Genomic DNA, 70,764 nt, shown 5'->3' with positions numbered 1-70,764 from the left:
TAAATAGCCAGTTCACAAAAGAAGATATACAAATAGCCATGGCCACAAATTACATGAAAAAGATGTTCTGCTTATGAAGGAAATACAAATGAAATCCATAATAGCAAACTACTACACACTCAACATTCAGAAAACTAAGATCATGGCATCTGGTCCCATCACTTCATGGGAAATAGATGGGGAAACAGTGGAAACAGTGGCTGACTTTATTTTTCTGGGCTCCAAAATCACTGAAGATGGTGACTGCAGCCATGAAATTAAAAGACGCTTGCTCCTTGGAAGGAAAGTTATGACCAACCTAGACAGCATATTAAAAAACAGAGACGTTACTTTGTTGACAAAGATCCATCTAGTCAAGGCTGTGTTTTTTCCAGTAGTCACGTATGGATGTGAGAGTTGGACTGTGAAGAAAGCTGAGCACCGAAGAATTGATGCTTTTGAACTGTGGTGTTGGAGAAGACTCTTGAGAGTCCCTTGGACTGCAAGGAGATCCAACCAGTCCATCCTAAAGGAGATCAGTCCTGGATGTTCACTAGAAGGACTGACTTTGAAGCTGAAACTCCAATACTTTGGCCCACCTGATGCAAAGAGCTAACTCATTGGAAAAGACCCTGATTCTGGGAAAGATTGAGGGCAGGAAGAGAAGGGGAAGACAGAGGATGAGAAGGTTGGATGGCATCACCGACTCAATGGACATGGGTTTGGGTGAACTCCGGGAGTTAGTGATGGACAGGGAGGCCTGGCGTGCTGCGGTTCATGGAGTCGCAAAGAGTCGGACACGACTGAGCGACTGAACTGAACTGAACTGACACACTCACCAGAATGGCTAAAACTAAAAAGACTGCCAATACCAAATGATGGTGAGGATATGGAGGAGCCAGAACTCGTACTGCTGGTGGGCGTTCAAAATGGTAGAGCTACTTTGGAAAATATGATAACAGTTAAACATAAGATCAAATATATGTTTACCATAAAACCCACCAATCCCATTCCAGAAATTTCCAAGAGAAATGAAAACACAGACTTCTACGTAAATGCCCATAACAGTTTTATTCACAACAGCCCCAAGCTGAAAGTAACCAAATGTCCATCAAGGGATGAGCAGATAAACAAGTTGTTACACAAGGGTGTAACACTCAAGAAGACAGAGGAAAGGACTCGTGCGCAACAGCACACATGAGTCTCACAGATACTTTTGCTGAGTGAAAGAAACCAGACACAAGCAGGTAGTGTAAGTGATTTGTATAAAACTAAAAAAGACAAAGCTGACCTACAGGGATGCAAGATTCATCAGTGGTTACCAGGAATGAGGGTATGGTTGGAGACTGACTGCAAAGGAGTAAGAAGATAACTTTGTGGTAATGGAAGCATTCTGCATCTTGATTGTGGTAATGGTTTCACTGATTCAACCCTTTCAAAAAAACTTAAAATGGGTAAGTTTTGTTATAAAATATACATCAATAAATTTTATTTTAAAACATATATATGTTGGGACTGCCCTGGCCGTTCAGTGGTTAAGAATCTGTGCTTCCACTGCAAGGGCACAGCTTCAATCTCTGGTCGGGGAACTAAGATCCCACACGCAGCATGGTGCAGTCAGAAAAGCAAAAACATGGTGTATGTTACTTCTTATTTTTCAAATAAATAGACTTGAAAAAAAATAGAAAAACAACAACCTAAAGGCCCTTTCTTGGGTAAATCAAATCAATATTCTGCACATGTATAGCATGGAGCGCTGTGTAACGGTTAAAGCAAGCTAAAAGCACACCTCTGCATAAGGAAGGGAGGTCCTTGTACTTACAGCTTTTCTTTAGGACTGGCTACAAAGCGGGCAGAACGATGGGCTTGAGGGGGACGTAGAGTTGAGTTATTAACACCAGCTGAGCTTAAAGAACATTTGAAGGCTCTCAGTCTACGTAGTGTCGAGTCCCAGGGGCTTCCCAGGTGGTGGTAAAGAACCCGCCTGCCAATGCAGGATGCATAAGAGCCACAGGTTCAATCCCTGGGTTGGGAAGATCCCCTGGAAAAGGGCATGGCAACCCACTCCAGCATACTTGCCTGGAGAATCCCATGGACAGAGGAGCCTGGTGGGCTACAGCCCATGGGGTTGTAAAAAGTCAGACACAACTGAAGTGTCTTAGCACACAGAGAATAACTGGGAGTTTGCAATCCCATCAAGAATCAGGATTGTCATTTATTTGGTGTCAAGAAGGCTCACAAGTGCTTGCCCTAAGTGAGCATCCAAATGTTGAAGACAGGGTTCCAAGCCCCGTTCTGCACTACCTTGCTGATTTCCCTTGTCTGGCCTTCAGTTTCTCAATTTATGACATGGGGAGGTTGGACTAGATGAAAGCTTCCTGCAGCTATGACACTATGGCATTGAACTTTTCCAGGGAATGTCTGCCCCTTCACTCAAAGCTCAAGGGCTGTGCTTACTTCATACACACCACTCTCCCAGATCAACCCCATAGGGAGTTTATGTCCAGGACTGTAAATAGCCGGCTATTTCTATCCTACACCATCCTTCCCACCTGGGTTGTTGCAGAAATTCCAAATCCTAGTGAAACTTCATATTTAGGTAGGGTCCACATGAAAGGCATATCATGTCACATCAAAAATGTTCTCCCCAAACTATATTCATTGACATCTTTATCACGAGAGTATTTTTAAAAGTACCAACCTATAAACAATCAAATGGCCATCAACTGGGAATGGAATATACAGCCTATGAAAACTGTAATAACACCAAAATGTTCATGGTATAATGTAACTTTTTCCTTTTTTTTTGGCCATGCCATGCGGCATGCAGGATCTTAGTTTCCCAACCAGGATCAAACCTGTGCCCCCTGCGTTGGGGACTGTGGAGTCTTAATCACTGGACCAGCGGGGGAAGCATTTTTTTTAATGTAACTTTTACAAAGCATATAACACTGTATGTGCCTTATGACTACAACTTAGTGAATATGCATAGAAAGAATGAAATGTTCCAGGAATTTTGATTCTCAGCTGTATCTCAAACTAGCTGAAGCCTAAGACAGAATGAAATGACTTGTGCTTCTGAGAGCTGAAGCTGAAGGACCTCACATTATGTGACCAGAAGTCCATTTCTTTCTGGACTATGTTTTCCCAGCAAGGGCTCTCCTCCTGGGAGACAAGGATGGCAGTCAATAGCTCCAGGTTTATCTTTTATTGATCTAGTAATATAAGCATAAAGTGAGAGCCTCTTTCTGGCAAAAGTTTTGAATTTCATTGGCAAAACATGAGTCATGTACCTATTCCAGGACTGGTTTCAGGGGTGCAGCCTCATAGAACCCTTAGTTTGGTTTAATGCTCCGCTGTGGCATCTTAAAATTCTTAAGAATTTTTGAATGAGAGAACTTGCACTTTTGTTTTGTACTGGGCCTTGTAGAGCTGGTCTGGGCTGAACCCAACTCAAATCCCACAGTCTGAGAACAAGAGGATTGGTTCCCCGGTAGAAAATAGGAAACTGTTACCAGGAGGAAGGGAGGCTAAATAGAGAAACAGCAGACATTCGCCACAGATGCTAACAACAGTTGGGCTAGGGTAGTGCTGATTATTACAATTTTTATTGATATTATTACTTTGCAATGTGTCTCTATTTCTCATTTAAATACAAAAAAGAGAATCCAGTTCCTCTCTTAGAAGTGAGAGTTGTCAGAGAGGTGAACTGGGATAAGGAGCCCAGCTTCTACATGGGGGCTGTTCAAAAGCTTCCAGAGCTGAGCAACATCCAAAATAGTGCTGGTCCCAACCTCATGCTTAAAGTCTGGAGGGGTTGAAATGGAAATATCGGTATGTGATGGATTATTCCATTTGTCACCCACTGAAGTACATTCCCTGGCCCTGGCTTCTGAAAGGCCTCCAGACTGCTATCCAGAGAATAGAAAAGTGTGCTAAAGACCCCTAGAGAATCCTCACTTGCCCATGCTGTTTGAGAAGCAGATAGGTTTCAGATATTTTCTCTCCTTTGGCTCCTATCTTAAGCCTTATTTTTACTCCCCTCTCACTGGGAACAAATCTGAAGTTCACTATGCTGTGCTTTCTGCCCAAGTTCACATGCATAGAAAGTCAAAAAGGGATTAGAACCTACGTATGTAAACTCCGAAGTCCAAGCTTTACCCTCTAGATCTTTTCTGCCTCAACACAGGAACCAGATCTTGAAATTTCTGGCCTCTCTTTCTTTATATGACAGTGAAAATATGCCTAATCCTTCTCAGGTAACCCCAGGGCAACTTCCAACTTTCTCTCTCCCCTGCCAAGACTAAATGCACCGCTTGGTGGAAGGGGCAGGAGGATCAGTGACAAAGGCCCAGAGACCTACAAACCCTCCCAGACAGAAACAAATGTCATCCTGATCTTGCCTCACTTGTGAGAAGGTGGATGGAAGCCCTTTTCCTTGTTCTCAGTTTTACTCACCAGGTCCTCCTCCCCACGGAAGACCCTGTTATTATCTTCACTTAACAAATACCGTTTGTTCAGTTTCCTCCTGGGGGATCCTACATAACTACTGCCTAAGTGAACTGGAATACATTTCCTAAGGAAGTTTCTCTAGGTACATATCAAGATTGGAACTGTTGAGTCCACAGGTACAAGGCTGGGACCAGACGGAGGCAATGCAGCACCCAGAGCGCACGTGTAAGAAGGCCCGGCAGGTGGAGGGTCAGCCAGCACAGTGAAGGCCTTACTTTCCTCACCCTGGTCTGAGCCCTGCAAAGGTACCTGCGTATTTAATTACACTACATCTGCCACATGCTTCTCCCATCCCTCCATGACAGCACTTAATGCCATATGACCCGCTGAGACATGTCAGTTGGCTGGGGTAATGTGGTACCTCTTTCCTTTACTTTGCCTTTCTCTGATCTCCAGTGAGGGTAAGCCTCGAACACCTTAGCCAATCTGATTTATTCTGGGAATGACTTATTCATATCCTTCGCCCATTTTTAAAAAATTCGGTTTCCTTTTTATAGACTGATTTTTAGGAGTTATTTGATTATTCTAGTTATAGCTTGAACTATAAATATGTTGGTTTAAGACATGAAAAATATCTTCTCCTATATCATCACATATATGTTGATTTTGTCTACAGTATAGTAACATTTCCCATTTTGGTGTCATCAAATCCATCATTTTCCTCCTCATGGATTAAGCTTCTGATGTAATGATAAAACCTTTGCTATCACAGAGATTTTATCCTAAGTTCTAGTTTATTAGCATTATATTCTTACCTTTACAATAAGATATTTAATTGATTTAGAGTTTATGTATAAGGTCTGAGGTAGGGATCCAATTTTATTTTTTCTGCATTATGGGAAAAAATCAATATTCCCAGAACCATTTACTGAATAATTTAGATCTTCTCTAATCATTTGGAATTTTTTTCTCTATCACATACCAAGTTATATAAATGAATTCATTTTGGGTGTTTCAAACTATTCCAGTCATCTATTTGTCTATACCAATATCACAATATTTTAATTACTTGGTCTTGTAATCTGTTGTAATGCCTATAGAGTAAGACCTTCCCCTTGTTCTTCTTTTTCAAATTTGCTCTTAGCCTATTATGGACCTTTATTCTTCCATATACATTGTAAAATCAGTTTCCCAAGTTCCAACACAATCGGGCTAGAATTTTATTTTACTGGAATTGTGTTGAATATGTAGATCATCCTTCCAACGTTGAGACATCCCATTATTTATCTATGTATTCAAGTTTCTTTTAGATATATATATATATATTTGAATTTTAGAGTTAGTGTCCTAAAGATCTTGTGCATTTTTTGTTAGGTGAATTCCTAAATAGTTCAGTATCATGCAAGTTGTTTTTATTACAGTTTCAAGAAATGTATTATTATTGCCAAGGGACCCATTGTTGGCTTTATATTCTGATTTTATAAAATTACCTTTGTTCAGTTTTTTTATTAGGTTAATTAGCCTGTTGGTTCTCTTGTTTTCTATGTTGATGATGGTTTGACAGTAATATTTAACAGAATGGATGAACTTTGAGGACATTAGACAAAGTGAGACAAGTCAGACAGAGAATGACAAATACTGTAGGAGAGCCCTTATATGTGAAATCTAAATTTAAAAAAAAAAAGGAAAAACTGAACGCAAGCCCGGTTCAGTGACTAGGGGAATGGCGATGTTATTCACTGAGCAGGAGATCTGGGGAGAAACCTGATGCCAAGAGCTGACTCATTTGAAAAGACCCTGATGCTGGGAAAGATTGAGGGCAGGAGGAGAAGGGAACGATAGAGGATGAGATGGTTGAATGGCATCACTGACTCGATGGACATGGGTTTGGGTGAACTCCGGGAGTTGGTGATGGACAGGGAGGCCTGGCGTGCTGCGGTTCATGGGGTCGCAAAGAGTCGGACACGACTGAGCGACTGAACTGAACTGAGGTTCCACTTCAGATGTATTTATTCAGAGAGGCTTGTGGAACATCCAGTGAGGGGTCGAGTGGGCATCTGGATGGAAGGATATGGAGCTGAAGGCAGTGGTCTCGGATGTGAGACAGCTTTAGGTGTAACGCGTCCAAGCGGTTATTGGTGAATAAGTCACAAAGCACTTATAAAAGTGCCTAGCACGTGTGTGCTAACTACTGGTAGAACTATCGGACTACCCGCACAGAAGTGGAAGTTAAACCAGAGAGTGGACCAAGTCTCCCAGAGTCAGCCTAGATGCCAGCGGTTCTGAGGCCGGAGACCTGTGCAACATCAACTGTGGGGCGGCAGAGGACGTCAAGGAGACAGGAGGAAGGCCGGCTGAGGAAGTCAAGGGGACAAAATCAAGGAGCCGGGAGTGGCTCTACTGAGATTGTACAGGAATCTGGGACTGAATGTACACTTCCGCTAATGACCGAGCTTCAACGAGTTCCACCTCTCCTGGAAGGATCTAGCCAACTGCTACCTGCATTAGAGCCCAGAGCTGTTGCGCCGCGGCACTGACAAGGCCCGCCACGCCCCCGGAACGGCCACGCCCCCGGGCCCAACCTGAAGGAGCGCGTGCGCAGGAAGGGCCCCGCCCGCGGGCCCGCCCCCATCCGCCCCGGACCCGCCCCTTCCCCTGGGCGCCCTCTGAGGAGCCCTCGCCCCTGGGCCCGCCCCCAGTAGCTCTGGTCCCGCCCCTCCCTTGGGGCGCACTCCGTATAGCGTCTCTGAGTTGGACTGGACCCATGGCTCATCCCGTTTCGGTGCGGATCCAGCGCAGCGCCCGCGCCCGGCGTGCCTAAAGAGTGAGCAGCCTGTTTAGTCTCCTGGGCAGGCATCGGGGCGGCGTGAGGTCGCGCTCGGTGTCTCCAGCGCGGAGCAGCCGTACCGACAGCTTTCAGCCGCGAGCCAGTAGCCTCAGAGGGGCGGGAGCGGGGGCGGAGCCCGGGCACGGTGGGTGGGTCGGCATCACGTGGGTAAACATGCCGCACGTGGAGCGCAGCCTGAGCCCTGAAGGTGGTGTCAGCTAGCTGCTTGCAGAGAGTCGGGCAGGCTGCTGCGGCGCGCGGCCGGTAGGCTGGGAGGCAGAGGCCAGGCCCAAGCCCGCGTGCGCCCCACTGAGGCTCAGTTCCTTCCATTCAGCTAAACCCCTGCTAGCAATGGCAGGCACTGAGGTCGGCGCAGCAGTGTCAGGCCCTGGTCTAAAGGACGGTAATAAACCTTTAGATAGTGCCTGACCTCACTATCCCATTCCCAGGGATAGGTAGGCACTATCCCATTTCCCAGATGAGGAAAGCGGAGCCCTCAGCGGCTAAGAATCTTTTCCAAAGCCATGTGGCCAGAAAGTGGTGCATCCAAGATCCCAATGCAGTCAGCCTGGCTCTTTTGTGCAGGGGCCGAGATCCTGCTCCTGGCGTCCTGCTGCCGCCCTTTGGGGCTGGGGCTGGTCTAGGGCACTCCGTGAAGCCTAAGATTCCCAGTTTGTACAATGAGGTAGCAGTGGTGCCCGCTTCCAGAGGAGTCTCAGAGGCGGCGCTCAGCTAATCGTCACGATAGCTTCAGCCAGGGTGTCGTAGTTGAGGGGATGGAGCTGGCGGGGACCTCTGGCCCTCCTTCTGGCCCACCCTGCTCTTGCCTGAGCCGGGGGTCGTCAGCGCCCCCTGCAGCGGCGCGCTGGGCACTCGGGAGCAGTCAGCGCTCCTTCCCAGAGCCGACTTCCACTCAGGCCCTCCTCCCTCCTTTCTCCTCCTCTTCCTCCTCCGCTTCCTCCATCTCTCTTCCTCCTCCTCCGTCCGCGCCGCGTGACCTGGAGCGCAGCTCGCAGAGTCGGTGGCCGCCAGGGGGCCGGGGTGGCCTGGGAGGGGCGGGCAGAGTGCGCAGGTTTCTTTAAAGAGAGTGTCCTGGGCACAGGAGCTGAGCTGCCCGGCTCCAGGGCGGGTAACAAGCGCCCTTCCCAGGGCCGTGCAGCCGGGCACCCTAGGAGCCACCATAGGGCCCAAAGTACCAGAAAGCAGATATTTGGGCCCCAACCTTCGGTTTGGTTTTGGGGTTCATGTAAACTGGTTAATGGAATAACCAGGCCCCGGCTTTTCATGAAGTGCAGCCACGGACCCTGAAACCAGTGTCTGTCGTGCCCGCTCCCCAACCCCATGACCTTGGACAAGTTGCTGAATCTCCCTCTATCTGTACCTTTTGTTTGAAACGGGGTTGTGGGAGAATTAAATGACTAAACTAGAACCTTAACAACAGTGCCGTGCACACTGTTGGGAGCATTCAGGCCAGGACTAAGAACTTGGTTTCTTGCTGTCTGAATCGAAACCCAAACCTTGAGGTCAGTTCTTCTCTAAAGATCTTTTTTATGGAAGGTACTGTGAATGCACCATTGAACAGCCACTTGCCCTGATCCAGTCCCTGAGACGTGTCAGGGCAGTCACACAAGCCTGTGTGGTGGCCCAGAAACTGAAGCCTTCTATTTGCCTCCTCCCAGCTCACTTACCTACTAACCAGTATCAGCATGTCTGTCTCTGATAATGCTACTTGCTTTGTCCCCACCCCCATCCCAGGACCAAGGGCCACGCATGTTTGGCTGCCCCTGTTTGGATAGTACCTCCCTGAACTGTGGTGGAATGTTGGATTCATACCTTTATTCTACTAAAGAGGGCAAGTCTATGCGCAGTGGTCTTCTGGGTGGCAAACAAACGCTTTGTGCGTGAGAGGCACAGGCTAGGTGCTTTGGCTAGTGAGGACCTTCCTGATCTCTGTCTTTTTTCCTCCAGGCCAGACTGGGGATCTTGGGTACTGGTCTAAGGAAGAGGAAGATGGAAGTAAAACATAGGGAAACCTAGCAGACACCAGAGAGGAAAATTGCAGGGTTTGAGTGTGAAGCAGACTTCAGTGTTAGGCTGCTCCTACCCTGAGACCAGGTGTGGGGCAGGCTTTCCCACAGGAGTGTCTAGAACCTTCTCTGCATCTTGGACCTGGCATAGAGACCAGCACTGTGGAGTCAAGGGCGCTTAAGGGTTGAATAACAGTGGCCACACACCTATAGTGAGATGAACATTGTTGGAAGCAGGATTTTTGCAGCTATCTCAGAGCATGCTCACATCTTGGCTGTCAACCATTGTTTGGGAGAGTTTTGTTATTTGTTTCTGTGTTTGCTCCCGTTTTCTCCACTCTAGCATCCCTTCACCCTGTCTGTGAGACCAGGTAGTTCACATGGCACTAACTCCATCCCGGCTGGCTCCTGCCTGGCTAATCAGAGCACTACATCCTCCTGGCCACAGTGATTAGAGAAGAGATAGGCATGTAACTCACTGGACCCATGAGAATCATCCCCAGGACTTTGGCTAGAGATTGAGGAAGGGCTTGCTGGTAGAAATATCAGCTTGGAGATACTGGCAGATATCACATGGAAGACGAGATCGGCATAGAACAAAGCTGAGCTGAGCAAGGGCATTAGATTCCAGAGGACAGCATGCAAACACCCAGATCCAGCCATGCCTGAGGCTAAATACGTCCCTGGGCTATCCAGAGGTCTGTATCCAAGAATTTCTTTTTTTCTCTTGGCTGTTTGAATTGTGTTTCACTTGCCACTGACTGTCTCTCTGTCATATGACCCTCCACTGGAGCCAAGACCACAGCCACCATTTCTGGATGAGAAAGAAATGTGAGCCTTGGGTACTCAGGGTCACATGGCTCCTCAGAGGTGGACCCAGCCTAGAAGTGTCTCTCCTGGTGTCTCTAGCAGGGGCTTCTGCCTCCTCTGGCCTCTCTCTAGACCCCCTGCCCTGGCCTCCTTCTATGGCCTTCCTGATCAGTGGGTGTGTGGCCACCCAGCCCACAGGTGACCTCGACTCTGTGTTTGCTGGGCTTGTACCCTCTAGGTCTGTCTTGTCTATAACTGTATCTTCTGGGCCCAGCATAGACGCTCTTGGAAAATACTGGTGGAGAGAATTAATGGGAATTGTAATTCCTGTGGCCTGCTGGGATTTGAAGGTAGAGATTTCAGAAAATCAGGAACCCCCAGAGCTCCCTCTCTCCCACCCTGACACCTGCCCTTGACATGCATGGCAGCCTCATGCCCCAACTTTTACTGACTACCTCAAAACCCTAGCTGGTGGCTCAACTGGTAAAGAATCTGCCTGCAATGTGGGAGACCTGAGTTCTATCCCTGGGTTGTGAAGATCCCCTGGAGAAGGGAATGGCTACCTACTCCAGTATTCTGGCCTGGAAAATTCCATGGCCATATACGGTCCATGGGATTGCAAAGAGTCCATGGGTTTGCAAAGAGTCGGACACAACTGAGCGACTTTCACTCAAAACCCTCAACAATTTCCCTGCACCATCTCATGTATGGCCATGTGGCCAGTCTTGGGTAGTTGAGTGAGGAATGAGTTTTCACTCTTCTTCCCCACCTTGGATCTCCCTGCCCGACTCCAAAGGCGCAGGCACCACAGAAACACCCTGATAGGCCATGACTGCTCCCCACCAGCACACCAGAAGGGGTGAGTAGAATTGTTCAAGAGGTGAGGGCTTGCTGCCCATAAGCAGGCTGTGCATCTCCTGAAATGTGCAGCAGCACATCTGCCCAGAGAAAAAGGGAGGCCCAGAATTGCAAGCTTTTGTTATTTTTACTTTTTGGTGTGAGGGGCCATCTGTGCAGGTTTGAGCTTGTCTGGAGGAAACCAGGATTTGTAGATGAAATTCAAATGTAGGATTACTTTGCAGGCTGTCATGCTGAGACTTTCTCCAGGAGCTGGGGCAGAGTGCTGATATTTTTATAGCAGCAGAGTGTGCCAGAGGCCAGCAGCTGCTCAGGGTAAGTGAGCACATGCGGCCCTCCAGCAACCTCTCAGTGCTGGTCTTCTCTCAGTGTGGGCTTCACCAAGGGTGCCAGCCTGGGTCACCAGCTATGCAGATGGGCCCCCACTGCCTGTGAAGACGGGGCTTAGAGGGTAGAAAGGCAGGTACAGCAGGAAGGAGGTTGGCAGTGCTAGAGAGTGGGAGCCAAAGCAGCTCTGACCCCCTCCATCGTCACCATCAGTTCCTCCCAAAACAACCTCAATAAACACTAAGATGCAGATGCAGCCTCAGGATATACCACAGCCCCTACCTTCAGCTGCAGGGCACTCTTAAGCCTCCTGCTTAGAAATTCCACAACTGCCCTGCCTGAGCTACAGGTGGATATGACCACATTGGGATCCCTTCTAGGGTCTTCCCACAAACCAGGGCTGCCTGGCATGGGGATGAGGGCACATGCCAATGTGAAATGTACAGGAGAGCCATCCAAACCCCATCCTGAAAGCCCTCTGAGGGGTGTTCCAGGTGAGGGTCTGGTACAGGGCTCTGCAGCTTGTACACCACCCCATGCATCCTGGGCTAATGAAGTTGGTGTTCAGACAATGGCAGAGGTGTCAGGCATGCACACTTGCCTCATTCATTTGTAACAGGAAACATTGTTTATCACCTACATGCTTTCCTTGGGCTTCTCTCCTGGGCCAGAGGTGCAGCAGCACATTATGGGGTAGCATAAGAAGAAGAAGGAGAAAAAGACATTGAGGTTTATCACACTGGAGTGTGGAAACTCTTCAAGGCCATTGCTGACAGCTCCTCCTGGGTTCCGAGGTGGAAGGATGACAGCAGACATGGGCAAATAAATGATTCATGACAATTTCATTCACTGCTATGCCCCCGGCACATATACCCTTTCTAACTTATGCTAAAACAACAAAATTTAGTAATAAGAGATAGGGACTGTGGGAGGAAAGCAACTCAACCTCCTTTTTTCTTTCTTCAAAAAGAACCCTTAGGTGAGGTATACCAAATAAAGCAAGAGAATTCCAGAAAAACATCTACTTCTGCTTTACTGACTATGCTAAAGCCTTTGAATGTGTGGATCATAACAAACTGTGGAACATTCTTAAAGAGATGGGAATATCAGACCACCTTACCTACCTCCTGAGAAATCTGTACAGAGGTCAAGAAGCAACAGTTAGAACTGGACATGGAACAACAGACTGGTTCCAAATTGGAAAAGGAGTATGTCAAGGCTGTATATTGTCACCCTGCTTATTTAACTTATATGCAGAAGACATCATGCAAAATGCCAGGCTGAATGAAACAGGAGCTGGAATCGAGATTGCTGGGAGAAATACCAATAACCTCAGATATGCAGATGACACCACCCTTATGGCAGAAAGTGAAGAGGAGCTAAAGAGCCTCTTGATGAAGGTGAAAGAGGAGAGTGAAAAAGCTGGTTTAAAACTCAACATTCAAAGAACAAAGATCATGGCATCTGGTCCCATCACTTCATGGAAAATAGATGGAGAAACAATGACAGACTTTATTTTCTTGGGCTGCAAAATCACTGCAGATCATGACTGCAGCCACAAAATTAAAAGACACTTGCTCCTTGGAAGAAAAGCTATGACCAACCTAGGCAACATATTAAAAAGCAGAGACATTACTTTGTTGACAAAAGTCCGTCTAGTCAAAACTATGGTTTTTCCAGTGGTCATGTATGGATGTGAGAGTTGGACCATAAAGAAGGCTGAGCACTGAACAATTGATGCTTTTGAACTGTAGTGTTGGAGAAGACTCTTGAGGGTCCCTTGGACTGCAAGGAGATCCAACCAGTCCATCCTAAAGGAAATCAGTCCTGAATATTCATTGGGAGGACTGATGCTGATGCTGAAGCTCCAATACTTTGGCCACCTGATGCCAAGAGCTGACTCATTGGAAAAGACCCTGATGCTGGGAAAGGTTGAAGGCAGAAGGAGAAGGGGACAATAGAGGACAAAATGGTTAGATGGCATCAATGACTCAAGGGACATGAGTTTGAGCAAGCTCCAAGAGATGGTGAAGAACAGGGAAGCCTGACATGTCACAGTCTTTGGGGTTGCAAAGAGTGAGACACAACTGAGCGACTGAATAACAAAATACTGCTGTGCACGCACACACACACATACACACACACACACCTTCCCTGCCTGTCACTCCACCCAGAGGACTCATTACCCACATAAGAGTACCTGTACAGGGAGTTATGGAGAAGCAGGGTGGAGGAGGATGGGGGCAGGGCCTGGTTGGGGACACAGCAAATGACCATCGCCAGGCAGGACTGCTGTTGGCATTGCCAGGGAGCGCCAGGGTGCGCAGATGATGGGGGAGGGCCCCAGAGGAGTGCTTCCAGGGCCTTGCTGGGCTCCAGGCTCATGCTGGGCCTGACTAACTGGGCAGACAGACCTTTTCTCTTTTTTTTTGAACAGAAACAAAAGGATGAAATCATTAGCATCAATTGAGCACAGTCAGTGTAGATTACTGAGGTGCCATTGTTGTGAGGATAAAAGAAATGTAATTAATAAAACCCATCCAGACAGCCTTTTGTGCTTCCCATAAATTCTTTATTGGCTTCTGCATCTATCTCGTCCACAGACAAGCCCTCTCTTTCCGCTGCCCTGGACACTGCTAAAATGAATAGTGCAGAAAATCACTCCTGAGATCTGGAAACTCATCTTTTTCCATGGTAATTTGTCTTCTCAAACCTCAGTTTTCTCCATCACAGAGGCAGATTTAGAGCATTTTCCAGTAGCACAGGGCAGAATTCCATTCAGGGAAGAACAAAGCCCACCCTAAGGTCGAGGCTTCTGAGGGAAGCCCAAGGTCCCTCCCACTCAAGACCATGTTCAGGCCAGGAACTTTTCAGGCACCAGCCTTTGGGTAGAGGTCAATTTTCTGGCAGCAGCCCTGGAATCACACCTGCCCAAACTCTGGCCTTGATGTGCCCTAGCTGGGCTGAAGGTCAAAGGTCACCCTGAGGGTCACCAGGAAACCTGGACGCCCAGGAGGAGGTGAGGCAGCTCTCAGCCCCTAGGAGGCTTTCCGCCACCTGCTTGCCAGTCTGACGTCTGCAGCATGCTGTTGCCTTCCTGACATCTAGAGAAACGAAACTCCTTTGCATGGCAGGAAGTAGGGGGTGGCTCCCTAAAGTGTGATTGCGAACCTGAAAATACCCTAAACCCATCTCTTATCACCACCTGGAAGACTAGAGTCTGAAGAGAAACAGAAAGCAATGCAACCCCTCAGAGGCACGTGCTGTGGCCACACTGCCCACTGGGTGGGTGAGGAACCAGAGGCCCAGGGCAGGCAAATGATGAGCTAAAAGCCCTATATACCTTTGAGTGATGGCCAGCTGAAATTCTCCTGTAAAATCCAGAAGTCTGAAACTTTTCTGTGGGAGCCAGGCAGATAAAGAACATACCTTTGGACACCAAGACATTTTGTCCTGAAAATTAAACCTGTTCAAATATTCTGTGCTTCAGAGAGAAATTTGCCCTCTGTGCCACTTCTCTTGAGACATTCCACTTTCTTGATCTATACTGTTTTCTCACTTTTGATAGAGTCATGGGTTGCCTAAGTAAAGATCAAAGCAGCGGGTCCTGCGAGGCAGCAGGGAGTGTGGTGGGAACGCTGGTTCTCTGCAGACTGATGGTGCTGCCCAGATCTGGGAGCCATGTCTGTATGTGAACTCTCCCAAGTTTTAAATGTTGGCTCAAATGTTTTCAAACCCCTTTTGCAGCCCAGACACAACAAACCCGGCGCACCAGCATAGGACATACAGCCCTGAGGTGGCACCTCTAGATCCGTTCTGTCTGCTGCAGGGACCCCCACAGCCTCTGGGATGGAGTACACAGAATTCCAAGGGACTCACTTCAGACCAAGTCATTACCTCACACAGATCGAATGTTCACTGCTCATCTCTTAACAAGAGAGAGCGCGGTTAGGTGTTTAGCAAGGGAGACACAGAGAACCTTCTGGATGACCTAGGCTGTAACCGTTAGGATATGTTAACTTTGCACTTTTTTTTTTTCTATTAAGGAAGGCACTGCTACGCTGCTTCACCACAGTCTTGGAGAATGGATGATGTCTGTCTGATGATGCACTGGAACCTGGGCACTTGCTTGTCATCCCACTCTTGCAATCCTCCCAGGAACTATGTGGCTCCTTTGCTCAGAGAAGGACTGCTCAGAGAAGGCAGAGACAGAGGCCTGACTCTTTCCTGTTGATGTTTAGCTTTTCAATCTTAATGTTAGTAGCATACATTCTCCTGAGCATGGAAGAGAAGAAACTTAATGAAAGTGATTATACATGTAAGGATCAATCCATGTACACATGGAGAAAATATTTAATGTGCTAGACCCTGAAATTATGTGCTAAGCAATGAAATAAATTGGCAAGCCACCACTGAAAAGTAAAAACAAAACAGCAAGTTTTTATGTGCATTTTAAACTACTTAGAGATGATACAGTTGAAGGAAACAGCAAATATTTTCATTTATTCATATGTTAGTTGTATGAACAGAAAAAATTCTGGAGCAATGTACACTCTTTTAACACCAAAACAGAATGGCATTTCTGGGGAGTTTTCACTTTTGATGTTGTATGTGTTTGTAGTATTCTAACATTATAACAAATATGCTGCACTATTGCAATTATAGGAAAACCAGTAAAGTTAAATAACAGCAATTTTACTGGGAAAAAAAGATGACATTACCAAAAAGCTGGAGCAGATGTGGGAAGGCAGGAACTCTCACACTCCTCACCTGGGAGAATAAATTGGCACAACTTGGGGAAGTAACCGATCACATCTAGCAAGTTGCAACAGCACATCCCCTTTGACATGGCAATTCCCCATCTAGGAATGTGTCCTAGGGAGTTAATATACATGGCACACGTGTGCACAAGATGTGGACTGCAGCACTGTCTGCGATGGTGAAAAAAACTGGAAACCTACACATATACATGTAGAAGGTATACGCTGTGGCATGCTCACTGAAGAGGAAACTTATCACAGTTGAAAATGAGTAAACCCTATCCTACAGGTATCAACGTGGATAAATGTTGAAAATAAAGTTGAAAAAGATAGCAAGTGGTATTATGATGTGTAAGGGTTTTTTTGTTTGTTTTTTTGTTTTGGCTGCATGAGCTATTCACTGTGGTATGCGGGTCTCTCTCTAGTTGTGGCTCATAGACTCTAGAGCATGGGCTCAGGAGTTGCGGCCCAAAAGGTTAGTTGCTCCAAGGCAGATGGACTCTTCCCAGACCATGGATCGAACCCACATCCCTTGTGCTGGAAGGCAGATTCTTAACCAGTGACCACCAGGAAAGTCCTGATGTGTGAAGTTCTATTACACTTATGTGAATTTTAAAAACACCCAAAGCAGTGTTTCTGTAAATCTATTGCTTATGAATCCAGATATAAATGATAGAATTCTAAATATAGGTGTGGAAATCATCCACCTGGACCTCAGGGTGGTGGTTTCCTTTGAGGAGGAAAGAGACACTGTGGGATTAGGGAGGGTTACCACGGGGCCAGCCAGTGTGTCTGTGTGAGAAGTCAAGGGAGGGCAAAAGGTTTTTGGAAGGAAGGTGGGGTCAGCCGTGCTAAGTGTGGCAAAGATGCCCCGTGAGATGAAGGCTAAAGAGTACCACATGACCATTAGCTTTGCCACATGGCCATCTCAAGTGGCCTTGGCAGGGTAGTGTGTGGTGAGCGGGGCAGAAGCCCCACTGGAGGAGCTTGAAGGAGGAGGGACAGCAGGTGTATATGATACTTTCCAGGAGGCTGCCCAGGAAGGGCAGGAGTGAGATGGAGCTGAAGCCTGGGGAGGGCCAGGGAGCAGGCTTGCAGGGAGGAGCCTATGGAGGCTCAGAGCACCTCAGAGCAAGTGCCACGTGTTCCTGGAGTCCCCACTGCAGGGCTACTCCCGGCTCAGGCCTCAGTCTGACTGCCTACCTTTGTATTACCACCACCAGCAGCAGCAATAATAGCAAGGGCAACCATCTATTACTGTTTCTTTTTAATGTTCTACGTGCTAGGCTAAGACTTTTTATGCATTCTCCTGTTTAACCTCTCTTTTAACTTATGGAACAAAGACTGTTATTATCATCCCCATTTCACATCTGAGGATTACTAGGCTTGGAGAACTTAAGCATGGTGCCCAAAATCACCTTGTGAAATGGCAGGGAAAGGTCCCAGCTCCAGGTAACTGCCTCCAGAGCCCAATGAAGAAATGACATCAGTGTGGGTCCAGAAAGGGTCCTCTTACTGCAGGAGATGAGGTTTCAGCTGGCTGAGGTTGCAGAGGTGCAGAGCCCAAAATCACTGTTGCCTGGGAGTGCTGCAGGGCAGTCCCCACACAGGGCAGTCCCCTCGATGCCCCATCGCCTTCCTGCACGGTCACTTTCCCGTGGCACAAAAGCATGGCTCTGGGCTTGTTTCCTCAACCTGTGTCCACACATTGCTCTGAGCCTCACTCTCCTCTCGCACCAGCTCTTCCGCCAGGGGTATCAGCCCCGTCTTGAGCTTAATGTGCAGAAGCCCTTTGTGATGTAGCCTCTGTCACCTCATCTGCCTTTGTCTCCTTCCACTCCACTTTTCTAGGACTACTTGGAAGGACTCAACAGCCTCCCTCCCGAGCACAAGCACAGCTTCCACTCCATGCTTGCGTTTCATACCGCTGCCCTCCAGATTCCAGCTGTCCTTCGGTCTCCCAGCCTCTCCTGAGCTCTTGGACTCTTCCTGGGGCTTTCATCTCCAGGGCTAGTATAGCCTAGCACACAGCAGGGGCTCCCACGGGAGGCCAGCTCACTGTGTCGTGCCAGGGAAGCCAGCATTAGACACTCAGATGCTACACCAATTTTTGGAATTGGCATTGATCAGGAAAATTATTTGAGAGGGCAGAGAGTGTTCATTGAATAAAGGACAGCATTGCCCTCTTGTCTGAGGCTCTTGGGAAATGGTACCTGTTAGCTTGTGAAACTGAGCACATTAGAGTCTTCTGAAGTTAAATTTGAAATTGGGATGAGGTAGGAAAAAATCTATGCTCACTGAATACAAAATGCAATTGTCTGTCATTGCAGGAACTAAAGTATCTGCCACAAATTATATTTAAGACTCTATTGTCACAGGCAGATTAGCTAATGCTTGATTTTAAGTATAGGCTTCTAATGCTATTACTCCTGGTTAGCTCTGCCTGGCAGGTAACCTTGTGGAACAAATGACTGCATTGCTTGAATAACATATTTGATCAAACAGGACAATTCTTTCAAAAATTGAGTTCTCTGTGGCAATTTGAGACCTGTAATCAGCAAATTAGATGATTACAGCAGGGATAAAAATAGTCTTCTAACAATGTCCAAGGTATAAATGTGATTTGAATTTCAAAATGCTAAACATGTGGTAGGAAAATGCACGGTTGGATAAATATGACTAGACATTATCAGATTTGATTTCTCTTTCCACCCTGCTCTGAGGTAGAGCCTAGTTTTGCCCAAATAAACTTCAATCTCTTTTGTGCCTGAGTTGGAGCACAGAAGTGCATCCACACACTAAGCTCCATGTCTTAATGGACCCACAACTCTGCTTACTGGTTATTGGTCTCAAGAACAAGTCAAGGTGAAGCTCAGCATCTCTTATTCTCCCACTGGTATAAAATGACCTCTGTGAAACAGGCTGTCCAGGTTCCACACTTGGGAGACGGCCTTGGAAAACCTTCAACACCCACCACGTGAAGAACCGTGTGTTCTTTCTTAGGCGCCGGGGCCATAGACCTGACAGCAGCTGTGTGAGGGCTGCTGTGTAAATTCTGTGAGCTGGGGTGCGACATGAGGATGTGGTGTGCTCTACCACAGCCGGATCAGTCTTCATGATTGGCTGATAAGTTACCCCTCCCTTCTCTGGGTCCTTCCTGCTGACATCTTTGCCTCATAGCATTTGTTCACCAGGGGTGACTGGAGCTGCCACTTCCACCCCTGCTATCTGTTTGATATCACGTTGCCTCAGTTAGTTTCAGATGAATTGCAGAACAAATCTCATCTGGCAAATGGGTACAGAGCCAACCAGTGAGAGGTCAAAGTGTGTACTGAAACAAGCTCCTTCAAGAGGGGAAACTTGGTTTCACTTACTGGTGGCTTAGAGAGTTTCTGGCAGAGTCACAGAAAATATTGGATACTATGGATTTCACTTACCCATCTGGGATTCATCCTTGATTAGCAGATTATCAAGAGCTGCCTGTGGCAACACTGCCATTTAAAAGAATACCGATCTCCAGAAATACAGCACCCTGACAATTTACAAGTAAGGCAGCCTCATCTCAGCATACTCAGTAACTAACGCTCTTTGCAGTACGACGGCTCGCCAGTCCATGAGGTATTTACCTCAAACATGCTTTTGAGCCAGTGTTTCCTCACATCTGCCAAGCTCTCAAACTTATAAAACAGAAATGTATTTAGTGCCATATTTTTGCACAGAAAATGTCATATGTAAATTAACCCCTTTTAGGAATTTTCGAGTCACAAATGATCACCATTAAAAAGTCACTAAAGGCAAGAGTATGTCTGAGATGAATAATTAACTAAGAGTATCATTTGCTAAATGCCATTACACGTATATTTATAATGCATTTATTAAGAAAACTGCATTAAAATGACAGAACTATGACATCACAATGTGAAAAAGTAGGACCTCTCTCAAATTTCATATAAATGTGGTAGATTAAAAGTGGCTGTTTTTCTTTCTACTTCAGATAGATTTTTGCAAAATAACAAATACCAAGTTGAAATAAATGATATTTATTTGCTCATTCACCCTCCCTTAATGAACTCATACATAGACCAAAACACTGTGAGAAAATGAAACATAAGACTTGACAAGGCCACCACTTTGAGAACGTCCCACAAAATGTGATGTGAACTGTGCACATCGGGCCTTCAAGTGGACAGTGACCTCTTCTGTTAGCAAGGCACTTGGTGAATCCATCAGTGATCAGGGAACAGACTTTTCGAGTTACATGTAATTTTACTTTGCATTTTCTTCTTCAAAGTAGTTTAGGCTGCTACATTAACAAGTCCTCCAAGTAGATTCTTTAGGTTAAGCTTTGGATAAGGACACAGAGTACTAAATAACACTAATCACAGATACTTTATGACCGTAGTCCTGTGCTCGGGAAGAAATCACACATAAGGATCCTCTTGGATGCAGACGTGACTTCACTACTGTCACCATAGCCAGCCAGTGAGCCCACCTAGAGTCACCACTGCACAGGGCACTGTTGGAAGATGCCAATCAGAGCCTCATTCTAGCTCAGGGGCCCTTGGGAGGCCTGTGAGGCTGGCACCTGAAGCTCACTTCAAAAGTTTTCTTTTAATATATTTGTTTGAAAGGCTTGAGTTTTGAGAAGCATGAAGTTAATTAACAAAGAGAACTTGATACAGCCACATTCAAAGTTGACTCCTAACTTAAATTATCAGACATAGTTCATAAAACCAGCTGTCTCAAAGACAGTGTTTTATCTTTATTAAAAAATGGATAAACATAGCAGCACTTGCAAAAAACAATAGTTCATAAAAGGCATTGTACACTGTCAACTGATAGTATGGAAAGGGGAGGCCCCCAGCACAGCTGGTGGTGGGCTGTATATCACAACACTCACAACCACCTGTCCACTTAATACGACTCAGCCCAGAACAGCCATGGGGAGACCAACAGCAACATGGCACTCCTCAACTTCAAGCCTTTGTTATTTGTGTGAATAGTCAATCAAGTCAAGTATCACCCTCCTTAGCAGCATCTGGAGCACTCACTGGTGTTCTGGAGGTGGCTGGTGTACTTGACCCACTTATTAAAAAAATCTAAGCATTCAATAAAAAACCACTTCTCCCTGTCCAATGCCATCCACAGAAACCTTCTGTCATGGAAGAGAGATGCTCTTCCATTTAAATATCTGTAAAAGCTAATGCACGTCTCTGCTGCAGTCGACAGGAGAGAACCTGGAGCAGGCACTTCTGCACAGCTGTCTTTGGTGAGGATGCTGGAGTGGTCATGCTGATCCCTGCCCGCTGCTCTGCTTCTTACTGCTCTGTGGAGGGGTGAGGACTCCAGTGGGGAGAGGAGAAATCCTGTTTTCTTCAGATAATATGGCTTTCTTTGCTTGGGCTTTGTCCTGTTGATAAGAATAAAAGCAAGAAATAGAAATGTTACAATGGAAGAATATATCCTCTGGGCTTCACTTACTTTGTGCTTTTTCCTATGTAGGTGAGTGAAGGAAAAAAAATAGCAAAGAACAATCTAAAAGCCTGGGGTCTATATGATACTTAAGAGATAGGATCTGTTGATCCCATTTTTTCTTTTCCAAGGAATTAAAAAGAACTGGAGTCTTTTTAGGATTATCTGGAGCCTGTATGAAGCAAAGTGAAGAGGCTGCCCAGGCAGTTTTAAGACTTTGGGAAACAAGAAACAGTACTGACCAGCAAATCCAAGCTGTTTATATGGGTCTGGATGTTGTGTGCATCTTCAGCAGGAACTCCCCTGAAGTGCTTAAGTTTTGAACTTCCTGTCTCCCTTATAACTATGGCAAATGGAACCATCCACTTGACACACTTCTCTATATCACACCACTGATACCCTGCAATGAAAATACATGTTACGCTTGATTTGAGACGAACAACTGGTTTGTAAGTTTCATATATCTTGTTAATGGACTGGAAAGCCAACATACCTGAAACCTTTTGCATCAGTTCAGATGAAGAGAAATGATACAAGGCGGAAGCAGCAAGTACACCATAAGAAAATTCTAAGCACCCGACATCCAGGACACAGAGATCTAAAAGCTATGGGGAAGAACAGAGCACTAAGGGACATGCCAACACACACCCCTTCTAGAGTTACTCAGTCTAGTGGTGGGTTAGGGTGCCCCACAGAGGTAGTAGAGCCACTTACCTCTGCAATCTGTATGAAGATTTGCTGAGGATACTGAGGCAGGAGCACTTCATAAACATCATTTAGATATGCAACCTGCATGTATACATTCAACCAGGACACAATGGTCAGGGGACTTAAATGCCACTTAAGGGCCTATGGGAAAACAGAAAACAGACCACTGGTTGAAAAAAGAAAAAGACATTTCTCTTCCATTTGGTCCTCTATAGTGTTAGCTGCTCAGTCGTGTCTGACTCTTTGTGTCCCCACAGACTGTACACCACCAGGATCCTCTGTCCATGGATTCTTCAGCCAAGAATACTGGAGTAGGTTGTGATTCCCTTCTCCAGGGGAACTTCCAGACCCAGGGATTGAACCCTGGTCTCCTGCATTACAGACAGATTCTTTACTATCTGAGCTACCAGGGAAGCCCCTCTAAAGGAGTTTCAAAATGCAGCCATTTCTCCTGCCACAATGTGTCCAGCTAGAGAACACCTAGCCAGATGCACTCATGCCAAATGTAGAAAAGATATTATGTATGTATTTTTGAAAAGGACTGAAAAATTAACTTGTAACATACCTTCATAATGATTAATTCCATGGTGAGAATTTCATCTCCTGAACAAGCCCCATCTGTAACATAAGCAAACTGGTGCAACTTTGGAGGATAGATTTCCTAAAAGGAAATAAAAGAAGATACTACTAGCAAAATGCCTATCTCTTATAGTTTAAACTTATATATTGTACCTCTCAAATTATTTTTTAGTATGCTAACATAAAAAGAAAGAGAGGGTACATTGATGGGATAAATATAAGACCTACTCTAGTGGTTCAAAATGCATTAATTGTGAAAGAAATGAAACATTCCCCCTCAACAATCAATCAACCTTTTACTTACTGAAGAGTTTTGAAAATTTCACCTTTTCAATACCTTTAGTAATGTGTTTGAAAGTTAGGCCCATCTACCCTTCTAATCACACCAAAATTTCTATCCTCTTAGGGAGAAGTTCAATTTTTTTGATTAAAGGAATTAAATTAACCTAAGCATTTTAAATACTCATACTTTTCTTGGTTAATTTCTAGCCTTTTTTTATGTGTGGCTAAATTTTAGAAGGCTTCAAATTAGAAAAATACAAATACAGACAAATAGTTGATCCCTTCCCCTAATTCCAGTGGATCTCAAGAAGAGCATGTACTACATAAAAAAATTTGAAAATTATTTACCTCAAGTTTGGCAGCAATAAATAAAGATGAAATCCCAATAAGTTGTAAAAGTGTTTTTACAACATTTTGTTGTGTTGCCATATACCGATCAAAGAAATCCTGTGCCAAGTAAAATGTCTCTCTGTGAAGTTTATAGACTTCACATACCTGAAAAAATAGTAAGTTTTAGAATAGTTACTTGAGGAAAACAAGAAAGACAAACAAACTTGCCATGATTTTGGTGAAGATAAAACCAAAGAGACAGAAGCTGGCTTTTCGTAGAGGATGGTTACCTTGCTTATCCCTAAGCACACGCACAATGAAAAACTGGAACTCAGGATAAGGATGAAGCATTCTGTGATCGAATGTAAGAGCGAAAGCTCACAGGCTGCAGCAAGAAGTACATTCACAGTACAGTAAAAGCAGCGTTTCAAGGAAAAACACAATTTTCTCAAAGAAATATGTGCCCTTTTGTAAGTTTCATTATGATGTGAGGAAAGAACTACAATATTTCTTCACAATGAACATCATCAGTATGAAAGTTTGAAAGCTGGAACATAGGTTTATTTAAAGACCACAACACTAAAACACTGTTAATCTAATCACAAGAGGCAAAAGCTTTATTAAAAAGCATTAAATGAAAGACTCAGAGACCTAGGTTCTATCCTAGGCTCCCCTTTAGAAAAACCAATTATAAAATTGAGACATTATAAATTAGTCCTGCTTTGTTAACCTCACAGGACTGCTGTGAGATATGGAAAAATAGTACACATGATGGAGTTGAAAAGGACCAAAGAAATATTAGACCTCAATTCATTACTATCATCAAATGTTTGATTATGCATTTAAAACTGCTATTCCTAAACAGTATATCCCAAATAAGTACACTTCACAGGGTTATAAGTAGGAAAGGCACCAGTGGAAACAACAAACAGAACATTACTAGAAAACTCCATCAATCACCAAAGAGTTTCTAAGTCCATGTGGAACCATGTTTAGAGTCAGTCTTTATTAAGTAACATAACTACAATCGGATTAGAAGTGAAACCAGAGCTTCTGTTCTCTACAGAACAAACTTTCAGACCTATTTTACCCAGCTCACCATCAGGCACACTGTGAAGCACTTCTTTTTTTGCTACATACTTCTTGGCTGGGCTGGGGGCTGGGAAATTTAACATCACTGCAGATAAGACTGCCTGTGAACTGCGGACTCATGTTTTGTCCCACTTTAGACATAAAAGTTATCATTCTTTTCTATCCTTTCAATAGTATTACATGACTTTTTTGATTGACTTCCAGGGGAAATCATTTCTTTAGAAAGTATCAATGGCATCAATTGCACCATATATAACAGATCCACTAAGTCACAACATCTTTTGAGTTGAAGCCTAAGAGATTAAAGCATACTATATCTAATGCTTCAAGGAATTATAAAAAGTTCCAAAAGGCCCAGGAGGGCTATGTGCCATGGTGGGTCTACGGACAACTGTAAGGCCTATAGTTTTAAGCAGGCCTGCCAAAGAATTTGTACATTTGTACATTTTCTATGTTGACATTTTCAGGGACCAATAAAGAAAAGGAAATTAAGAATGATAAAAAGATGTTTTTATGTAAATCTTACATGGCCTACTACATAAGCTATTGTTTGGTCACTAAGTCTGACTCCTTTGCGACCCCAAAAAGGAGATCTGTAGGCCGCCAGGCTCCTCTATACATGGGATTTCCCACTCAAGTATACTGGAGTGGGCTGCCATTTTCTTCTCCAGGGGATCTTCCCTACCAAGAGGCCTCCCAGGTGGCTCAGTGGTAAAGAATCTGCCTGCCAGTGCAGGAGACTTGGGTTCAATCCCTGGATCAGGAAGATCCCCTGGAGGAAGAAATGGCAACTCATTCCAGTATTCTTGCCTGGAATCTCATGGACAGTGGAGCTTGGCAGACTACAGTCAAGGGGGTCGCAAAGAGTTGGATATGACTTAGCATGCATGCACACACATGTAAGCTGTACTTCATATGCACTATTTCTAATCCACACAAACTATGTAAGGAAAATACTAATAGAAAACATTACAATGAGAAAATCAAGTTAAATGACTTGCCTGACTGAGGCACAAAGATGTTAAGTGGCAGATTTGACTCTAGGACAAGCACAACTAGGGTACACATACCCTGTCAACACACACTTTCTGAAGGTACATGGCACTGTTTTCAGGGAATACGTAGCCACACAGCTTCCATGTATACTTTCATAAAATGGATCTGCTTAAGATACCCTTCCACTCACAGAAGAAAGCTCATTTTGCACCCACCCAAGGTTTACAGAGGTGTCTAGGTATGTTTGTTAGTCACTCAGTCGTATCTGACTCTGCAACCCCAGGGACTGTAGTCCGCTAGGCTCCTTTGTCCATGGGATTCTCTAGGCAAGAACACTTGAGTGGATTCCCATTCCCTTTCCCAGGGGATCTTCCTGACCCAAGGATCAAACCTGGATCTCCTGCATTGCAGAAGGATTCTCTACCATCTGAGCCACAAGGGAAGCGGTATCCAAGAAATGTCCTTTAATCAAACCACTATTGAGACACCCACACTTCCTCCCAGAAAGAGGTGCACTGCCTATACAACATAACTTCTTATATTTAACAATTATTTACTATAACTTATAATCTTGTTATTTGATCAGTTTTTGTATGATAATGTGAAGTATGAAAGTGTGATCAATAGAAGATTTGAACAATATATTTTGTTAGGATAAACTTCTGTGGGGAAAGAGAAATGGGTCCCAAGGAGTTAAAATGAAACAATACAAAATTTCTGACTGTTAAAGATAAATTTGTTCATATATTTTTAAACATTTGGTAGTACGCTATCAAATAGCTGTTACACATTCTATTGTGTACACTTAAAAAGCAATTTAATTAACAAAGATCAAATACCAATATTTATAATTAATTGGAAAATACAACCTTTGCAACTATTTAAATTTTGAGAAAAAAATTCAGACGCCAACTTAAAAACATCTAAGGGATAAACAGACTTCAGAAATTCTTTTAAGGAAGTACATAAGCAAAAAAGTTAAACCACTGTAGTATATATACCACAGTTCAGAGACACAGAATGTGTCAATGGAATCAAACACATGAAGAGATTACAACATCACAAAAGAATCTAGAAACGGTCAGTGCTTCTAGTTAACCAGAAGGCTCAACCTACCTCCATTAACCAATCCAGAAGAATTGCTCGCATTTTAGGCTGCAGAAGAGGGTGCCGTTGCATAAGGTGCTTGTCCCTCAAGTATGTCTTTTCCTTGTTTAACATGATTTTCCATACTTCCTCTCTATTTGCCCAGCTACAAAACAACAAAACCAAGCAAAACACAAAAGTCAGGCATCAGTATGCATCCAACTAGCGAAGTGGAAGTGCACACAGGGAGTAAGAGACCCAGGAGGCACTCGGTGGTCAGCTTACTTCAGTACAGGCAGTGGCGACGCTCTGGATGACGACGGCGTGCTCCTCTGAGGCTTGTATGCAGCGTGTGGGTACAGAAGTTCATCTTCTTCTTTGTCAGGTGTGGGAATCAGGGAGCAGGGGTTTTCACAGGCTCTATTACTGTCCCAAGGCTGTAAAATAAAGACATGTTAAAAAAGTTTGATGTAAACCAGCTGTTTTTACATTCATTGATTTGTAAAACAGCCAGTAAAACAAAAAAATGTCTTTACACACCTAGAGCAATCTCTAGGCCTAAATCAATATTCCGGCCTAAATTAAGATGGAGATAGCATGGAAGACACAGTAATGACTCCAAGCTCTCACGTTCTCAGGAGTCTATGCAGTAAGTACCTAAGAAAACTAGTCAGTAGCATTTATTCTCCATATCATCATCCTCATATGAGGTACGTGAGGGCACAGGAAGGGTAAGACAAAATGCAAACAGTTCTTACATTACCGAAAAAGAAAATCTACTTGCAGTTCAGTTAGATACTAAGCATGGCTCCAAAAGGGTATTGTGAGATTTGGTCACAATTCAAAGACCTGGGTTTTTTAACAAGTACAACTAACCTAATAAAATGTCTTAAAAGTGAAAGACAGAATTTCCAATAAAAGTATTTACATAAGCACTCCACAACCACAAGTATAAAACTGACTGCCATCTACATTTAGTCTCCTCATTTAATAAAAACCCACCAAATGTGACATCTTCCTTTGGTTCCAGGTCAAGCCAAATATATTACATAATGAGGACCTTTCATTTTCCTTAATTCAAATGGAAAAAAAAAGGAGTATCTGCCTACTTAAAACCACATCAAGCAAGAGTCACAGGATTTACTAAAAGTCTATAGAGATAAAGCCTAGATATTCCTGAAGACCTTTGAAACCCACCCCCAAAGGCTTATATAGTAATAAATGCTAAACCATCATTAAAAACCCAAACAATACTTCTTTTAAAAAGTCCAGATATTTAATTCAATTTTTAATATTTGGAAAATGTCATTTTGCCATTTAAAGTTTTTTCTTTTTAAAGCTACTTTTTATCATCTTACTCTAAACAACTATGATTGTTTTTTAAAATTATAATGAATTTATTGAAGATATGGCATGTTAACAATCCTGCCAGCATGGACGCTCTGTTAAAGCTCTGAGACTCTTGGCAATTTTTTTTTAAAGCAGAGAGATCGTTAATGTTGACTGGAATAGAGACAACCGAGAAGACTGTAAATGAACATGGAAACATGGGCTCTCCAAGTGCTGCTTGGAAGATATGGGACAGGGTGGCTATCACAGCACACTGGCCACTTTCAGAGGAAGCCAGAGCACTTTCAAGGTACTGAGAAGAGCAAAGTAGGATAAAGCTCTCCTCCATCCAATGTGCACAGAATTGAGCATGCAAATTAACCATGACAGATCTTGCCAACAGCTGCTGGAGAAGGGCAACATCCTCTTCCAGTTCTAGAATCATGTGCTGGTATCATTTCCTTGACTCAAAAGGATCATGTTACAACAGCTTTACGTTGTATTCACTCAACAATGAATTCTAGTTTTGAAAGCAGAAGCTGGGTGTCACCCTCTACAGCCAGATGGCTGAAATAGTTGAGAGAAGACTTTTGGAGATAAAATGGTAACAGTTCCCAACCTGCAGCACACAGACAAATCAGGTGAACCACGAGCCCACAAATGGGCCCCAGAGTTGGCCTCTGACCAGTGTCGGAAGCAGAATAATGAAGTCTATATTCTTTAACTTGAATGTATACCATGTCTCAAAGAGAGCGAGATCAATCTGACTTTAGGAAGGAAGGGGATAATAGCAAGAGACCAATTTTGATTATTTCTAACCACCTCTGACTCTTTGTGCCTCTTTTAATGAAGAATGAAACTACCTTATGGAAAATTATGTTCTGAGAAGTAACTAATAGAAATTCCAGGACTCCATTTCAATAAACAAGTTGGTTCTCATGCAAAAAATTGAACAAAATGGATACGTTAAATAGACTTTAGACAAAAGAGCATTATTTTCATTGGGAAAAACCTAAGGTAAGAATCAAAGGTTCCATGTGGTCTTGATGTAGCAGTATCACAGAGTTCAGCATGATGGCTACAAGTAGCTCAGGGCTATTGAACAGGGCTGAACCATGATAACTCCACAGAAAAATTCTGTGTAATTAACTGGCAAAAAGGTTGTTACCCCACAATTCCAGCTTCATGAATCTACAGAGAAATAACATATGACACTGACTGCTTCATAAATGATGGGTAATTTTCAAGCTATCTACTTTAGACAATGTGTAGAAACCTGTTGTCATTAATCTCTGAACCATGAAAATGCCTTCTAGTGGGAAATAATATGGCTATTCACATATCACATCTATCAGCTCTCTGCAGTCCAGGGACAGGGCCAAAGCCCTGTCTTAGGCACCCTAGGCTCCACTCCAGTTATCTCTGGAACTGAAACTACTCTAAAACCCCAAGAAGTCAACAGGGACAGCTTTGCCTCAGCCTCAGTTAAAAATTCCAATTCAAAACATAGCTAGGAAGACAACCAATCTTGAATTTCACAAAGTTGAGATTCATTTTAGTACAGACCCACAAAAATTAACTTGCTTGGTTTGAAGTCTTTACAGGGAGAAAAAAAGAAAACAAAAAAAAAAGGAAAGAACTTGAAATGCACTGTCTTATTTCTTTTCCTAAAACAAAGTATCTCTTCTTCTAATACAGCAAGTAGATCATCAAGCTGTTGTTCAATATTAAGTGGAGTCTCCCCAGAAATGCTAATTACTAGGGTCTTGTGTGCAGTAACAACAGCTTTACCGTGTGTCCCACGGCTTTGAAGACCTTCACTCTTCCAGGCGCAGCTGCTATGGCTGTTGCTCACTGTCCTACAAGGTGATGTGCTGCCACTGCTAACCTCACCAGAACCACTTTCCTTGGCTCAAATACTATTCCTGCTCAGTTTTTATCTGTTATAGCGTCAGAAAGCCTAATCAGTTAGTTTGGAGATCGACTGCTTCCCCTACTGGGGTCATAACTACAGTCTCCAGCCATTTCTGGAGGCAGAGAGATAATGCAAGCTTTTTTGGCTAGGGACTTCTGATATTATGATGCTACCATGAACATGCAAGAAATATGGCGGGAACTCCATGAAGGAGGGGCAAGAGAAATGGACTGACTAGTCAATTTTAAAAATGTGTTGAGATGCACATATCATTACACAGAATGTCTTACTAATACTCTGGTGGAGGTCAGATCAAGCTCCAGGCAGCAGTTATCACTGTAAGTAATTGCTGAAGAGGCTAGAAGAACCATCAAAAAGGGGGAAAAAGTTTGAAACATGACCTAAAGGGAGTGGGAGCAGGGAAGGGAAGTCCTTAAGCACCATGAGGAAATAAACACAAGTGTGGATGGGGGAGAAGTTGCTTATGAGCACACACAAACCTCCATCATCACAGTTACCCAAAGAGCTCTGTGTCAGGAGCCCTCCCTCAGTTCACTAGCCTACAGCCTAGGCTATAGAACAGACTCCGCCCCTGGCTTGCACAGGACTCTGGGTTACTTTCCTCCTCTAACTGAATCTCAGTTTCCTCAAGGGCAAAAGGAGAGGACTGAGTTATGTGAGGTTCATTCTGGTTCTTCCAGACATCAGCGCATATTTGTAATCTCAGGGATGTCAGTCAGGAACACAGTCCTTCCTGGAATCCCAAGACTGGCAGAGGTCAGTGCCCACTGACAGGCACAGTGCTCGGTTATATGAACTGTGGCCACAGTGAGAGAAAAAGCCTTCAGCAGGAGGCAAGCAAGTATGAGACTCAATTTGACCCCAAACAAGCGGAGCCTCAACTTCGACCCAATCAGAAAATGTACCTACCTGACTGCCACACTGGCTTCTCACAGTCCTGTCAATTTTGGCAATTTCTTCATCTGGATCCTGCAAAAACTAACATAAAACAACCCCCATACCCCAAGGAAACACACCAAACAGCCCAAAGACAAAAACACAGACACAGAGAAGAAAAAGAAAGCTAGTAAGGTTATGATCACCATTTCTGCCAAACGCTCCCCCCACTACCCTTGATCCCTTATCAACAAATACATGGGCAGAACCCATTCTGGTACCCAGGTAAGATTGGGGGGGGGGGGTGGTATCCTCCCCCACCTGTCTCCTTTGTACTCACAACGGCTACATTTGCCTTTCTTTTCCTGGAGCGAACAGAGACATCGGTGCCACTTTCCTCTTTCATGGTATCCGGTTCCTTCGCATCCCTGTAAAACCAGGATGGCACAGAGGTAAGAGTCTACCCAAATCTCGGCCCACCCCTCCCCCACCACCGCACACCTTCCCCTTTCCCGCAGCGGCCAGGCCACTCACCTCTCCTTCTCCCTCGGCATGGCGCTGGGCGCAGGATCAGACCTCAGGCCTGGGGGCACGAAACGGCAGTGGGGTGAGGACGGCAGCAGAGGGGTCCAGGGCCCGCCGGCCTGTCCCGAGCACCCCTCCCCCTCCCGCGCGGGCGGCGGCGGCGGGAGCCTCCCGGGCCGGTCGGGAAAATGGCCGATGGGCCCGGGGTGGCCTGTCACCCGCGGCGCCACCAGCGGCCCGCGACGCCGGGTCGGAACCCAGGGTGCGGGGGGGCGCTCAACGCCCCCTGAAACTCTCTCCGGCCCACTGCCTCCCTCGGGACCCCCAGCTGCCTCAGTCTTCCCCTCAACACCTCCCCGGAGCCCGCTTCTGAGCCGCCCTACCGGGGCACCCCGCGCTGACGACTCCGGGGACCCGGCGACCCGGCCTCGCCCCACCCCCACCCGGGCCCGGCCCGACCCGACCCGGGCGCTCCAGGAGTTCTCGCCCGCCGCGCAGTCCGGCAGCCCGAGGCAGGGTCCTCACCCGAAGCCGTCTCCGCGGCAGGCAGGCAGGCGGCACGAGCCGAGGCCGGAGGCAGGAGGCAGACGCGAGCGGGAAGCCGGGAGGCGGGAGACGGCGGCGGGCCGAGCGCGCGGCGGTGGCGGGATCCGCGCCTGCCCCCTACACCGCGCTGGCGGCCGAGCCGGCTGCTCCTGCGCCCGGCTAAGAGCGGGACATTTAAAAATCCCAGCGCGCGGAACCGGCCCCCGGACCGCCCTCGCGCCCTCCCGCCACCCTCCGCTCCGCCCCGGCCGGCTCGGAGCCCCTCAGCTACAGCCAGAGGGCTCGGCCCCGCCCAGCCACCGCCCTCAGGACCGCCCTGCGCGCCGCAGGCCCGCCCAGGCGCTCAGGCTCGCCCGGGGCGGGGCCAGCGCGGGGCGGAGCTAAATGACAGGGCCTGCGCGCCGGAGGGGAGGGGCCCTGGGGCCGTGCGCCCCAGCTGCGGAGCCCGCGCGGGGCGGGACGCGGGGGCCGGCTGGCGCGCGCGGTGGGGCGGGGCTGCGCAGGCCGGGTCGCGGGGGAGGTCTGGCGCGAGAGCGGCGGAGGGGCGGGTCGCGGGGCTCTGGGGGCGGAGCCGAGCGGCGCTGGAGCGGCAAAAAGCCGCGTGGCCGGCGCTGGTGGAATGTAAACACGGCGGGCGGCGAGGCTTCGGTCCCCGACTGAGGGGTCGGGCCACTAGACCTGAAGTCCGTAGGCCTGCAGCGCCCGCGCACTGTCTCTCCTTGCACGTCCTCCCCGCCCCTGAGACGCAGGTTTCCGGGCCCTGAGTCAGGGTGGGATGTGCCCAAGGTCACAGCGCATGGTCACAGAGCCTAGAACCAGGGCCTCAGGCCGCCAGACCGGGGGCCGCCTGTGGAACAGCTGTTACTCCTGGACGTGCGTCCATCCATCTGTCCATGCGTGCGTGTGTTCATTCAGCTAATAGTCTAGCACCTTACCTTCCATGTGTGCCTTTCGCCACAGACTTTCTCCTGAGGATCGGAAGACCTTTTTGATGCTGGGATTCCATGCGGCCCTCTTTACCTTAAGCATTTACTTAAGCAGGCAGTAAAATCAAATCCACACTCCATGCCACTCCACGTGGACCTACCCTCAACCCCTCTCAGACCTTTCCTTCAACTGCCTCCCATCAGAGCTCCTCTGGCCATCCTCTGTCCTTTCTCATCTCGGGACCTTGGAATTTGTTGTCCCTAGCTCCGGCTCCTTGCAGCTACATCTTTTCTGAGAATTTCCAGGTCTTCCCCAGGAGTTCCTCTCCACCACATTGCCCTGCTGTGGCTCCTTCACAGCACTTGCTGCCATATGTCTCTTGTCCGTGTTTGGTACTCTTCTCCCTGCCTTGTCTGTCTTGTTCACTGCTGTATCCCCCAGATCTTGGCATAGTGCCTGGAGGAAGGGAGGCACGTCAATCTTATTTGTGAAGGAATGCTTGAAAAACATGGTGACCAAGCCCTTGTGGATTTTACAGGCTAAGGAGACAAGTATTGACTATCATCACTTGAAAGTACCTACTGTACTAAACTTCTAGAAAATACATATAGCACAGGGCTCCTAAACACTCTCAAGACCCTTCCTGATTTACAGTCTCAGTCTTGGGCCTCCTCCCTCCATGACCGTCTTTTTGCAGTTAGAGCCTGGATCTTACTGGAGGACACAGTTTGTGTCATCCTCAGAGGCCCCTCCTAGCAGATTCTTGCCCTTCCAGGGCTCTGAGGTCAAGGCTGCTGAAATGTCTTGCTCAGATTGGCTTAGGTAGGCATGGAACCCAGGCTCCTAAATTCCCAGCCTTGTGCCCTTAGGTAGTAACAATAATGGGTATCACAAACATTTCAAAAATAACAGCTTTGTCCTAAATACTTCAAAGTGTTATCTCAACTAAACTTCTCAATAGTCCTATGACATTGATACCATGATTGTCTTATTTCACATATGGCACTATCTACTTCTTAGGGTCACTGTAAGGATTAAGTGAAATAATGCAGATGAATTGCTGAGTACAGTGCCTGGCACATAATAAATACCCAATTATTGACAGTTGTTAACAATGATAGACAAGACAGTTTTCCTTAGTGGTTGTAGTAATTTATACTCCTATCAGCGAAGAATACCACCAGGACTTCCCTGGTGGCCCAGTAGTTAATAATCTGCCTGCCAATGCAGGGGACATGGGTTTCCCCTAGTCAGGGAACTAAGATCCCACAAGCTGTGGAGCAACTAAGCCAGTGCACCGTAACTAGAGAAAGTCTACAAGCACCAATGAAGACCTACCACAGCCATGAATGAATAAATTTTTAAAATTTATTTAAAAAAAGAAGAAAAGACAAAAACTGTGGTGGCAGCAATCAGACCCCTCTGGGGTGGGGGTCCTAGGTACTACTGTACGCATGTTTTATATCTTGATCTAAGCAGTGGTTACATGGCTATGTTCCTAAATAAAACTTCAATGAGCTATATATATGTTGTTTGTGCACTTTACTGAGTGTATGCAATACCTGACTAAAAAATAAAATGGTTAATTTTTTTAAAATAATTGAAAAAACAATAAAGTAAGACTTTAATAATCTTTGCACACTGGGAGCTTCCAGTCTGAAAAGGAGGCAGTCATGTAGATTGGCAGTTGCAGTTCAGAGTGAAAAGAACTTGAATGGGAAAATTCTGGGGGCTACGATTTCATGTGGAGTTGGGAGCAAGGGCATTCAATCTACTCTTGGACACAGCTGCTTGGAGGAAGCAGCATCAAGGCCGGAAAGATGAATGAATTCAGCAGGAGCAATATAAAAATATGTTTAAGGCAGGAGAAACTGCCTCACAGAGACTTGGAGTCTTCAGAAGTCACCGATGGTCACTTGCTGGAGCAGTTCACCTCTGAGTCCATTTCGTTTTGTGTCCAAACACTGACAGCCTTGAGGGAGATAAGGATCACACTAAAGGTGACGAAACAGCTGCTGTGTAGGGAGGACAGCACCTTTCTTCTGCCATGAGACTTTGGGAAATTTCCTTAACCTCTTGGTGCCTCAATTTCTTCATCTGTAAAATGGGTGTGATTTTAATTCTCCCAACCTGTGAGGAATAAATGTATTAATATGTATAATGCATTTGCCATAATATCTAACATATAGTAAATGTTCAGTATGTAACAACTATCATCATTATTCATAAAGAAATTTGGGGCATTGGCTTAGCTTCATATGTGGTTTAGGCCCTGATGATGGTATTGGTTAAGGAACCAGGATGCAAGCCTTAAAAAGTAAGCCCGTGGAGGTTGCAAGGGCCAAGTACTTCCTAGATAGGATTCCTTAATCCAGGGCCCGCAGACAGCCTTCAGGATCCCAGGAAACTGCCTACTGACAGTGCCAGCCCATCAAGTCCACTTTCCTGGGCAGCTGGTGCATAACTTTTACCAGCTCCTTAAAGGTACACACAAAAGTTAAGGAGCGCTGTAGAGGGTAGATGGAGGAAGGCATGGGTTGTGACTAGGGGTGGAGCTGGTCCAGGCTTTGCTTTCAGGCAGGGCTGGACAACTGTGGCTGCCTGGCTGAGCCAAAGGTGTGTGTGTGGGGTGGGGCGGGGGGTGGAAGGGGCAGGGGAGGGTCCTACACACAGGAAAACCAGAGGAAAGAGGGTCAGACTGGCTGCACCGGTGTGGGCTGTGGGGTGGGGGCCAGGCAGGATGAGCAGGATTCAGCGCCAGGGAACTGAGTGTGGGAAGGCCTCAGAGGCTTGGCTCCTGTCCTCCTGTAGCCCTGGGGACCTATCTGCACAGGCCTGCCAGGTCAGTCGGAGCCCCGGGCCCAGCTATGCTCCCCAAGACTTGCTTATTGTTCAGACTAGGCTCACACTGTGGTGGATTCCAAAGGAGGGAGACTAGCAAACCAATGGGTGGCCAGCCCTGGCCTAGCCTTCTCTTATACTGGAAAGCAAGTCCAGTCAACCCTTTAGACAGAAGTTCTGGTTAATTAAAAAACTCCAGTGAAAACCAGAATTTACCTTTAAACTCAGTGTACGATAGAACAATGATGGCAGCTGACATTTATGGATTCTGTCCTAAGCTCAGAGTTGCAAGGAACAGAGACTAATTTGAAGACATTTCATGGAGTGGGAGTGTGTGACCACGTTTTGTGGGGAGGAGGGGCAGTTATGCAGCAACAAGCAACCCCCTTCGTATGGGCTAAGACACAAGAGAGCTTTGTTCTGTGTCTGACCACCATACTCCCAGCTTTCAGTTAAATCGTCTCATCTTGGGTTTTCTGAAAGCAGTCACAGCTGCAAGATACAGAGCAGGGGCTTGGAGAGAGGAAGCCCTGGAATCTCTCTTCTGGTCCAGGACTCACATTTTCCTTACAGCACCAGGCTCTTGAACTTAATGGGGGAGGGGGACTTGGCCAATCAGAGCCCCGCATTCTTGACTATGTGATTGGGTCAAGAGTAGGCACGTGACCCAATCTGGGCCAATGAAAATCCTCTGGAGTTGCTAAGTGGATGGGAAGAGGTCTGGAACTAGGAGGCCATCTTGCCACTCAAGGCGACCTTCCTTTGAGGGAGGTCCTTTGGGGGGAGGGGGGAGGTTTGCAGGGAAGCAGAGCCAGAGGTGAGGGGAGGCAGCCTTGTGATTTGTTGAGCTGCTGGATCTAATCAAGCCCAAGACCAGATTACTAGGAATTTTCCGGATGCTGGAGCCAATTATTTTCATGTTTATTTAGACAATAGGGTTTGGATTTCTCATAACTTGCTGCCGAGAGAGTTAAGGGTGTCATATGTGCCCATCGAAGAGCCTCTGGTGGTCTCCTGGACTCATTCAGGCCCTTCTCTTTAAGGTCTGTAAATCTACAATGGCATGGCTGGCTGGCTGGCATGTGGTTCTGGTGGTGCCAGGGCTGGCTGTGGTCTCAATTCCCCCAGAATCCTAACTTCCATGGCAACCTCCTTCATTACTTGCTGCCACCAGTCGCATAGAATTCCGCTTATTAATCAGCCTGGCAACCTCAGAACCCCCAAGTGCAGGTTGGTTTGGGGTGGACTGGCTTGACTCTGGCCTCTAGGAGCTCCCAAGAGCACCTTACACCTTCTGGAGGCAAGTGAACTCTACCTGAGCAAGATTCACTCCTAACATGATCAGATAGAGGGTACAAGCTGATGCTCCTGGTCCACAGAGTATTAGCAAAAGCTTGAATCCTTGTACACATGAGGATTTCCGACTTGTTGAGCAACAGGATGATTTGGCAAAGTTGGGCCCATGTCTGTGCAGGGCAACAGCAGTCTGCTAACCTCTTTGGGTGGGGCAGCTTCACCCTGTATCTTTACTCCTTTCAGTATCAACCTTGGCCTCCTATTTGTCTGACCTTGAGACCCTGCTGGGAATTCAGAGCTTGCATAGCAGGGTCTTGGATGAGAGAGGTCAGGATTAAATAAACAAGAAGGAGAGAAGGAAGAAGGCATTGAGGAGGGGGTAGACTGGGAGGAACCCAGACCTAAGCATTCCCCAGAGACCAGCACAGAGTCTGGACAGCCAGGTTTGCTGACTAAATAAGTGCATGGATGAATGTATAGGGGGCAAAGGTGAGAGGTACAGAGAGCCTTTTCCAGATGGTGACGGGAAGCTGAAGAGCCCCGGTGCGTGGAATGGGGGGCACATTCCTTTGCTGAAGCCTACATGGGGCTGGTACCAGGGTCACAGAGGGCTAGGCACAAGTAGACTCCACAGTCAAGGCTGGGGCTTCCCCACCTCCCACGCTCCCACCCTCTCTTCTCTGTCTGAGAGCCTCTCTACCTTCAACGTTTCACTGAATTATTTTTCCCACTTAAATCTGTTTGTTTAAAAAGGGAAATCTACTGTCCCTATCCTAAATGAAAAACCTACATCACCAACCACAAAGAGAAGGGAAGCTTCAAAGAGTTGATAACCACAGACAGGACAATGTGAGACAGGCCATGAGCCTGAGGCCTGGTCTCTTTCTGTTTAAAACAGGAGATGACGGTATGATTCCATTTATACCAGGTAGTAGGGTAGTCAGATTCATAGAGACAGAAACAAAGAGGGCATTTGCCAGGGCTGGGGAGCGGGAATGGGAGTTGTTATTTAATGGGTACAGAGTTTCAGTTCTGCAAGATTCAAAAGTTCTGAGGATGATTTGTGGTGATGGTTACACAATATTGTGAATGTAATTAATGCCACCAAATTAGACATTTAAAAATGGTTATGGTGGTTAATTGTTAGGTGTATTTTACCACGTCTTTTAGAGGAGTTGAGTAGACATTAGAGAGGTGTCAAAGCCATCTCTTTCAAACTGAGACTTTCTCCTTGATTGATCAGAACATGTGAAGAATTGAAAAGAGAGCGACGCACTCACCGTGTGACGTGGTATTGTTTCAAATCAATATGCAAAACTGTGGTCAGAGGAAGAAAAGGGATAAGCCAGAAGTTTAAGAAGGTGTGCAGAAGGGCAGCCCCTCTGTAGTGTGGGTGTCCATGTGTCCTGCCACGAGGCCCTGAGCTGCTGCAAGCTGTTGTGAACCTGTGCTGAGGAGACACGGGTCCCAGCTGCACGGTTCCTAGCCCAGCATGATCTTGGGAAAGCACTTCACCTCCTGCTCCCTCAACTTCCTCCTCTGGCCAAGGGGAGAGGAAAGGGTGGACATGAGGTTGTAGTGGGGTGCTGTGTGGGAGAGCGCTCCGCAGGCTCTGTCCCCTGGCTTCCACAAGGAGCCCCTTTGGGTTCTCTCTGGTCAGTTTTGCTGGGGAGATCTATGAATTTGGTTCCAGTGTCTGGGACAGTTAGTTGATCAAACTCCCTGCTTTCACGTCCTTCGTGATGCTGGCCAATGGAGGAATCCGAGATCTTGCCGTTCTCTCTTTAAGTGTGATTTCAGGGATTTCAGGGATTTTAAGTGATTTCAGGGATCAATTCTTCCTAGGAGCGTGAAGGTTGAACAAGCATCCTGTTCTCGAGATGCTCACGCCCAGTGGAGGAGAAAAGCAGCCCACCTGTCCCCACAGAGCAGTAAGAGAAATGCAGGGAGGGACACATCTGGCAGCAGGGGTCCTGCTCCAGCTCAGGGAGGGGAGGGGGCAGAAAGTGGGGTCACCAAAACCGTCTTTGTCAAGGTCTCTAACACCCTCCCTCTTGCCAACTCCAAAGGGCACTTTCCAGGCTCTGTTGCTCAGCACTCTTGTGAGTGTCGGGGTGATAGCTCACTGCCCTCCCCCGAGGACACCACTGCCCCCTCCTGGTGTCCCTCCTCCTTCCCTGGTGCTCCTCCTCACCACCTTTGCTCCTCCTTTTCTCAGGCGATGTGGTTGTTCTTTCTCCCTGGGCTGTCTTAACACATCCAGCTCACACCGCTGCCCAGCCCCCTGGACCACTGCACGCGGCAGTCTCCCAGGCTCTCAGTGTAAGGTGCCCAGAAGTGAACTCTGGTTATCCCCTCCCTGCCTGCAAGTTCCTCCACTGATGCCACCATTCATTCAGTTGGTTAAGCCACAGACCTGATATTCATCCTTCATTTTTTCCTTTTCTCTCATCCTTTGTACTGCATGCATCAGCCAAGCCCAATAGCTCTCTGCCCCCCAAATATCTCCAATTCATCTACTTTTCTGCTTCTCTACCCCATGCTGGAGGGAGGCCGCTGTCTGCTTCCTGGACAGGTGCGATGTCTCCTGAACTACTTTCCCATCATCACTTCCTCTTGGCAGTGGAATGGCTGCTGCTGCTGCTGCTGCTGCTGCTAAGTCCCTTCAGTCGTGTCCGACTCTGTGCAATCCCATAGACGGCAGCCCACCAGGCCCCGCCATCCCTGGGATTCTCCAGGCAAGAACACTGGAGTGAGTTGCCATTTCTTTCTCCAATGCATGAAAGTGAAAAGTGAAAGTGAAGTTGCTCAGTCGTGTCCGACTCTTAGCGACCCCATGGAGTGCAGCCCACCAGGCTCCTCCGTCCATGGGATTTTCCAGGCAAGAGTACTGGAGTAGGGTGCCATTGCCTTCTCCGCATGGAATGGCTAGTCTTCTCAAATTCACTTCCATAAACTCGATCAAACAGGCCTCTCTTGAAAACCATTTGTCAGCTTCCCACTGATCGCAGCAGCACGGGGACCTGCCTGACTCAGCTCATGCCTCTGCCCTCTTGTCCAGGGACCCTGGGCCTTCTTCCCAGTTCTGCCTCTGCCCAGGCTGGCAGGCTCACAGCCTCTTTCTCTGCTATGCCAAGAGCCCAATTCCTTTGGTCTGTTTGCACATGTTCTCCACCCACTCCCCACTGTCTGTCAGTGGCAGTCTCCTTCTGCTTCAATATCCCCTCCTCAAGGAGGCCTTGCTTAGTTAACACCACTGAAATTCGGTTGTCTTCATTGAAGGACAGATATTTTCAAATTTTTTAATTAAAAAAATTTTTGGCCATGTTGTGTGGCTTGTGGGATCTTAGTTCCACAACCAGGGATTGATCCCTGGCCTCTGCAGTGAAAGTGCCCGGTCCTAACCACTAGCCTGTCAGGAAATTCCTAGTACGTGTATTTTCTTTCTCAGTGTCACCAGTTTTCTCTCAGCATCTTTTTTTGTTTTTTTAATTACAAAAATTTCACACGTACACACAAGTAGAGAGATAATAGTACAATGAGCTCTCATAAGCTTGGTCTATAGATTTAACAATTACGATTTTGTTGGGACTTCCCTGGTGGTCCAGTGGTTAAGAATCCACCTTCCAATGCAGGGGATTCAGGTTGGATCCCTGGTCAGGGAACTAGTATCCCACAAGCCACAGACCAGCTAAGCCTGTGCACCACAACTAGAGAGCCTGAGTGCCACAACCATGGAACCTGCGCACTGCAACTGCTGAGCCCATGGGCTCGAGAGCCGGTGCACTGCAAAACAAGAGAAGCCTGAGTGCTGCAGTGAAGAGCCAACACAGCCCCCACCAAAAAAAAAGATTTGTCATATTTGCTTCTTTAAGCCTGCAGCTTTTATTCTTTTTTTTTTTTTTTTTTTTTGCTCAAGTCTTTTAAGGCATATTTGAAACATTATGTCATTTCGCTTTTACATGCTTGAGTATGCATCTTTGAAAAATATGGATATTTTCTTACATAACCAAAATGCCAGTGACAGACATAGCAAAATGAATGATTCTTGGTGTCCTTCAGTACTCACTCTAAAATCAAGTTTCCCAGTTATCTCAAATATGTCTTTGAACCATTGGTATAGATCGCAACCTAAACAGGATCTACACACCGCATCTGGTTCCGGTGCCCTTTGCTCTCTTTACTCCAGAGCAGCTAGCTCCTCCTTTTCCACGTTGGCCTCAGAAGCCAGGTCAGCCTCCTGCAGGATCATTCCATGCTCTGGTTTTGTCTGTTTGCTTCTCCACGGAGCCATCTTTCATGTTCCTCTCTTCCCTGTACTTCCTGAGGGTGGAAGCAACCTGCTGAAATTCACATCTGTAGGTGATGCCACGGGCTTTCTGTGTCATCACCCTGGAGGCCCATAGTGCCCTGCCATCGCTTCTCAGGATGCTGAGATTGACCAGTGGGGTCAGGTGGTGACAGCCTCTTTCTCCCATCTTACAGCTTCCTATCAGCCCGTCTCCTGTTGTTTTCATCCATTGATAAGTGTTTCCTGAATCAGTTATTTGATGAGGGTTTGCCAAATGGTGATTTCCCTATTTCCTTCATTTCTTCCAAACTAGAGGTGCACTCAGAGGGGATGGTATGTGGGAGCAGCTCCCCCGAGGCAGGCAATTGGGGGTGCATTTTCTGTAAAGAACTTAAAAAATAGTTTTAATTGTTATTTTATCATCGCCATGGCCTTGCCATTCTAAGCAACATCAGTGATGGAGCACTGCTCCTGGCAGGGGCAGAGTGCACCTGCCCAGCACCCCATGACATACACTGCTGTTCAGAATTTATTCACTGGAGTCTTCTGTAAAGAAATTTTCCCTATCAATTAGGGCTACTTGGTTGCCCTGAAATACAGCTCATATGGTAGAATAAATGCTGAATTCTGAATTCTCTCCTTTTAATTAGGCTCCATATTTTCATTCTTCATAGCACTTGAGATATTTCATACTTGTGCCTTTGTTTACTTGTTTGGGGCCCTTTATCCTTCAGGAGGAATCTGCATGAAGGCTTGTGGGAGGCACTCGGTCTTCACACATTTGAGTGAAAGATTCACAGATGAAGGCTGGGAGGGGTGAGCCAGCAGTGTTAGAGGTGGGGTGGCAGAGGCGAGTGTTTGGGGAGAAGACCCAGAGGATAAAGAGAGCACAACACATTCTGGGAGGACAGGTGTTGAGTGTGTCTGGGGCCAAGGGCGAGGTGGGAAAGGGGGATTGCTGAGGCTGAGGGGGGCCCAGGGACAGCAGCCAGAGGAGCACCCAAGTTGGACTCTATCCTGGGGACATGGGGCCCTAGAATCTCTGTGGCCACCCCCCAACACCTGCCTCACGGCCTCCTGGATGGAGCCTGCTTCTTGGGGGGTGCACCCAGTATGGAGATTTGGCTGTGCTCTACATAAGCGCTCGCCTTGCTCTTCTCTCTAATTGCTGTTTTCCTTCCACTTCACAAGTGGGTTGGCTAGTAACACTGAAGTCTGTTTTATGTACATATAGATAGCAAACACAAAATGTGTGGTAAGCTGTGTTCCATCTTTATGTTATTAACACACAAAAGCAAGAAAGCTCCAAGTTAGAGCATCTGCAATTCAGCCAAGTATGCAGCAAGCCATATGGTTTAAAACTTGAAAAGGAAGACAACAGAAGCACGTCACCCGGCCTTCATCTGAAGAGCTCCCTCAGCAAGTGCCCTGCCTGTCCTCTCTGAGGCCGGTCAGCCTTCATCCATCCATCCACCCATCCACCCACCTGTGCATCAAAGCTTCACTGCAATCCTGTCGTATGCCAAGTACTGCTCCTTCACTAGCAATGGAAGAACCATGACAGCAGAGATCAGAGGGGAGAGACGATTAGGAGGTAAGTAAGGAAACCAACATGTGAAACAGATAAGATGTTTCCCAGCTGTTATAAGAGCTCCTGAAGAAGTGACTGAGTGAGCTGAGCAGAGGCAAATTGCTCCAGCCATGTGGCTTCAGGAAGGTCTTTCTCAAGAGGAGACATATGAACTAAGACCTGGGGCATAAGTAAAATGCAGCAAGTAGAGCTGTGGGAACAATGTCCTGGGCAGAGGGAACAGTGTGTACAAAGGCCTAGAAGTGGGCACAAATTCACTGTTGTAGTGGAGCAGCAAGAAGGCTGGAGTATAGTGAGTGAGGGGTCTGGGGAGAGAAGGAGTGGAGGGAGAGGAGCCAGGGTGTCATCAGCTGCATGTAGGTAGGAATTTGGGTTCTACTCTAATGCTATTAGAAACCCTTGAAGGGTTTTAAGTAGGAGAGTGGTTCATCTGCTTTACATGTTGAAAGGTCGCCCTGCTGCTGAGGGGAGTGTGGACATGGAAAACAGGCATATCCTGGAGCCTAGGAACCAGTGGTGCAAGCCAGGCAAGATGGCAGCTTGGCCAGAGTTGGGGCAAGGTGGAGTGGACACGGAGATCAGATATATTTGCAGATAGAGTGAGGGCTGGCTGAAAATGGGGACCTATGGCCTTGGGGCCCAAGAGGCTGATAAGAACCAGACAGGTTCGCTGCGAAAACATAAATCTCTGCATCAAGGTACCCCATCTGTGTCATTCTTTGTGGAAAACCTAGCTTTCTTTCCTGTCTCCTCTCCTCTGTGGTCATAAGCATAGTGACAGGCCACTGTCATTCTTCCGGCAGGAGGAGAGGTGACTGCATGAGACCACACAGTGGCGGGGCCACCTCTGCATGACCCTTCTCCAGAGACCGCAGCTAGCCCCGGGTGTCAGACTGCCCTTCCCAGGGCCACCTGGCTGAACTGCACACCAGCTGGTGAAGAAAGCCTGGCCCTTTCACACCAGCAAGGCCTCATGTTCCTGTACAGCCACAGCCGCAGGCCTTTGTGTCTTAGTCATGTGAGTGCCCCTTTGCCTTATCCTAGAAGAGAGGCAAAGGCTTCCCTGGTGACTCAGCAGTAAAAGAATCTGCCTATAATGCAGGACACCCAGGTTCGATCCCTGGGTTGGAAAGATCCCCTGAAGAAGGGAATGGCAAGTATTCTTGCCTGGAGAATCTCCTGGACAGAGGAGCCTCGCAGGTGACACTCCACAGGATCACGAAGAATCGGACACAACTGAAGCGACTGAGCATGCACCACGTAACAGAGGCAGTCGGGGTTCTGTGGAAGCACACGTCCAGAGGTGTGTCAGGGAGTGCCCTAGGGACCCACACCTGGTGAAGGAAGGAGGACAAGCAGAAGTAGGCAGGGGTCTCTGAGCTTTGGAGCTGCGTGGTACTGGGCCAAAGCCGCTGGACCTTGCTATCTCTGCTCCATCCGGGACCGGACTGGCGGCTGGAGGCTGAGGGCCCGCAGCACTGCTAATAGCCAGGACAACAGGACCTTCTTCAGAGGGGTCTTGGGTGGCATGCTGTGTGTTCATCGCACTTCACTAACTCAGACGTGACTGGTTTGTAAACCAGCAGTTGGGATTGTGCTCAAGGGTCATCTTCCTTTTCCTCAAGCAGGACTAGCCAAAGGTCCAAGGCCATGAGCAGTGGACTCAGTGGGAGCCCCATTTATAATACGTGCCAGCAGCTAGAGGAGCAAAGACAGATGCCCCTTCAATGGAGGTGTTGAGCCAGGCCCTATTAGACAGCCCTGGTCAATCTATTAATAATTCAGTTCTTTAGAACCATGCACTGTGTGTGTTACCAGTGTGCTCAGGGCTGTCCTGCCCTCATGGGGTCCATAGGCTCGTGAGGCAGGGAGACATCAATCAGATGACCACACCAAGGACCACATCATGAATACTCATAACAGCAAACATTGCTGCTTTTGTGCATCAGCTGCATCGTCTCAGTAAGTACAAGATATGACACCAACACCGTCAACAACCTGATGCTGCTGTTAGTGTTAGCCTCTCTTCAGATCAGGTCATGGCAGCCCTCAAGGTCACCGGCTAGGAGACAGTAGAGCACAGGTGGATGTTGTTCAGTCGCTAAGTCGTGTCTGACTCTTTGTGATCCTATGGACTGCAGCACACCAGGCCTCCCTGTCCCTCACCATATCCTGGAGTTCTCCCAAATCCATGTCCATTGAATTGGTGATGCCATTCAACCATCTCATCCTCTGCCGCCCTCTTCTCTTTTTGCCTTCAGTCTTTCCCAGCACAGGTACCTGTACTGAAAGCAGGAATGGACTTATCTGGAACCCAATCTTATAGTTCAGATGGTAAAGAATCTGCCTGCACTGCAGTAGAGCCGGGTTCGATTCCTGGGTCAGGAAGATCCCCTGGAGAAGGAAATGGCAACCCCCTCCAGTATTCCTGCCTGGAGAATCCCATGGACGGAGGAGCCTGGTGGGCTACCAGTCCACTGGGTCACAAAGAGTCGGACACAACTGAGCAACTAAACCACCATCATCACCTGGACTGTGGAGGCAGGAGGAGGGTGGAGGTCCAGGATGGCTCCTCTAAGGAGTTGAGGTTAGTTGATGCTTCAACTGAGAGGTACAGGATTGGAAGGAATTGACAGAGAAAGGAGGCACTCCTAGTGAAGGGAAGGACATGGAAAAGGCCCTAGCACAGGCGAGACCAGGAGCTGGAAGGTGGCAGGGGCCCTGGGTGCTCAAGCTGGGGTTCAGGCCATGGTGAGTTCTCCCTTCTTCATACTGAGAACCATAGGAGGAAATCAGAGGTGTGTCCTAGAAAGACTCCTTGGGCTGCCCTGTGGAGAACGAGCTTCTGGGGGAGATAGATGCTGGAGACTACAGTGATCATCAGAGAGATGGTGGCTGCCGGAGCCTGGGTATGGCAGGGCCGGGCAGGAAGAGGGTGGATTCAGTGCTGTTTGGAGTAAGATCAACTCAGCTTGGGTTGATCTGTGGTGGGGAGCAAGAGTCCAGAGATCCAGAGTTTCTGGCCTGCAGAGCTGGCCTCGAATGACACCCTTCAGTGGGGTGGAGAACCCAGGATTCAAAGTCCTGGGAAGCAACACAAAGGCAAAAATGACCTTTTTCCCTCTGACTTTTTCAGATCAAATATATTAAAACATTGAAGGAATAGTGTAATGCATACCTAACTCCCACTTAGAATTCCCAGTTGTTAATATTTTGCTGTATTTGCTTGTTCTCATTCTTTCTACACACACACACCTTTTATGCTATACAATTGCAGACATCCTGACACTTCACCCTAAATATGTGTACCTTCTAAGAATAAGGGCATTCTCCTCAATAAAACCCATGCACTTTCAACTATAAGAACACTAAAAATTACCTCAGAATACCAGTTGATACCTAATCCATGTCGAAAAGCCCCAGTTGTCCCCAGGTTTTGCTTTCAGCCAAGATCCAGTCAAAGTCCCTACATTGCTTTTGGTTGTTGGGTCTGCTCTTTGTTCTCGTTCAATGCAGAGTAGCCCCTACCCCACGCCCAGCCCCTTTCTTCCCACGACTTTGGCTCTTTGACAAGTCTGGGCCAGCTGTCTCACAGGACATTGTCCACTCTGATTTTTCTGATACTTGCAATTCTTTCGCTTTTTCTTTTTTAAAAGAGCTTTACTGTGATATAATTCACATAGCACATAGTTGACCCATTTAAAGTGGACAATTAAATGGTTTTAGTTTATTCACAGATATGTGCAACCATCACCACAATTTTATAAAATTTTTATCATCTCAAAAAGAAACTCATTACCAATTACCCTCCTGTCTGTAGATTTTTCCTGTACCTGGCTTTTAATAGACTGAAACCATTATATTAATAGTATATGGTATTTGTGTCTGCCTTCTTTCACTTAGCATAATGTTTTCAAAGTTCATCCATGTTCCTTTTTATGACTGAATAATATTCCATTGAAATAGAAAAAGAAATGCAAAACAGCAAAATGGCTGTCTGGGGAGGCCTTACAAACAGCTGTGAAAAGAAGGGAAGTGAAAAGCAAAGGAGAAAAGGAAAGATATAAGCATCTGAATGCAGAGTTCCAAAGAATAGCAAGAAGAGATAAGAAAGCCTTTCTCAGCGATCAATGCAAAGAAATAGAGGAAAACAATGAATGGGAAAGACTAGAGATCTCTTCAAGAAATTAGAGATACCAAGGGAACATTTCATGCAAAGATGGGCTCAATAAAGGACAGAAATGGTAGGGACCTAACAGAAGCAGAAGATATTAAGAAGAGGTGGCAAGAATACACAGAAGAACTGTATGAAAAAGATCTTCACGACCCAGATAATCACGATGGTGTGATCACTCACCTAGAGCCAGACATCCTGGAATGTGAAGTCAAGTCGGCCTTAGGAAGCATCACTACGAACAAAGCTAGTGGAGGTGATGGAATTTCAGTTGAGCTATTTCAAATCCTAAAAGATGATGCTGTGAAAGTGCTACACTTAATATGCCAGCAAATTTGGAAAACTCAGCAGTGGCCACAGGCCTGGAAAAGGTCAGTGTTCATTCCAATCCCAAAGAAAGGCAATGCCAAAGAATGCTCAAACTACCACACAACTGCACTCATCTCACACGCTAGTAAAGTGATGCTTAAAATTCTCCAAGCCAGGCTTCAGCAATATGTGAACCATGAACTTCCTGATGTTCAAGCTGGTTTTAGAAAAGGCAGAGGAACCAGAGATCAAATTGTCAACATCCGCTGGATCATTGAAAAAGCAAGAGAGTTCCAGAAAAACATCTATTTCTGCTTTATTGACTATGCCAAAGCCTTTGACTGTGTGGATCACAATAAACTATGGAAAATTCTGAAAGAGATGGGAATACCAGACCATCTGACCTGCCTCTTGAGAAACCTGTATGCAGGTCAGGAAGCAACAGTTAGAACTGGACATGGAACAACAGACTGGTTCCAAATAGGAAAAGGAGTTCGTCAAGCCTGTATATTGTCACCCTGCTTATTTATATGCAGAGTACATCATGAGAAACGCTGGGCTGGGCAAAGCACAAGCTGGAATCAAGATTGCCGGGAGAAATATCAATAACCTCAGATATGCAGATGACACCACTCTTATGGCAGAAAGTGAAGAAGAACTAAAGAGCCTCTTGATGAAAGTGAAAGAGGAGAGTGAAAAAATTGGCTTAAAGCTCAACATTCAGAAAATGAAGATCATGGCATCTGGTCCCATCACTTCATGGGAAATAGATGGGGAAACAGTGGAAACAGTGTCAGACTTTGTTTTGGGGGCTCCAAAATCACTGCAGATGGTGATTGCAGCCATGAAATTAAAAGACGCTTACTCCTTGGAAGGAACGTTATGACCAACCTAGACAGCATATTAAAAAGCAGAGACATTACTTTGTCCATAAAGGTCCATCTAGTCAAGGCTATGGTTTTTCCAGTGGTCATGTATGGATGTGAGAGTTGGACTATTAAGAAAGCTGAGTGCTGAAGAATTGATGCTTTTGAACTGTGGTGTTGGAGAAGACTCTTGAGAGTCCCTTGGACTGCAAGGAGATCCAACCAGTCCATCCTAAAGGAGATCAATCCTGGGTGTTCATTGGAAGGACTGATGTTGAAGCTTCAACTCCAATACAACTCCAATATTTTGGCCACCTGATGCAAAGAGCTGACTCATTGGAAAAGACCCTGATGCTGGGAAAGATTGAGGGCAGGAGGAGAAGGGGATGACAGAGGATAAGATAGTTGGGTTGCATCACCAACTCATTGGACATGGGTTTGTGTGGACTCTGGGAGTTGGTGATGGTCAGGGAAGCCTGGCGTGCTGCAGTTCATGGGGTTGCAAAGAGTCGGACACGACTGAGCGACTGAACTGACTGACTGACTGAATATTCCATTGTGTGGAAATAACCACATTTTGTTTTGGATTGTTTCTACCGCTTGGCTAATAAGAATAATCCTCCTATAAACACCTGGGAACATGATTTTGTAGGACCATATATACCCATTTCTCTTTGGTACATACCCAGGAGTAGAATTGCGGGGCCCTATGGTAGCTCTGTACGGGCTTCTGAGGTGGTGCAGTGGTAAAGAGTCCACCTGCTAGGCAGGAAACACAAGAGACGTAGGTTCGATTTCTAGGTCAGGAAGATCCCCTACTCCCCTGGAGTAGGAAATGGAAACCCACTCCAACATTCTTGCCTAGAAAATCCTATGGACAGAGGAGCCTGGCAGGCTACAGCTCATGGGGTCTCAAGGAGACATGACTGAGGACATGCCCACATGGTAGTTCTATGCTTAATCACATAAGGACCTATCAGACTTTTCCCAAAGCAGTTGCTCTGTTTTATACTCCCATTGGCAGTATGTGAGGGTTATGATTTCTCTGTATCCTGACCAACACTTGTTATTATCTGACTTTTGGATGTAGTTATGTTCAGTGTTCCACAACGGAGGATTTTCTCTAGGCCCATCTGACCATTCCCTCCCACAGCCTCACCTCACCCCAGACCATGGAGGATGCAAGTGGCGCACTGGACTGGATGGCACTGCTGTCTTACTTTTGTACTTTGCCAGATCCTGCACTTTCCTGCCGCAATTTCATTCCATGCCCCAAAAGATCCCCAGGAAGCAGCCAGGGCAGAAGTTCTTAAGTTGGGGGAACTGAGGCCTCAGAGACGTGAAGGTTGCCCAAGGGATCCAGTGCAGGAGAGCAGGCCAGGGCTCTGGGTCTGCTCACTGGGTGCTGAGGCTGTCCCTCTGCAAGCCATAGTGGGTGGCACTGGGAAGGTGGCAGGAAAGAGGAGTGTGCTGAGAGCAGATGACCCACAGAAATGAGCCCACCTTCCACAGAATGCCTACTGATGTTCCCACTGCTGCTCACCAAGGAGGTTGCTCGTGCTGCGGGGGCCTGGCCTCTCTGGAAGTGGCCAGGATGAAACAGCCCATGAGCCTGGTCTTGAAGGTCGAGGGCTCAGCTGGCAAGGAAGCTGGGTCCACATGTGGATCGCAGCCTCTGATATCTTGTCCAGATTGCAGTCTGGCCCCTCTCCTCAAGGTGGCGCTGCGTCAGACTAGGCTGCCTACTAGAGGTGGCTCTTCCTCGTGGTATGCAGTGTTCGGGGGTTTGCTCCCCTAACAGATGAGGCTACAACAGGCATATGTCTGCCCTGGCAGGGTCAGCCCCTCCTAGGGCCCAGTCTCCCAGTGCACCCCTGCACCAACTCTGCCACTTGGGAGCCAGATGCATCTGAGAGTCTAACCCCTTCTTTTGCTTCACTGCTTTCTTTCCTGATCTGTCCATCTTCAGCTGTCAACATGATTCAAGGTCCCGGTCAAATGCCACCTCCTCCAGGGAGCCATCCTGTCTTTGCTCTCCCTGAATGTCCTGTGGAGCAGTATGTTTGCACCTCATTTTGATGCCTAGCCCTCTGCTCTAGGTGGCCTGTAACTTCCGGTCCCATCAGATACCATGGCTCTCCTTAAGGACAGGAACCTGGTCCCACTTACCTCTGCCTTCTGTATTGATTTGGTCAGAATTGTTTTAGTTGCCACGACTGAAGTGACTTAGTAGTAGTAGTAGTAGCAGAATCTTAGTGCAAATTTGCCTTGGAAAAAGGATTTTTCGATTCATGTTACTTAAAGTATAGTACTTCAGGTATAGCTGGGTTCAGGGCCCCATTCATCAGGGCTGTGTCCACTTCTCGGTCCTGATGTCTGGCAGGCTCTCCGTGGGTGGTGGCAGAAATGGCCAGCTTAGCTATCCAAGCAGACGCCCTCCGACTTGATGTCCAGTGGTCTGGCTCGCATTGTGTGCTCATCTTGGGCCTGGGGGTGTTGCCATAGACCAAGAGTGAGAGGAGGGGTGCTTCCCAAGGGAAATCCTAGCTACTGGCAGGCAAAACAACAGGAGCACCCTGGAGGTAAACGTTCCTGACTCCTCCTTCCCTCTCAGTGACCCACTCAGGGGTGTGCAGGTCTTATTTACTTCCCTCCAGGCTATTTCTCACACTTGTGTCTTATTCTCACTAAGAACATGTCCATTTCCCATCCCTTCCCTGGTCTACCATTGTCCCTTCTCCCTAAAAGGACAGACGAGTGGTTTTTCTAAAACATAAGTTTTAGAAAATTTAGGTTTTTCTAAGACATAAGAAGATCACATCCTGCTTAAAACTCTTGATGGCTCCTCATTGTCCCCTGGATGAAGCCCACTCTTCTTTAAAAAGCATGTCCAGCTCTTGGTAATCTGATCCTGTGCCCCTCCAGCCCCATCTCTCTTTACTCTTTCCTCCCTCTGAGACTTGTGCAGTAGGCTCTTCAAACCTCAAGTTGCCCCAACCCACTGCTTGGGATGCCCTTTCCCAGCTTGCCTGACTGGCAAATTCTTCAGTACCTAGCTTAGCCATCATCTCCTCCAGGAAGGCCTCCAGGACTTTACTGAGCAGTTAAGAGCGCCCTCTGTTTGGTGCCCAAAGCCATTCACCCCTGTGAACTAGGCTGACTCTGGCAGCACACTCTCTGGCCCCTGCACACCCTGAAGGTGCTTCTTCTCGGCCACCTCCCCAGGGCCTAGCCTGGTGCCAGGCCCAGTGATGGCACCTGGGCAGTGTCTGTTGACAGATCTGAGAACTAGAGAGAGTAAGGACCTGGGTGTGCCTTGCCTGCCTTGGGAAAACAGACTTACAAGCTTCCTTCCTCAGCCCTCTCAGCTTAGGTGCCAACTCCTCCACATGGCCTTCCCTGCCCACCCTCTGACCTGTTGCCCTTCAGTCACCTTACCATAGCACTGGTTTTCTTTTCTGCCTAGCATTCAACCCAGCTGTTGTTTTCCCTGTTTTCTTATTATCTCTCTCCCAACCCCTCATGCCCATGATTTTGCCAGCTTCCATGAGAGCAGATTTCAGTACCTGTCCTATCCAATACTTGCACAGCCTCCCACACCAAAGGGCCCCAATAAATATTCATTAAATGAACGAACTCTGGGTGGTCACTCCAAGTGGGGCATTAGACACACCTTTGGGGGAAATTGTCATGATTTTCAGGTTCAGGGAGCTGATATCAAACTGGGGTAAGTTCCAATAAGGTTGGTGATCCCTACCCCCCACCCTTAATCTGGGGGCCCCTGTCTACTCCAGAGCCCAAGCTTTTAGGTGGCAGAGGCTATTCTAGAGAGACAAGAACTGGCTCGTTCCAGGTTGGGCATCTCAGGACATAATTCTCAGCAAAACCACCTATCATACCAGAGCAGAAGCATCTGCAGGTGGCAGGGGGAAGGGCTGAGCTTTCCAGGGCTCTGCCCTCCCTCTAGCTGACCTAGGCTGCACACAGGCTCCCCCAACCTCACCATCCTGTCTATACAGCCTTGAGCCCAGTTTCTCTTTCTCCCCCCCCCATCCCCGCTTCCCTGCCTAGCTCTCTCTGTCTCCTCCCTTTTCTCTTGCTTCTCCTCACCCGCCAGGCAGCAGGTGGTACAGGGTAGTGCAGCAGCTATCTGCATTTCATCGACAACATTTTCCTCTTATTGGAAAAGAGAAGGAGATGCCCCTCCGCCCTTCCCCAACATCCTCCTTCGTCTCCAAGATTCCTTATGCAGAGTAGCTTGACACCTAGGTGCCAGTCTACCCCTTCTGCTTCATTTTTCTGTTTATCCACTTGTCCACCCATCCAGCCATCTGTCTAACCATCCAGCGATCCACTGGGCATGGACTGGCCTGGCCTGGGATTAATGTGATGCATCAGGTCGGGTGGTAGGTGGAGGAACAAGACAAACACACACCCAGATGTACTGTGAAGGGAGGGCTAGAAACTCAGGTGCCACAGGACATGAAGTAGGCTAGGTGTAGGACAGCCGAGCCTGCTGCCTGCACAGGTATGGAGCCTCAACCCACCGGGCTGACATCACAAAATATCCCTCAGCTTTCTAATTGTCAGCTGGCTGCCAGTCTGTGACTCTGACCGGGAGCTACTGGCGAGATGCTCTGCTGCAAGGCAGAGCCCACGTGGTTTGGGCAGGAGTGGGGACACTCAGCAGGACTTTCAATAAAAGGGGGCACTTGATTTGGGCCTGAAGGTTGAGCAGAGTCCACAACCCCACGACAGGGGCTTTTCGAGAATAGACAGTGGCCTCCTGTCAGCTCCTTTCCTGTCCAATGTGTTATTTTCATATGCTCAAGGGAAGCCATTTTACTGTCCCCCTCCACCTCCATCAACTCAGAGGACGAAGGAAAACAACTGTCTGTTGTTCCTCTCCCCCTCCAGGCGCCCAGTGGGGCTGTGGAGACACATGCATGAGTGTGCATTTATACACACACACACACACATAAATGTATAGTTTCGGGGCAGGGACCTTGTGTGTTTGTTCAATGATGCAGCTTAGAACCTGGAGTAACAGTTAATGCTTCTTAAATAAGCAAATGACAGGAGAAGGGTACCTACTGAATGAGTGAACTAATGTATGCATGAATGAAACAAAGGAATAAATAAGGAGGGCTTCATAATGGTTTAGGTTGGGGGGACTGTCCCGTCTCAGACGATTTCTTTTAAAATAATCATTAACTTTTAATTACAGAAACAGGCATGAATACATTCCCATAGTAAGTATGATTTAGACACTAAAGAAAGGCCCAAGCACACCTTTCTCACCAACTCCAGAAGCTCCTTCACCCCAGAGGGAGATATGGTCGATAGCTGGTGACTTCCTTCTCTGCTCTCTGCACATTTGACATATTTGTGTATGTGGGTGTGTATATGCATGCACACACCTGATCACAGTGTATGGCATCATTTTGTAAGACTTTTTTAAAAAGAATTAAAAAGTAAAAAGGACAAAAATAAGTGAAATCACATAGCGTGTTGTTTGCATCTTGCTTTGTCTTACATGTACTTTCTTTGTCAGGAACAGCCTCTCCAGCAGTTTCCTCTGCAGGAGGGTACATCTCAGCCTTCTCACCCACTGCTGCTGTAGCCCATGTCCACGGCTGTCTGCTGCTCCCCTCCTGCTGTCAGTTCAGGAGGTTCCTAAATACTAGCTCTTGCAGAGAGAGCTTCAGTGAACTCTTCATAACCGGGTCATAGGTTGGCGTGACTATCACTCTCCTGATGATCCCAATGGAAACAAGGCCCCTCCCTGCTGTCCCTGCCCACAACCCACCTGTTCTCTGAGCTTTGGTGTCAATGAGCCCCCGAAAGAACAGGACTTGGAGATCCAGGAGCTGCAGGGTCTGAACATCAGTGTGAAGGGTCCATTCTCCAGAGGAGTGGTCCTCTGACCAGATCTTGACTGAGGTTTGGAGATGCTTTTCTATTACCTGTTATGTGCCAAGCCCAGGCAGGGCACCGAGGCATGTTGCAGCCTCATTGTGCCCATGGGGCTCCCAGTCCACTATGCCTTGGGTCAGTGCTGGGCTGGAGGCTGAGGCAAGGACCAGTGGGCCTGGAGTGAGTGATTTCTCTGGGACCACAAGGGCTGGGTGTTCGAGGGCTTGATGGTCACCCGGCCACCTCCTTCCCGGCATCTCCACAGCCTGAGGCCCCACTCTCACACCCCTGACCCTGGATGGCCCAGGGGCAGCCCAATCCAAGCCCTCCAGCCCTCCCCTGTCCTCCGCTCTCCTTTCAGCCCGTGCTGGAAAGCGGCTTTAATTCCGGTGGGCACCACAGTTTGCAGCTCCTCGGGCAAGCTCGGCACAGGTGCCAACTGTTATTTCACTCTCCCAGCTTCCATTTCCACAGCTCGGCACCTGCAAAGCCCCCCATTAGAGTCATGCCAACGAGAGGGGGCTGCGGCTGCATGTACGCGTGCCCGCCTGCGAGCCCACGTGCCCGTCTGCCGGTGCTTGCAGGAAGCCACGAGGGAAATTTCCAGCACAAAGACCGTATGCCTGAGAGAGGGGGGAATTGCTCAGCAAACTTCAGAAGCGATCAAAATGTCCTTTCCATAAAGTCCCGGCTTAAAAAATGTTAGCAGGTGCGTATACAATAGAGAGTCAGTTGGGATGGATTACTATAGAATACCATTTCCGCTCACTCCAGATTATGAATTCAGAGCATAATTTTCTGTAAATTGTCATTCTTGTCTGGTAAGGAAAGCTAATTTTTTCCTCATATGGAAAAAAAAAAAAAAAACCACCACTATCCCAGGCCACTGCTCCCTGGAACAGGGCCTGCTGGAGCCCCCGCCTCCAGCCCATCTGGGCAGTCCCAGAGGGCTGACGGGGGGTCCCCTGGAGCAGCCGTGGCCAGCAGCATCTCAGGAGGCATTTATTCCGAGGTTCGTCAGAGGGGCAGCCATGGATTGGTGAGAGGACTTTGGGGATGGAAGAAAGACCCCTCATCACGGATGCTGAACCTTCTCTGGAAGAAAGGTGGAGAATGAGGGTGGGTTGCTCTGATGTGCAAGTGAAGATGAAAGATGAGAGTGGGTGAGCAGGAGCGGTGACTGTTGTTGGCAAGGCTTCGAGGCTGGGTTCACTCTATGGTCTTTCTTTCTCTCTTCCTTTCCTCCCTCTTTCCCTCCCTCCCTCCTTCTCTTCCTCCCTTCCTTCCATTCCTCCTTCCTCCCACAAGTGTTTATTGCGCGCCGAATGTGTAAGGGCTCTTGTCCAGGCCCTGTGGTCACCATAACGCTAATTATCTTCTGTTCCGGGGGGCAGCAGATTCACAAGGGGTGGTGGGAGAGGAAGGCAATCACAGGGCGACTGGAAGGGGCTGGTCAGGGAAGGTGCCTGGGGAGGTGACAGCCATGTGGGGTGAGCTGCTTTCCCACTGTGGGAGTGAGGCCTGGAGGCGGAACAAGCCAGAGGGACTGGAGCCCAGGGAGGGGAGGAGTGGAGAGACCAGGCTGAGGCACAGCACCGGGCTGGTTGCAATCTAAGTGCAGGGAGAGCTGGATGGTTTCGAGCAGGGCAGAGACGGCCGGTTTCTGTTACAAGCTCCATCAGGCTGCTGGGCGGGAAGTTGACAGTAGAGGGTATTGTGGTGGGTGAGGGTCCCTCTGGCCGGGAGAGCCACAGGCCCCTCACCAGACCTCTGGTTCATAGCCTCCAAGGCACCCTCGGTGGGAGAGTGAGGGGGTGAGTGGCTTCATACCAGCTGCTCCTCTCTCTTGGCGGAACTCAAGGAAAGACAGTCCCTCCAGGGTGTTAGAGCTTCTCTGTTTGTTGTGATGGCAGGAAGAGTCTTCACAGCCGAAGAAAACTCCATGCTTATTCTAGTGCAGATAGACTCATACTCGTCAGGATTCACTCAGGTAAGTGACAGAACCCTGAGTCAACAGGCTCAAGTGAAAACTGAAGTAACATCAACAAGTTATTGGCTCTTGCTGTCAAAACATCTAGACTTCAGGTGTGGCGGGCTCCAGGGGCTTGAATTCTGCTGGCAGGACTCTTTCTTCTTTGTCTCTGCCTTTCTCTGCGTTGGCATTATTCTCGGGCAACTGGTCCCCAAGTGGTGGTAGAAGAGCTGTCGACAGCTCCGAACTTAACCTCCTGTCAGCTGAGGAGAGGCCTTTCTTCAAATGAGATTCCTTCTGGGAGTCCAGGAAGTGAAGGAGAACAAGAAGCACTGCTTTGGCTGGAGTCGGAGGTGCCTCTTCTGCTCCTTGTCCTCGTCGCCTTGGACTCCAGGCTCCAGAGACCACACCTGCAGTCCTCGTCTCCCCGGACATTCCAGCTCTCTGTTCTGGCTCCCTCTGCTGATGACCTGAAGATCCTCCTGAGGCCCCTCACCTGAGGTGGGGACCTGGGCCAGAGCAGCCTCTGGACATTCCACACACAGCCCACCGGGACGGGGGATGACCTGGAAACTTGGCATGCTCCTGCCCCACCAGGGCCCTCACATTCACATAGTAGAGGAGATTTACTATGGGGAAGTTCACTTCATCCACCTCCCCATTGAAGCCTACGTCCAGAGCCCGTAGCCTATTTCTGCCACGAAGATGCCAAGAAACCACTGTGGTTTGTCAAGTCAGACCTGTGTGCTCGTCCAGAATGCAGAATCTGGGCACAGATGGCCTGAGTTGTTAGCTGTGTGACTTTGAATAGGTTACTCAACCTCTCTGAGCCTCAGGGTCCTCATTAGTGAAGTGGGGATAGTATTACTAGGGCCCTGTGAAGACAAGCTAAACTGACGACGAGGGCATCTGCCACACAGCAGGTGCTCCACACGCATTAGCTGTGATCGCCACCATGTACGACTGATCACTGGGCCATGGTGGGCTGGGCTTTGATTGCAGGAACTGATTCCAGCCATCTCAAACCTAAAAGGGTGTCCCTGGAGAAATTTGACTTCCCAGGTGGACATTTCCTTCCTCGTTGTGTCTTTCGCTCAAGACTCACAGCCCTGGGAACAGGCATGTGGTCTGTGAGTCAAGCTCAAGGCCCCTGCCCTCTGGGTCTCAGAGAACCAGCCCCACACAGGTGCAGTCTGAGCTGTTTGATTTAAAAGTCACTTTTTCACTCACCACTCAGCTCATGCTGGCACTGATGTGGTGAAATACAGGGAGCATGGGTAGAGAAGCCTGGGGCTTGGATCCTGGCTGGGTGTCCTGGCGTCAGCCCTGAGAGTTCCCCCTATAAAATGTGTGGATTGGGCCAGACCTTCAGAGCAGTAAGATTGCCTGAAGTCGTGATGTTTAATCAGCATCACACTCGGTGTCCTGGCTCCATCCTCCCCCACTGCTGAGCTCCAGGCTCCCGGCACTTGGTAAGCTACGCTGCACAAAGAATGTGGGAAAAGGCCAGCAACAGGCCTTCCAAGGAAGAGGACAACTCCCACCTTCGTCCTGGAGCACTGAGACTCTAGGGGGGATGGCGCTGAGGCTGGCCCCGTCGGTGTACTTCCTTCTTTCCATCCCCAAAGCGGCGGTGAGACACCTTGCTCACGGGCCACTGTGATGCCAGGGGGGGTCCCACACCACGTGCTCCGAGTGTGACTGGAAGAGACACCAGCACAGCCGAGGTGCTATTACTGTTGTTATTGACCATAAAATACTCGACAAATGATATTAGATTTGCAGGCGAGGACTCCTCCTCCTTCCTGGGAGAGATTGGAGGGCTGGTTTAAGAGTCTTTTGGAGCCACAAACCCCAGCAGCAGGAGCAGGCTCCGTGGAAACTTTCAGGAGCAGAGCTGTTCGGGGGCTGGGAAGTCTTTGATTACTTACATCTGTTTTTATGGAAACTTCTGGGAGCTGCGGAAGGGAAACGGAAGTATAAACAGCGCAGACGGCAGTGGCCTCCTCACCAGATTGTTGATGGGGAATTGCCCTCTCGGCTTCCCCGCACCCCGCACAGATTTGGCCCTCGGTCTGTGGCAGGAGTTATTAAATGCTATGAGCACACGGAGAGCAGGATGGAGCCGCAGAAGAGGAATCAGGGTTTTATGCCCCTCGGTTTTGTGCAGTAAAAGAAAATATCCCCGTTAAGTGCGAATTAATTGGCTCCTGTAATTGGCGTGTGTTGCTTCCCCCAGCCTCTTGGTGGGCTGGGAGGGAATCAGAGGCCTGTCCGCTGGGCAGCAGAAGACCTAAAGCCCTGGAACAGGGTGGGCATCCACGCAGGCCCATGTGGCTGATGAATTGCTTCCTGTGTTGCGCCCCAGGCAGCTTCAAGGAGTGTGCAGCAGATGCATAGAGCTGCCTACCAGGCTCTCAGCTTCTCACCCGTCAGCTGGGGGGCTGCCATCCTTGTTCCTATATTGATGTTGTTGCTGCAGGAGGCTGCATCCTGGTCAGACACTGTGGGACAGAGAGCTCCAGAGAGAAGGGCCCCCAAGCAAACTGACAGGGTCAGCCCAGTCCAGACCCGACATCCTGGGCAGGGCTGTGGCACACAGTTGTGCGTGTTGTATACAGCACCACCTGGCCAGAACCTATTCTGCATTCACTCACCACGTCATCTGCCCCTGGACTGTACCAGCCCAGGAGGGCACCTTTTCCCAGCAGCACTGAGCTACCTGAGACCTGGTTCTGGTGTCTGGTCCCCTGACTTCCCTGATAGCTCAGTTGGTAAAGAATCCGCCTGCAATGCAGGAGACACCAGTTCGATTCCTGGGTTGGGAAGATTCCCTGGAGAAGGGATAGGCTACCAACTCCAGTATTCTGGCCTGAAGAATTCCATGGAATGTATAGTCCATGGGGTCACAAAGAGACACGACTGAATGACTTTCCCTTTCCCCTGACTATAGACTCCACGTGGCATTCTCACCCAAGATCCCATGCCCCAGACATACCCCTGGGCCAGTCTGTACCGTCTTTCCAGCTGTGGCTCTCCTGTCCTCTCCCTGTGCATCCAAGCTGTCCCCATCCTTCAAAGCCCATGCAGATGCCACCTCTTCCTCTAAGCTCTTCCTGTCGGCCTCTCCTTCCTTCTGGAAACAGTATCCCCGCACCCCAACACACACACATACACGCATGCTGTTTTTGGGGGAATTGCTCCTTCCTCTCTCCAGCCCCGCAGTCTTCACCCCTGCTCCCACCCCACCCTTGCAGCAGTTGACTGGCCCCAGGTGGCCCAAGCTAGGTCACTCAGAGCTATTCCCTGAGCTGTCTTGAAACTGCAGCTAGAACAAGGGATTTGGTCCTTTTGTGAGAGAGAAGGATATGAGAGACGGCAGGGGCCTTGCTTCCTTCCCTTGCTGAGAAGGCTGGCCTTGGAAACTCACAGAAATGGGAAGACGAGGCAGTCCTGGTCCCTCGGGCTGGGCCCTGACATGGAAGGGGCTGAGCAGTGCCCTCTCATGGTTCAGGGAGTTGTGCTTACCTGAGGACGGTGAGCAGCCCAGGATCCTGAGAGGGTCTAGAGGAAAAGTGGGTCAGAAGACATAGAAGAGGGTGCCTCAAAACACAGCCCCTCGTCTGCCCACTGCAGCCCTCAGCTTCCCCTCCTGCCCCTTCACATGGGCACGGGCCAAAACCGACCACTGGAAAGAACCCACGGAATCTTTTTGAAAATTCTCAGGCCACCCATTCAGGTGTCAGGCTGGAGTAAGGCATGTGGGCAGGGCCATTGGACTGTGAGGTTTGCCCATGGTGGGTGTGGGGGCTGTGACACAGGGACCCTTTGGGGCCATGGGGCCTCAGCTTCCCTGTTCTCTGATCCATTTCTGGGGAGGGAATGGCAGGAGCAAGGTCCTGCGAACATTGGTGACGTCCTTGCGGTAGGTGCCCAGGGAATAATCTCAAAGCGTGGGGTGCTGAGGGGTCAGACCCTCTACGCCCAGCCAACGTAGTCTCAAGTGATGACTCTGCCACTTACAGCTCAGTGTGAGCTCATGCAAGCACTTCCCTCTCCCAGCCTCAAGGTCCCCAGCACAGCGGCAGGGGCAGGGTTTCATCAGGATGTGGGGAAACGCCAGCCTCTCACACGCACCTGTCCCTTCCTTCAGGAAGCAGGTTCTTGGCTTAAAACTTTCACCATTTCACATCCAGATGAGCCCTCCACGTTACCCTTGAAATGCCCCAAGCCAAAGAGGCCTAAGTTACCGGCCAGACAGCCCCTTGGGGAAAAGCCTCCCCCTGACAACTCTCCCCGACCTGGGAGCCCCAGGAGGTCTGGCACCACCTCCTGCGTGCCTGCTTCTGCCGCAGAAGCTGCCCTGGTGCCGCCTGCCTCACCCGGTGCGGGCTGAGTTGGATGGAGCTGTTGGAAATTACAGGCTGAGCAATATGTTGAAAAGTGTCCAATTGTGTCTACAATGCAGCAGATGTCTCCATTGCCTCACACAGAAGTAGTGTCAGAACTCTGCTCTATGGCGGCAGGAGCCTGGGGGGAGCAGTGTGTGTTCATAAAGGCTGCAGACTCTGGGGGGCTTCCTGGAAGACACCCCCCCTCCCAACGCCAAGTCCTGGAATCTCAGAGCCTTAAGGGCTTTCTCTCACACTGAATGTCCTCCTATAGTTTCTCACAGCTCTTGGGGTAATAGCCAGCTCCTTTTCAGGGCTCCTGTTGCCCCCTCCCTCTGCTTGCTCAGACTCCCATGCCTCATACACAAGAAACTTCTGTCTTCTAGAACATGCCACATTCATTTCTACCAAAGGCCCTCTGCATTGGCTGTTTCCTGTTGGAAGAGCTCATCCTCCAGATATTGACATGCCCGACTCTGTCCTCATAAGAGCCCTTCCTACCCCGTCCCCAAGACACTCTGTTACTCACTCTGCTTTACTCTCATAAGATCACTTTTTCCTACTTGCTCTCCAAGCTTTATTTGGGTCTTGGCCATTGCACCTTACAGCCAGACATGGCCTCTGTGACAGCAGAAGTGGGTGCACCCTCATAACCCCAGGTCAGCGATTGTCCACTGCGTGGAGAGAACTGCACGCCTGCTGCCCCCACTCTTAGGCCGGGATGTGGCTCTGGCACTTTTTTGGGGACAGCCTGGAGCTTCCGTTGTTTCCTTCCTTCTTTCCACTTGCTCACTGTCTCCTGATGGAGCCCATGATCATCTAGCATCTCCAACCTAAGCAACAACTGGGCTCTCCCCGCTCTCCTGCCAACTGGACATGCCTACAGAGAGGTGGGTACACAGACAGGCTGCCTTCACTAGGGGTGGAAGTTGTTCTTCCCCTGCTGGTAGCAGTGGCCTTTTCCTGGGGTAATTCCCATCTGAGAAACATACTTCTTCCAACCCAAGTGGTTCAGCTGGGGCTGTCCCCATCGCCCTCCCCAGTTTCAAGATGAACCTGTAGTGCGATGGTCATGTGATGCAGACTAAGACCAACAAGAGCTTTTATTAGCACTGTGGGTAATCATAGTTGTGATAAATGTTGCTATGGAGAAAGGTGGGGTGTGATGACAGCCCTTAAGGGGAAATCTGAGCTGCTCTGGGGAAAAGGGGACATGTCAGGGAAGCCTTCCTGTAGAAGTGAGCTTTGAGCCGAGGCTTGAAGAATGTTCAGGAATTACCCAGAAGAGGGAGTGAAGAGGATTCCAGACAACAAAGAGAGCGTCATGTGCAAAGGCCCTGTGGCCAGTATGAACACGTAAAAACTGGTGTGCCTGGGGTGTGGAACATGGAGACGGAAACAAGGAAAGACTGAGAGGTGGGTGATCTAGATCCCACAGAGCCTTGTACACTCATGAAAGTTCTCTGGGAAGCCCCTAGAGGTTTAAAGTGTGTGCATACTTTATTGGATGGAGGATACGATTTGTCTTTCTGGCTGCTCTCTGTCCATAGCTGCTAAGTGAAGACTCTTCTGAACTTCAGCCTTCAAGGAGATGAACCAAGACTGCTATGGCCCTGAGTGTTGTTCTGGGAGCCCAGTTGTTCAGGAAATGGACCAAAAGTTTACTTCTCATATCTTCTTTGACCTTCACCATCTTTTCTGCTCTCAGCCACCTCTCCTCTTAAGGTCACCAGAATCATGGACAGCTGGACTCCCCACGAGGGGTCCAAGAGGAGGGGCCCTTGGCAGAGCTGAGACAGCATTTCCTCCTTCCACAGAAGGCATGACACACTCCATCACTTCACCCCACCACCCTCTCCCAGGGCTGTAGTTTCCTAAACTTACCGCAGCATCCTTACTCGGGCCTCAGAATCCCAGGGGAAATCACAGGGCTGAAATGTATGTGTAGGTGAATTTAAAATTTTTCTAAACCAGAAGAGGAGGATGGGGAGGGAAGATGGAAGAGAAGAGTAGAGCTGAGATTGTATTGGCCTGGGGGGAAGCCTGATCTGCCCCAAGGAGAAGAGCCAGTAGGTGGGCAGACGGCACAAGGGAACACAAAACCAGAGGGTCAGCACAGAGTTTATCTCTGGGGGGCTCCTCTGGAAGCCTGAGCAGAGAGGCTCCCCCTTGCGTGGGACACAGAACAAGTTACTTAAGAGGGTCATCTGGCCCCCGTACCCTGACCATAACTGGCTGGAATCCTGGTGCTAAGGACTGTAAGGCCCTCTGGCTGCAAGAGTGTTTCATCTGGGGAAAGAGAAAAGAGGCTTCAGCCTTGCCCCAGCAGTGGAGTGAGAGGTGTGGTCAACTCCGGACACATCCCCTGTATGAGTCTCCTAGAGCTGCCTTAACAGACCGCTATAGAATAGCAGACACATTCCATCACACTTCTGGAGGCTATCAGTCCAAAGTCAAGGTATCAATAGGGCCATGCACCCCCTGAAGGCTCTTGAAGAGGATCCTTTCTTGCCTCCCACTGGCTTCTGGAGGTTCCCCCAAGTCCCACCACATTCCCCATCCAGAAATCTTCCGTGTGGTCTGAGAAGGAGGTGGGGTCAGTCTCAATGTTCATTGAGTGAAGCTTTTTCTTTCTTAATTTTTTCTCTTTGTTTACTGTTGAAGCCTAGTTGAGCAGAATCCACTAAAAGTGAAAAAGAGTGTACCAGTGAGGCAGCATTTTCAACTGTCAGTGCCCGAGGGAGGGGAACCCTCCCACGCATGCCAGGAGGTGCCAGGGGTGCTCATGTGGTAGGCTCATGCACATGGGCAGCAGAAGCAGGGCAGGTGGATACACAGCCCTTGCTGTGGGATAAGGAGCAGGCTCTTACCTCCTGGCCTGGAATTGAGTGCAAGTGGGATTCTGCCTCCCTAGACACGCGTACATATATACATGGGAGCAGTGCTGGGACGTTCATCCCCAGAGACACCAGCATTAGAATGAGGGGAAGGGACAGCAGGGCCCTTAGCCTCATCTATGATATCTTTATTGATCTACCTGGAGAATGTCTTTAAAAATAATTTTGAAAACCATAATCTCCACTAGCCACAGCGACGTCAGTTCAGGCTCTCCCTTCTCTTATCCAAGGGCTCCAAAAACAGCTGTGAGGTCCAGATCACCCCTCCATGGGGTCTTGGGCCCCAGATGCATGAAGGAGGGTTTTGAAAGGGGGTGGGGGGCAGGCCCAGGTAGCCATGGCACATGCAATGTGCCCTAGAGGTCAGTCTCCATTTTTCTCAACCAGGCTGAACTTCATCTTGCAGGTCTTGTGTTGCTGGCCCTGAGCAGAGGCCACTGGAGGGGCAGGAAGTGCAAGATCTACTGTGAGAAGGGGGGTCCACACCCCTCTTGGCTTCTGAGTGCTCACAGTCTGGTTAGTAGCCTTATAGTCTGCTGCTCCAGAATATTCTGGTTGTCATCTGTGGGGACGGCCAGACTGGAAGGTACGAGGCCTTCTCGGGTGGCTGCCCTGAGGAAGTGCCCTGCCAGATGCTAAAGGAATATTTCACAACTATCAACCATGTCGGTGCGAGTTTTTGTGACTTTGACATTTTCCCTCCCAGCTACAGAAAAGATATGATATTGATATTTAAAGTTTTTTAAAAAACATATTTACTTATTTTTTGTTGTGCTGGGTGTTTGTTGTGGTGCACAGACTTTCTGTAGTTGCAGGGAGTGGGGGCTACTCTCTGGCTGTGGTCCATGGGCTTCTCATTGCAGTGCCTTCTCTTGCAGAGGAGCACGGGCTTCTAGGGTGCACGGGCTCAGTAGTTGTGGCGCATGGGCTTAGTTACCCCATGGCATGTGGAATCTTCCCGGACCAGGGATCGAACTCTAGCAGATGGATTGGCAGATGGATTCTTAACCACTGGACCACCAGGGAAGTCCTCCTGGTATTGATATTGGAATCAAGAATACCTCACCTCCAGAGGTATTCATCCCCTGGCTAGTAGCTAGTTCAATCTAGTTTATAAAGTGCAGGAAAAGGCAGCTTCTCCGATGCTCCACGCCTCCCAATTCACCAGCATGTGTGCATGTTCACAGTACCTCAACAATAGCCTTGTGACCCCAGGAGTCTGCAGGCTTGTGATGCATCTTCTGTTACTGATAAAACATCTAAAGAGTTCCATATACATCCAGGAATCTATTACTTACAGGATTAGTGTTTTTGAAAGCGGGCATGTACCTGTGTACCAGTGGCTGTACCACAGTACCAGTGGCTGTGCTGTACCTCAGAGCCCCCCACTGTTCAGGCAGACACGGGCAGCAAGCTGGGGAGAGAAGGGCACTCCTGGTGTTGCCTGTTCTCCAAGAGTGTGAATCATGGCTCGTTCCTTGAAGGGGCCTTAGGTTCCTCTTTGACAAATGGAAACATACATTGATTAGGGCTGTGGGCTTCCCAGGTGGCACTAGTGGTAAAGTGAAAGTCGCTCAGTCGTATCTGACTCTTTGCGACCCCATGGACTATACAGTCCATGGAATTCTCCAGGCCAGAATACTGGAGTAGGTAGCCTTTCCTTTCTTCAGGGCATCTTCCCAACCCAGGGATCGAACCCAGGTCTCCTGCACTGCAGGTGGATTTTTTACCAGCTGAGCCACAAGCAAAGCCTAAGAATACTGGAGTGGGTAGCCTATCCCTTTTCCAGGGAATCTTCCCCACCCAAGAAGCAAATTGGGGTCTCCTGCATTGCAGGCAGATTTTTTACCAACTGAGCTATGAGGGAAGCCTTAGTGGTAAAGAACCCTGCCTGCCAATGCAAGAGATGCAAGAGAGTAGGGTTCGATCCCTGAGTTAGGAAGATCCCCTGGAAGAGGGCATGGCAACCCACTCCAGTATTAGGTCATGAGGAGTCAATTAGATCGAACTACAATAAGAATGAAGAGTATTGTATGGAATTAATATATACACACAACTGCATATAAAATAGCCAACAGCGGAGAACACGTGTGCTCCAGTACATCTGTTGGTGTGAAAGGGCTGCTGAGAGCCTGGGGATGTATGTGCGGGTATGTACATGGGGCCAGTTTTCGGGGGGTGGGTGCGTGTACATATATGGTAGTTGTAATAGCCTGCTAGGCTGCCATGACAAAATGCTGCAGACTCCAGGGCTTAAACAACACACGTTGATTCCTCACAGCTCTAGTGGCTGGAGGTGGAAGGTCAAGGCTTTGACAGGGCTTCTCCTGAAGCCTCAGTCTTATAGATGCCACCTTCTCCGTGCACGTGCAGCCCTGGTGTCTCTTGGTGTCCTAACCTCTTTTTATGAGGACACCCGTCAGTTTGGATCAGCAACCCCTGCCCCCATACACACCTTAATTTAACTGAATCACATCTTTTTTTAAGGCCCTATCTCCAGATACAGTCGCATTCTGAAGTACCGGGGTTAGGGCTCTGACATGAATTCTAAGGGTACCGTTCAGCTAACAGAGTGTTAGCTGGATGTGTGGGGTCAGTGTGTGGGCTTCACCCCTTCAGCCCCACACTCTACTCCTGCCACCTCGAGTTACAGTAGCTGCTCTAAAGGCAAAGGCCTTGATTATCACAGAGAGGACCCTTTTGTCCCATCTGGGATATCCCAGCTTTATTTTCTTTGAATTTAATTTAGTTTTGTGTGTATGATTCTGGGTAGCCAGCCCACCTGCCTGTGAGAAATTTTCTGTCCTTTGGGGGCTCCCCATGCTCCAGTATCATGCAAAGCGTCTGGTGTCTTACACAAACATTCGAGGGTCCCCTCTAGTTGTGCTGAGATGCCTCCTCCTGGCCACTCTCTTGGGCATGGGCCTTTTGGGGGGCTCAGAGCATCAGGGCAGAGGCCCAGCACACGCCCCCCTCACTGAGGCCCATGGATGTGGAAACTGAGCACCCCAAGTTCACTCATCCGCCTTTGTGCATGTGGACTAGGGGACTAAGTGGTCTCGCAGGGTGGCTCCCTACGTGGGGGGCAGCAGGGAGTGGTGGGGACTGCGGCAGACTGCAGAGGGTACATGTGTACATGTCCAGATGTGTACATGTCCAGAGGTGGCTGTGGAGTTGGCACAGCCCAGCATTACCACATCTTCATTTCCGATAAGCAGGGAATCTTTATTTTTTAATGCAATTTGTCCCAATTTTTAAACATTGCCAACTATTTCAAATTCTTGTAAACCATTGCTTTAAAACAAACAAACATGCACCAAGCAGATGAAAACTTGACGCAGTTTTTCCCATTGCGGGAAGAATTCCAGTCCAGGGCCTGGGAACTCAAGGGGACTTTTGGTTGGGGTGGAAGGCTCCACCCTACTTCAGAAAGGTTTTACAAATATGGGGTTGAGACCCAGGCCTCACCTTAAGGAACTTTCCCCTCCCCATACCCAGGAGGAAGTTAAGGCTGGAGAGGGAGGTGTCTGGCTCAAGGACACACCAGGAGTGGATGGCAGGGCTGGGACTCAACATCACCTGGCACCTGCACAGTCCCCTGATTCATTAGGAATCGATGTGTAAATGGTGAAGACAAGGAAGCCTTTGGGGCCCTGATCACAGACCTCCTGCTGTCCACTGGGAGCAGGCATGAAGGCCCGGTGGCTGAGGTGTGGTTGTGGGGAGAGGTCCCAGTGGATGGAAAAGAGGGTTGATGGGGTGAAGGGTAGGCTCTGCCTTTTCTGGGCCAAGTGGAGCCCCCAGGGCCTGGGACACATTATACTCGCCCAGCTGCTGCACCACTTGGGGGTGGGGGTAAAGCACGATCATGGATCTAGGACTCCAGAGTGGGGGAGGCTGCAGGATGGCCCTGAAGCGGTGATGTCTGAGGTCACTGTCACGCAGTTTAGCTCCAGGCATGGCTCCTCCTGGGCCAGCAAACCCACTGGCCTCTCTATGTCCTCTCTCCACACCACACCTCAGCCACCGGGCCTTCATGCCATTCCCAGCCTATGCTGAGCATCTTCCAAGCCCAGTTCCCCTGCCTGGAACACCCTCCCTCCAGACTGTTACACAACTGGCCCTTTCTCTACATTCAGGAGGTGTCACTCCCAGCAAGTCCTTTCCTAACCTCCCTCCCCTCCCGATCAGTTATATGACTTGTGTTGTTTTCATAGGACTTATTACTTTACAGAAGCGTCTTGTTTACTGTGGCCTCCCTACCCCTAGAAGGTTGACTCCCTGAATTCAGGGGTCTGTTCCCTGCTCTATCTCCAGTGCCTCAAATAAGGCCTTGTACATTGTAGGTACTCGGTAATTGTTTGTTCAGTGAATTATTCAAAATGGATAAATGGATGAATGACAGGTGGATGGATGGATGGATGGATGGGTAGATGGACAAATGGTTTCATAGAATGTGAATGAGTACATGGACAGAGAGAAAGGGAGAGACAGATAGATAGATAAGGCTGTGGGATAATCTAGGTTGAGAGAATGGCCACAGCAGGCACAAGTCCCCAGGCTTGGGACTGTGATGAATAACTGGGACCGTAGCTCAGAAGCTGTGCTCCAGCCTGGGGCTGCTTTTCTAAAGCAGGGGAGCCAGCCCTGAGCTTAGTGCCTCAGGCTTGGCCCCAGTCCTGTTGCTCACTCACCAGCTGACTTCAGGAAAGTCCCAGGGTTCTCTTTGTTGCCCATGAGTTACAATCCCCCAAGCTGCCTTCCTCACAGGATGGTGGAGACTCAAAAAAGCTCCCACTCTGTGGCAGCTCTGGCAAGCTCAGAGTGTCTGCCTGGAGACATATATGCCCAGGGAGGCAAAAACAAGGATGCACATGGTAGATTCATGCACGACCAACAGATGGAAACTCCTTAAATATTCAGCTGCTCAAGGTGCGATCTCTGCATGTTGTAGGGCATTGAACAGCATTCAGAGGCCAGCCAACCCCTGTGGTACCTGTGTGAGCCTAGAAAGGCGAATCCCTGCCTCTGGACTGAGACAGCAGGTCTGGCCAGTAAGCAAGACTGATTCCAGCTCCCACTCACCCCTTGCTTCAAGACACAATGTGATAATAATACATGATAGCCAAAGAAGGACCTTCAAGGCACAAAAGAGGGTAAGAGGCAAATTGAGGAACAATATGGTGCCATGGTGCTGGAAAAAAGCCCCAGAAAACAATTTCTGTGACTGCAAATCTATCTACTTGTCCATCCATCCATTCATCCATCTACCTACCCATCTATCTACCTATCATCTATGTAGATGCATGGGATAAAGGTCTGGTAGTGACACCCCAAACTGGGTAATAACAGAAAGGTCTGAGGTACAATGAGGCTGAAGGGATCTTAGCTTTACTGCCAATTTCAAGTATCAACCAGGGGCTTAACAATAATATAATAAAATACCACGGGCTTCCCCAGTCCCAGGTCTTAGTAGCTGCTGGAACCAGAAGTCTGTGCTGAGCATTCAAATGGCATCACAAATGTCACTCCTTCTCAGCTAATTGTCAGGAGAATTCTGTAGCTGCCTGTGAAGATGGAGGAGCTTTGTCACCAGGAGCTGTAGGTGGTTTTATGAAGTTTGTTTGGAAGCTGTTAGAAATTTTGCTGGTAATGATGCTTTGGTGAAAGAGGCTGTTTTTAAAAATATCAACAAAGTTGCTGAAAGTCACATTCATTATGGGAAAGTGAGAACCTAATATGTGGCTGATGTTACTGCAGTGCTGATGCTCCCTGGGAGGACTGCACGGGGCAGATGGGTGCTTCCAGCCTGCCCCAGGCCAAGGCCCCGTGGACAGGAGTGTGATGTGCTGGGGGCAAAAATAAGCCCCTGGCACTCTTCCCACCCACAACCGCACTGCTGCCCTGAAAACATGGAGGGGCGGGGGGAGACAGGACAGGCCCTGGTCCACTGACCTTCCTTCTTCCTCTCTCTCTGTCTTTTCACTTACATGACAGTATACGAATGTATTCTTCTAGGAAGAAACAGTTCGAACTGGACATGGAACAACAGACTGGTTCTGAACAGGGAAAGGAGTATGTCAAGGCTGTATATTGTCACCCTGCTTATTTAACTTATATGCAGAGTTCATCATGCGAAACACTGGGCTGGATGAAGCACAAGCTGGAATCAAGATTGCTGGGAGAAATATCAGCAACCTCAGATATGCAGATGATACCACCCTTATGGCAGAAAGCAAAGAAGAACTGAAGAAGCCTCTTGATGAAAGTGAAAGAGAAGAGTGAAAAAATTGGCTTAAAACTCAACATTCAGAAAACTAAGATCATGGCATCCGGTCCCATCACTTCATGGCAAATAGAAGGGAAACAATGGAAACAGTGACAGACTTTATTTTGGGGGGCTCCAAAATCACTGCAAATGGTGATTGAAGCCATGAAATTAAAAGACTCCTTGGAAGAAAAGCTATGACAAACCTAGAGAGCATATTAAAAAAGAGAGACATTACTTTGCAAACAAAGGTCCATCTAGTCAAAGCTATGGTTTTTCCAGTAGTCATGTATAAATGTAAGAGTTGGACTATAAAGAAAGTTGAGTGCCGAAGAATTGATGCTTTTGAACTGTGGTGTTGGAGAAGACTCTTGAGAGTCCCTTGGACTGCAAGGAGATCCAACCAGTCCATCCTAAAGGAAATTAGTACTCAATATTCATGGAAGGACTGATGCTGAAGCTGAAACTCCAATACTTTGGCCACCTGATGCGAAGAACTGACTCATTTGAAAAGACCCTGATGCTGGGAAAGGTTGAAGGCAGGAGGAGAAGGGAACGATAGAGGATGAGATGGCTGGATGGCATCACCGAGTCGATAGACATGAGTCTGAGTAAGCTCTGGGAGCTGGTGATAGACAGGGAAGCCTAGTGTGCTGCAGCCCATGGAGTTACAAAGAGTCGGACATGACTGAGAGACTGAACTGAACTGAGGAAATAAAGTGACAATATTACCCAGAGGAATTACAGTTCTCTTTGATCAGCACCCAAACTCCCCAGGCTACCTCTGTTATCAATTTGCTTTGTGCCTTTGCAGACATTTCCCTGCATTTAGAGCCGGGTTTCTCAACCTGGCACTACTGGTCTTTGGGGCCAATGATTCTGTGTTCGGAAGGGCATCTTGTGCCTTGTAGGATGTTTAGCAGCAACCCTGGCCTCCACTAGTTTGGTGCCAGTAACAGTAACAGCTCCTGCCTAGTGTGACAACCAGAACGACCTTCAGACACTGGTGCAAGTGCCCTCGGGGGCAAAGTCACTCCCCATTGTAAGCCTAAAAGGTTCTTTGCTCAGTTTCCAACATCTGTAAAAGTTGGGGGCAGGGGACACGAGCAACACCCTGACACCAGCTGGTGCCCTACAATTTAACTCAGTTCTGACACTATTACTCTGAGACAGTGTCAGGTCCCATAGGTTAAGGGTTCACTCCCACAACCCTCCTTTCCCTCCTCCC

At 48.2% G+C, this 70,764-nt stretch overlaps 1 protein-coding gene and 2 long non-coding RNA genes across 6 annotated transcripts; 1 reads left to right on the top strand and 2 right to left on the bottom strand.

Moving 5' to 3' along the window:
• The first annotated feature begins 7,036 nt into the window (after positions 1–7,036).
• LOC147353549 (uncharacterized) lies at positions 7,037–16,382 on the top strand. Of its 2 annotated transcripts, XR_015145136.1 has the most exons (4): positions 7,062–7,255; positions 11,178–11,268; positions 13,884–13,974; positions 15,327–16,382. It is a non-coding gene; the product is annotated as an uncharacterized LOC147353549 (long non-coding RNA). The 2 variants fall into 2 exon arrangements; XR_015145135.1 differs by lacking the exon at positions 13,884–13,974 and having other exon boundaries at positions 7,037–7,255.
• Positions 16,383–20,064: 3,682 nt separating this feature from the next.
• Positions 20,065–32,136, bottom strand: CCNE1 (cyclin E1). Of its 3 annotated transcripts, none has more exons than XM_086351698.1 (12): positions 31,777–32,136; positions 31,261–31,309; positions 31,067–31,154; positions 30,760–30,828; positions 26,871–27,022; positions 26,616–26,751; positions 23,430–23,576; positions 22,786–22,881; positions 22,227–22,361; positions 22,006–22,117; positions 21,755–21,912; positions 20,065–21,450 (listed from the first exon to the last, which is right to left on the bottom strand). In XM_086351698.1, the coding sequence occupies exons 2-12, from the start codon at positions 31,278–31,280 to the stop codon at positions 21,328–21,330; spliced, it is 1,236 nt and encodes a 411-aa protein (XP_086207824.1). In that variant the 5' UTR covers positions 31,281–31,309; positions 31,777–32,136; the 3' UTR covers positions 20,065–21,327. The 3 variants fall into 3 exon arrangements, with proteins under 3 accessions (XP_086207824.1, XP_086207825.1, XP_086207826.1); XM_086351699.1 differs by having other exon boundaries at positions 22,227–22,301; positions 31,777–32,119; XM_086351700.1 differs by lacking the exon at positions 30,760–30,828 and having other exon boundaries at positions 31,777–32,084.
• Positions 32,137–34,334: 2,198 nt separating this feature from the next.
• On the bottom strand, positions 34,335–36,692 carry LOC147353547 (uncharacterized). Its single transcript, XR_015145721.1, has 2 exons — positions 35,782–36,692; positions 34,335–34,854 (listed from the first exon to the last, which is right to left on the bottom strand). It is a non-coding gene; the product is annotated as an uncharacterized LOC147353547 (long non-coding RNA).
• Between the last annotated feature and the right edge of the window lie 34,072 nt (positions 36,693–70,764).

The sequence above is a fragment of the Bos grunniens genome, chromosome 18 (assembly GCF_055505025.1).
Source record: "Bos grunniens cultivar Pamir isolate PY7600 chromosome 18, Bosgru_T2T1.0, whole genome shotgun sequence".
Lineage (NCBI taxonomy): Eukaryota > Metazoa > Chordata > Mammalia > Artiodactyla > Bovidae > Bos > Bos grunniens.
The sequence above is the reverse complement of the archived record's forward strand: the minus strand, read 5'-3'. Positions and strand labels throughout refer to the sequence as shown.

Bases quoted from the DNA above. Each gene is read 5' to 3' on its own strand.
- CCNE1 (XM_086351698.1), bottom strand. From the start codon at position 31,280: ATGCCGAGGGAGAAGGAGAG. The intron at 27,023-30,759 runs GTAGGTACATTT...TTTATTTTACAG, and splicing joins GAAGCCAGTGTGGCAGTCAG to CCTTGGGACAGTAATAGAGC. The intron at 21,913-22,005 runs GTATGTTGGCTT...TTTTCATTGCAG, and splicing joins ACTGATGCAAAAGGTTTCAG to GGTATCAGTGGTGTGATATA.